The 69,336-nt window shown below is 52.4% G+C and overlaps 2 protein-coding genes and 1 long non-coding RNA gene across 11 annotated transcripts in view; 2 read left to right on the top strand and 1 right to left on the bottom strand.

The window, feature by feature from the left end:
- The window catches only part of SSR2 (signal sequence receptor subunit 2), a 6,645-nt gene extending 3,643 nt beyond the window's left edge, over window positions 1–3,002 (top strand). The window contains exons 5-6 of the mRNA XM_041724575.1: window positions 1,299–1,376; window positions 2,446–3,002. Coding sequence (XP_041580509.1) covers window positions 1,299–1,376; window positions 2,446–2,556 — 189 coding nt within the window. The 3' untranslated portion in view covers window positions 2,557–3,002. The remainder of the gene's footprint in view (window positions 1–1,298; window positions 1,377–2,445) is intronic.
- A 5,714-nt stretch (window positions 3,003–8,716) lies between these two features.
- On the top strand, window positions 8,717–53,892 carry ARHGEF2 (Rho/Rac guanine nucleotide exchange factor 2). 9 transcript variants are annotated; one of them, XM_041745595.1, is made up of 27 exons: window positions 8,717–8,785; window positions 13,963–14,243; window positions 15,487–15,604; window positions 24,594–24,711; window positions 24,934–24,973; window positions 26,322–26,415; window positions 37,548–37,692; window positions 39,735–39,802; window positions 40,099–40,162; window positions 40,738–40,867; window positions 41,096–41,205; window positions 41,317–41,457; window positions 41,991–42,241; window positions 42,395–42,520; window positions 42,859–42,976; window positions 43,170–43,418; window positions 45,137–45,213; window positions 45,780–45,949; window positions 47,147–47,214; window positions 49,626–49,823; window positions 50,097–50,216; window positions 50,318–50,385; window positions 50,507–50,542; window positions 50,714–50,764; window positions 50,942–51,385; window positions 51,626–51,809; window positions 52,727–53,892. In XM_041745595.1, exons 1-27 carry the CDS (start codon window positions 8,735–8,737, stop codon window positions 52,798–52,800), a joined length of 3,594 nt encoding a protein of 1,197 aa, XP_041601529.1. In that variant the 5' UTR covers window positions 8,717–8,734; the 3' UTR covers window positions 52,801–53,892. The 9 variants fall into 9 exon arrangements, with proteins under 9 accessions (XP_041601529.1, XP_041601536.1, XP_041601521.1 ...); XM_041745602.1 differs by having other exon boundaries at window positions 41,311–41,457; window positions 51,692–51,809; XM_041745587.1 differs by having other exon boundaries at window positions 8,718–8,785; window positions 41,311–41,457.
- Window positions 52,156–56,456, bottom strand: LOC121485414. Its single transcript, XR_005986276.1, has 3 exons — window positions 56,365–56,456; window positions 55,892–55,980; window positions 52,156–52,200 (listed from the first exon to the last, which is right to left on the bottom strand). It is a non-coding gene; the product is annotated as an uncharacterized LOC121485414 (long non-coding RNA).
- Window positions 56,457–69,336: the final 12,880 nt, after the last annotated feature.

Below are 69,336 nucleotides of genomic sequence, written 5' to 3'. Positions count from 1 at the left end.
GACAGCCTCTGCCACTCAAACATTTCATTGTGAGCTGTCTCAGTACCCCCTTTTTCTTCTGTGTAGGTCTTTACATGCCCCCTCCCCAGTTTAATCATAAACTCCTCCTGCCTGGGGACTTTGACTTAGATGTCTCTCTGTTTCTCATATATCATAGAAAATCAGTAGTAAATAGTCCTTTGATGATTGTTGAAAAGGTCAACAGACATTCATTGAGCCCCAGAGTGTGCCGGGAGAAGATTGGGACACTGGGGCCATGAATTTATGAAAGCGTCTGACAAGACCTTCAGGTGGGCTGTAGGCTGCGTACTGAGTACCCAGCAGGGAAGACTCTCACATCAGCTGAAGGAGTCTCTGACATTCACCACTTTTAAATTTTTTTTTTTTTAATTTTTATTTATGATAGTCACAGAGAGAGAGAGAGAGAGAGAGAGGCAGAGACATAGGCAGAGGCAGAAGCAGGCTCCATGCACCGGGAGCCCGACGTGGGATTCGATCCCGGGTCTCCAGGATCGCACTCTGGGCCAAAGGCAGGCGCCAAACCGCTGCGCCACCCAGGGATCCCTGACATTCACCACTTACCAGATTATTTTTGTAACCACATGGAACTGCATTCTTATAATCCTAGTTAGGTTTTCACATCTTGAGTGCGTTGTGCTTTCAGAACCAACTATAGAACTCTGATTCTCCTTGGTAGTTGATAGGTTAAAAGACACAAAATCAAAGGCCCAGCTGCCACTTGAGAGCAAGGCTATTTGCAGTGTGCTCCAGTTCCTGGCCTGCTCTTGGGGCAGGAATGCTGCCGGCCCCAGCCCCTCCTCTAGTGTGTGCCTTTGGGTGGGGCTTCGTGCTTCTCAGAATGCTCCTTATGTCGTTGGAGCCTCGTGTCAATTTGTGAGGTGTAGACGAGCATTTCCACTGGAGTAACAGGGAAACGATTGCCAAGGACAGTCATTCTGTCACACACTGGTCCTGCAGAGGGGTTTGGGGTGTGAGCCACTCTTTCCAGAGCCTGAGGCAAAGAGGAAACGTCTGGTTTAACATCACCTGCACTCCTGGCCTCCCTTGTTGAGAAAAAGCTCCTCCTGTGTCTTCTGGTTTCTGGTTTATTCCTCTTTACGACATGCTGAAAATCATCCAGCTCTTTCTAGTTCAAAAGCTTTTGCGCGTCTCCTTAAAGCCTCTTACACCTTTGAGAATTGAAAATGTCATATTTCCAATTGGGTCGGTTGGGACTGCCCTTCCTCACCTGAGAAGGACTTGGGTTTGCCCTAATATCATTCTTGTCTTCCTTTCAGATTGGCTTTACCAGCGCCCCTGGACAGGGAGGGATCCTGGCCCAGCGGGAGTTTGATAGGAGATTCTCCCCGCATTTTGTAAGCTCCGCAGTGTTCTCTTCCCCTTCCCCCAGGATGATAACGGGGTTTGGTTGTGGGACCTTTTGGCCTCTTTAGATTTGTTCAGTTTGTTGGCTCTCATCATATCGGGTTTTTGGGGGTCTGACACAGCCACCAAATGTCCTGATTTACCCATGATGACAGACTGTTGCCAATGAGCTCACAATTACCAGGGAACCAAAAAAAACTGCCTCTTTTCACTACATGGCCTTGAGTTGAGTCCCATGTTGGAGTCCTGGGTCTATTTTGGATCTTAACAGAATATGTGTTTAGACTCCGAGAGTTGTAGAGCATTGGGGAGGTTGGGTAGGAGCCCTGTTGTGGTCTAGTCTGGGAGAGGATTCTTTGAACATTTGCTTAAAGTACTAACCAAGGAGATCCCTGTGTTCGTTCTGTGAATAACCATGAAGCTCCTTATTCTGTGTCCAGGCTTGTGCTTTGCTTGAGGAAGACAAAGGTGAACAAGACACACCCCCTTCCCATAAAGATCTTGGGCTTGTAGAGACCTCAGACAGGTCAGCGGGGAGAAAAGTGTCATGACTGAGACCACAGACAGGCTGTTGGGGGACCCCCTGACCTGGAGGGCTTTCAGGGGGAGGTGGCATTCAACCAATCAGAGGAGGTAAAGTCAGGGCATGCATCTTAGGGAGAGGGAGTGGCTCAGGGGGGAGAAAAAGGCTCGGCAACTAGTACCTCAAGGCAAAAAGGCAGAAAGGGAGGTGTAAAACTTGAAGAGGGGGTTGGGGTATGGGCAGGACTGGGCTCACAGGGGGCTTGGCAGTCAGGGCAGGACCCGGGCATCACCTCCCTCAAAGATAGAATGGAAGAGAGAATTTCTCTTCCAGTCTGGGTGAGGTCGGACAAGGCCTTGGGCTATGTAGCTTGGAAGACGGGGGGTCTGTAGAGAGCCTTCCCATCAGGAGCGGTCAGAGGAGCCTCTCTGCTGAACGTTTGGGCTGTGCTGCTCCCTTCCTCGTTACACGCCTCCTTTCTGGCCCTCCCAGGCCTCGTCCAGACTTGTAAGCAGGGCCTGTGTCGTCTTCCACAGCTGGACTGGGCAGCCTTCGGAGTCATGACCCTGCCCTCCATCGGCATCCCCCTGCTGCTGTGGTACTCCAGCAAGAGGAAGTATGACACTCCCAAGTCCAAGAAGAACTGAGGGGCTTCCGAGGCCGCTGCCTAGGAGATCCAGGTGCTTTCCAGACTCTGGAGGGCCTCTGGAGTGCAGTCTCTCATCCCCAGCCCCTGCCACCTTCTCCAGGATCCTGCCTGCTCTCAACCAGAGTCGGGGACCAGGCCTCAGTGTCTGTGAAAGCCTCCTCCTTCCGTCCCAAAGCCATATGAGCAGGAACGAGCAGGAATGCCTCCAGCAACAAGCCTCGGGCCCTCATCTGTGTGCCTTGTGGTGCTGCAGTGTGAACTGAGGGGCCCAGGAGGGGGCACTAAGGAGACTGCCTGACTCTACCCCCATCCCCTGCTCTCCCCTCTCGGAAGAGGGTGGAAGATCAGATGAAGGCCAAGTGACTCGGAGGCTACCCAATCTCTGTTCTGGGTCAGGGGAGCTGACCAAATGGGTTTTTCTAATAAAAACAGATGCCACACTGACTTGTCTGCCTTCCTGTCACCTGGGTGAGGCACTGGGTGCCCAGGTGCTGGGCAAGTGAGCTAACTTCCCGCCTCCTTGCTGCAGGCATGTGGTCCTGTTCGCAAAGGGACTTCTGCCCCTGAACACGTTTGCTTCCATCCATCCCTTCCTCTTTGCTCTGGCCAGTCAGCTCATCTCGCCCTGACCCTTCCTGGCCTATGAGTCCTCTCCACAGCTAGAGGATGCAAGATGAGAGGAGGGAAGGTTGGCGCACGTGCAGCTGTCCTTAGGCCTTGTGAGACCTTCTGATCTGATTTATTCACTGACCTTGAAAAAGCTATGTCTTTTGTTTTTTAAGACTTTATTCATGAGAGAGAGAGAGAGAGGCAGAGACATAGGTAGAGAGAGAAGCAGACTCCATGCAGGGAGCCCAATGTGGGACTCGATCCCAGGACTCCAGGATCACTCCTTGGGCCGAGGGCAGGTGCTCAACTGCTGAGCCACCCAGGCGTCCCGAAAAAGCTATTATGTCGACGCCTGGTTCTAGGCCTTATTCTGCCTAAGAAGTAGCTTTTTAAAAATTATTTAAGTAATCTCTACATCCAGTGTGCAGGCTTGAACTCATGACCCTGAGATCAAGAGTTGCAGGATCCACCAGCTGAACCACCTGGGCAACTCAAGAAGTAGCTTTTTTTTTTTTTTTTAAATTTTTATTTATTTATTCATGAGAGAGACACAGAGAGAGAGGCAGAGACCTAGGCAGAGGGAGAAGCAGGCTCCGTGCAAGGAGCCTGATGTGGGACTGGATCCCAGGACTCCAGGATCACGCCCTTAAGCCAAAGGCAGACGCTCAACCCCTGAGCCACCCAGGGATCCCAGGAACTAGCTTTTCTTGACTTAAATTCATTTTAATGTGGGAGCACCTGCAGCCCTCTGAGCTGTGCCCTGGGCATGGCCTGTGGAAAGGAGTGATTGTTGCTGCAGCAGCGGGAGAAGCCACTCTGAGCTGACTCTGTCCAGGCCAGGAATGCCGTGGTCCGAGAACAGCCTCCCAGGCAGGAGGGAAACCCAACAAACACCGGCTTTGTTCCTACCACCAAGTTGCCCAGTTTAGATGCTGCTTGGGGTTGTGGTGGGGGGGGTGGTGAGAAGGGGAGAGACTGCCCAACCGGTTTAACCTTTCCTGGGCCCAGCACGCCTGAGTGCCTAAGCCTGCCCCAGGAAAGATGAAAAGGACGTGGAGACATCGGGAGGCTCCAAATGGAGTAGCCCTCCACCAGCTCACCTCCCTGCTTCAGGGGCTGCGGCTCGGACCCCCCAGGACTGGTCAGGTCAGAGGACGAGGACCATACATTTGTGCTCGTTCGTTGTGTTCTGGGGGAGACCTGGGACCTCCTCAGGAGAGTGGGGAAAGCAGTAGGTCAGAAGCTCCACGGAGAAGGAGCAGGGGGCTGGTTGGATAGGCATCATCTGGGGCTGGAATGTCAGTCTTTGGAAGAGGGAACAATATGTCCGAGTAGTCTGTAGTCTCTACTGGAAACGATGAGGAGTTCACCTGCAGCGTAAGGGGTTCTGGGCAGAAAATGGGATAAATTGCTAATTCTGGAAGGTGCCCCAGGAGATTTCTTCCTAGTCTGAACTCGAGGAGGTACTCCTTTCCCAAAAGCTGGGGCCCTCCTTCCATAGAGCTCCGCAGTGTTTGTCCTGGCACTCAGTGTGGAGGAGGCAGCTGGGGGAACCCAGGTCTGATGCAGGTGACAAGAGAAGCATTGTGAAGGCAGTTGGTGTCACAGGCACCTTGAACAAAGGCCAGAGCCAGACACTTCATCTGGAGAGATCAGGTTCCCTGGAGTCTGGGTGGAATGTGAGCCTCCCGTAAGTCATGAAGTATTGGAGAATATAAGAGCCGGTGAAACCTATAGACAGGCTGAGCTGGGATAGCTGGCTTTGTGATTGAGCCCTCTGAGCTTCTTGAAGAGATTTCATGGGAAGTGAGTAGCAGACAGCGCTCTTCCACCCTAATGGAGACCATCCTGGGGAGGTCCCGACCTGGAGACTGCCTGCAGGTCTGTGAGGGAGGTGGAGAGAAGTGCTGGTCCCATACCTTTCCTGAAGATTGGGTACCAAACAGAGAGCCTCCTCCCAAAAAGGCAGTACAATTAGTGACTTAGCTATCCAGATGCCCTCCACCCCCTGGAAACCAGCCCTCTATCCTCCCATGACGTACAGATGTCTAGCTGGCACCGGCTCATGCATCCACACCCTTCCCTGGTGCCTGGAGGAGCCAGGTACCCAGATTTCCACCCACTTTATATGCTAGGCCTTGGGACTCTGGCTGAAGAAAGTCCATGGGGAGCGGGTCTAGGAATTCTCAAGAAGCTGGCAGGATGGGAAGCCTCAAGCCCTGATCCCCTGGGAGCCAGGCAGCTGCCCTGGGTCCTCTGGGATTTACGCTGTGACAGCCAGTAAATCACACCTGCCTTGAGCCCGTGTCCTCATCTGAATGCTACCAGGTTTAGAGGATCTCCGAGGCCTCCACACCAGTAAAATGAGGTGGTGTCCCCCTGAGTTCCTACAAGGCCAGGAATAGCCACCATCGCTCTTGTGGTCTGGGGGCCAGCCAGCAGGAAGGACACAGGTTCCATGTGGGGCAGCAACTGCCCTCCTGTCACCTAGAGGAGGGATCCACTATGGATCATTGAACTCCATCCTCTGGTTTCCTAGCCCAGGAAACACAGAGACAGCAGGGCTCGCCCAGGTCCCATGACAGCGAGGGGCAGCTAACCTTTCCTGACAAGGGCTGCACGCCAAATGTCTGTGTCCCACTGTGGGCACCTATCCCCTCCAACGTTTGCACTGGGCGGACTAGGAGAGAGGCTGCCAGGTGGCTCTGAGGCCCCGGCTTGTGGATGGTGATGTGTCCTTGGCCACCAGGCCACAGGAGGAAGCCAGGAGGGCCCCTAGGTCAGGATGTCCTCTGCCAGCCGGGGAAGCGGGGAAGCGGAGAGGGGACTCAGCCCCCCAGAAGCTGTGATAAGGAAGGAGTTGGGGGGGCTGGGCCCAAGCCCATCTTCCAGGTAATTGATGCTGCCCAGTTAATCACCCCTACCCTGTAATCTGCCCCTTAAAGGGACCAACAGCAATTTTGCAGACAAATTCGAGAGCAGGCAAAGTTCTTCCCTCCTTCCTGGGGTCCCAGGAGGACCCTGCTGTTGAGTAGGTTTCCAGGATGCTCTCTTTCTCCCCTCCTCAGCTCACTCTGTCCCGCTGGAGGGAGGGTAGAGGTTCCCTGGGGTATCAGGTGTCTGCAGGGTCTCAGGGTGACCCTATCTTGGCCTCTTGTACCTGTTTTCACATGGGCCTAAGGCCAGTGCCTGCCCTTTGTTCAGGCAGTGCTGAGGACAGGAGGACCAGGGATCCTTGACACCTGCCATGGCATCCAAGGGGTTAAAGGCCTGGGCACAGCACCAGCACCATCCTTGGGGTGTTTGAAGTAGGGCAGGGCAGGGAAGGGCTGGAGCAGTTGAGGAGGCAGCTGGTCTGGGCTGGAAGAAGTGCCCCCTGTCTCCTATGCAAACTTCTGGATCATGAGCAGTAACCCTAAAAGGACTGACAGAGGTGCCCCTGCTGAGGTGCTGGACTGGGTTCTGAGAGGGGCTCCCTGAAGAAGACTATTCCCTGTACTGGAGCTGCCAGTGGGAGCAGGAGCAGGGCCCCCACGGGGATATCTCCCAGATCCGGTGAGTTTCCCTCTTCACTTTCCCTGGGTCCTCACCCCAAGAACGGGGATACCCCTGGAAGCAGAGTTCCTCAAGAACCCTTCAACAAGGGCAGCCCCAGTGGTGCAGCGGTTTAGCACCACCTGCAGCCCAGGGCGTGATCCTGGAGACTCTGGATCGAGTCCCACGTCGGGCTCTCTGCATGGAGACTGCTTCTCCCTCTGCCTGTGTCTCTGCTTCTCTCTCTGTGTGTCTCTCTGAATAAATAAATAAAATCTTAAAAAAAAAAAAAAAAGGGCAGCCCGGATGGCTCAGCGGTTTAGCACCGCCTTCAGCCCAGGGCCTGATCCTGGAGACCAGGGATGGAGACCCACGTCGGGCTCCCTGCATGGAGCCTGCTTCTTCCTCTGCCTGTGTCTCTGCCTCTCTTTCTCTCTGTCTCTGTCTCTCTGTGTCTAATAAATAAATAAAATCTTTTTTTTTTTTTAAAGAACCCTTCACCACCCAGGAAGTGGCAGAGCAATTTGTAGCTTCTCCACTAGCCTACTGCATTCAGCTCCCATTTTTTATTTTTTTATTTTTTTTAAGATTTTATTTATTCATTCATGAGAGACACAGAAAGAGAGAGAGAGAGAGAGAGAGGCAGAAACACAGGCAGAGGGAGAGGCAGGCTCTCCCCCCAGATGGGACTCCATCCTGAATCTCCAGGATTGGGCTCTGGGCTGAAGGTGGCGCTAAACCGCTGAGCCACCCGGGCTGCCCCAGCTCCCATTTTTTTTTTTTTAAATTTAATTTATTTATTTTTTTATTTATGACAGTCACACAGAGAGAGAGAGAGGCAGAGACACAGGCAGAGGGAGAAGCAGGCTCCATGCACCGGGAGCCCGACGTGGGATTCGATTCCGGTTCTCCAGGATCCCGCCCTGGGCCAAAGGCAGGCGCTAAACCGCTGCGCCACCCAGGGATCCCCCAGCTCCCATTTTTTAAAAAGATTTTATTTATTTATTCATGAGAGAGAGGCAGAGAGACACGGGCAGAGGGAGAAGCAGGCTCCATGCAGGGAGCCCGATGTGGGGCTCGATCCTGGGACTTGGGGATCACACCCTGAGCCAAAGGCAGGCACTCAACCACTGAGCCATCCAGGCATCCCTCAGCTCCCACTTTTAATTAGAGACTGTTGTGTGTATGTGTGTGTGGGGGTGCAAGTGTGTAAACAGCAAATCACAAGCACGGCCAAGAGTTAACACTACTTGTGTGACAAGTGATGCTAAACCCTCTATGTGCATTCTTCATCCTTACGATTTTGTGGGGTTGATATATGGTCATCCCTGTGTTAAAAATGAGGTTTGGGGATCCCTGGGTGGCTCAGTGGTTTAGTGCCTGCCTTCGGCCCAGGGTGTGATCCTGGAGTCCCAGGATTGAGTCCCACATCGGGCTCTCTGCATGGAGCCTGCTTCTCCTCTGCCTGTGTCTCTGCCTCTCTCTCTCAGTCTGTGTCTCTCATGAATAAATAAATAAAATCTTAAAAAAAAAAAAAAAAAGAGGTTTGGAGAAGTTAAATAACCCCAGACAATGAAGACATAAACCGTGGCCCTGGGGGTTCAGACACAAGTCCATCTGATACCAAAGTCCATTACGATGTTGTTTCATCTCTTTTTCTTAGGAGGTATGGGAGGCAGTCTGGCCCTGCCGCCAGTTTAGAGCCTCGAGATCCTCATTCATCCAGGGTCCTCTCCCTCCTGGGTCTGATGTGGTTCCCTTTATCCTTGGGCATTAACTGTGAGGGTTAAGGGGCTGCCGACTCACACCTGAGAGCTAGGGAAGCCCAGATTCTAGGTCACCCCACGCCGCAACTGAGGGGTTCCCCACTCCACCTGCCACCGTAGCTGTCCCCTGAGATCTGATGGGTTAATTCTCTGGGACGCAGTGGCCAAAGTCTTCTCAGGTGTGTCCCTCTGAACCTCAGACCCTCTCTCGCCCCACCCTTCTGGCACAATATCCTGAATGCATGCCAAGGAGCCAATGGGCCGGAGATGGAAGAGGACGGTGGCCCTGCCCCACATCTGCAGTCAGATGAGACCCTGGTAGGATGAGTTTACAAGCCCAGTGGGAAGGAAGAGGGTGGGGCAAACCAATTTTAAAAAGTGGTCACACTTAGAAGCCCAAAGCAGCACAATTCCTGACTGATTTGTGAGCCTGGCATATCCAAGAGGAGGGAGTGACTTAGGGCGGGTGTTTGAGATAGATGCCTAACTGCTGTCTTAAGTACAGGGAGGTGTGCTTGCCTTAGAGGGACGCTGGGCTCCTGGGCTTTGCACTTCCGGAATTAAGTACTAGCAATAAAATCGGTAACTCTGTCCTGTGAGTCCTGCAAGCAGGTAGGTCCTTCTCAGAAGTCAACCTGGGGGGTACCTGGGGGGGGGGTCAGTTGGTTTCGCGGCTGATTTTGGCTCAGGTCATGATCTCCCGGGTCCTGAGATGGAGCCTGGAGCCCAGTCCCCACCCACCCACCCGGCTCAGCAGAGTCCGCTTCTCCCTCTGCCCCTCCCCCAGCTCAGGCGCAAGCGCTCCCTCTCTCTCAAACAAAATCTTAAAAAAATTTTTTAATTAAAAAAAAATGCCAACCTGGAAGCTGACGTGGACAGATAGGTGGCTTTTGTCTGTACTCACCCCTGTGCCACTAAGGGACAGTGCCCGGCATAGACCCTCCTGGGTCCTCCATGCCCGACACCTGGTAAGTGCCCAAGCAACGCCTGCTGAATGAACACTAGCCCTCTGCTTATGCTTTTGCCCTTTTGACTTTTTTTTTGTTTGTTTGGCCTTTCAACTTTTGGAATTGGGCTGCTAGTCTATGGCAATTGACAAGCAGATCAGAGGAGGAGAGGGAGTTTCAGGACCCCCCTGTCCTGCCCACAGCGAAATCTCCTGTGCTTCACACTGAGAGACAGAGCCACTACAGCTGAGTCAGGGGGGCGGGGGTGTTGGGGACCTACCATGGAACGGGGTGTCTGGGGAGTAGGGCGGAAGTAACTGTGCTTACTAGGGCTTTCTTGATCTGAGGCTAGGAGAAGCCCAGCTCTAGCCCTGCCTGCAGGACCCTGGTGGATTAATGGTTTACTCTCTACGGGGAAGGAGCAAGCAGGTTAAATTTTGAACCATCAAAGGGTTTTCTGTGTCCCTGTCCCCCCCAGGGCTGGGAGAAGGCAGCGGATCAGGGTATCTGGCTCTCCCTTCCTTCCCATTCTTTATTATCCGGCTCTTTGGGGATCTTCCTCTGGTTGTCCCCCTTTAGGAGACGTAGGGCCCCAGGCCTAGCCCCAGGAAGCCCCCAGGCAGTCGCTGTGCCTAGCAGGGCAGCTGGGGTGGTTGCAGGGAGTGGTTCCTACCCCAGCGCTCACTGACAGCCCACATTGGCAGAGCCCCACCTGCCCCAGCACTTCACTCAGGTTTCCAAGACAGCAGAGGGAGTAAAAGGACAAACTTAATTTCCCTGGGACCCCCATCTAATTGCTTCCTTTCTTTGGCTGTGTTGGTGGAGGGACAAGTATGGGGGTGATGGTGAAGAACACTGTTGCACCATTTCTTTCAAAGCTAGCCGTGTACTGTCTTCAGGAGCTTGTTTTCTGGGTGAGGAAAGAGCTCCTGCTCTGTAGTGTGACACAGGTGCTTTGAGGACTTGGCTCCTCCTCCGGCCCCCAGACCTTGAGCAAGTTAGGGAACCTCTCTGTGCTGTTCCTTCATGTGTAAAATGGGGATAATAGTGTATCTCAAGAGATGGCTGTGAAGATCCCACTCTCCTGCAGGCTCCAGATGCTGGAGGAAAGGGACATTGGGGACCTCAAAGCCTCTGTCTCCAGCCTGTGGCCCAACACCTGCTTTGTGTGCACTGAGCCTCAACATCTGTGGTCTCTTCTTCGTACTTCCTGAGATTTTGAGACCCAGTTGCTTTAAATCAGGAGTCTGCAAACTTTTTCTGTAAGGACCCAGATAATAAATATTTTAGGCTTTGTGGGCCATATGGTCTCTGTCGCAGCTACAACTTTGCTGTCGTAATGCAGAAACAGCCACAGACCATATGTAAGTGAATGAGCATGGCTGTGTTCCAAAACAACCTTTATTTATGAACACTGAAATTTGAATTTCATGTAATTTTTATGTATCACAAAGTAGTGTTCTGTCTTTGATTCTTTCCCCAGCCATTAAAAAAAAAAAGAGATTGCAGGATGGGTTTGGCCCACAGTCCTCTAGTCTGCGGGCCACCACCTCTTTACCAGAGCAGCCCTCCCTCCATCTGGAGCTGATTGGTGGGGGTCCCTGGCCCTTCTCGTTGGATGTGTTGGATGCGGGTGGCTCCAGGTCTTCCCATCAGCAGTTGTTCATGGCCAGGAGTCCCCATCATAGCTGCATTACCATCAGCCCACAACATGCTGTCCTTTTTCTGAGAGAGAGCTGCGGGATGGCTATCTTTTGATGCCGATTTCTGCTTTCTCCCCGGGCCTTTCAGTCCCTAGCTCTCTGATTCTCCATTCCCAGCCTCTAAATGAAAACCATGAGACCAGCCTTTCTGATGTCCCCAGCACACACTCAGCACCACGTCAGTCACATTCTGTACACAGTATCATCAAGCCTCTCAACTTGCAGGGTCAGTATCGTTCCCATTGTACAGATGGTTCTGAAGCTCGAAAGCGCTGAGCAAGTTTCCCAGGTCATGTGGCTCATGAAAGTGGCAGAGCTAACCAGCCCAATGGGTTTTGGAGCCCCAATAGCACCATGAGGAAATTAAGGCCTCAGGATTTTGAATAAATCCTGGTCTCTCCCCTGCCCCTCCTCTCTCTCTGTTAAAGTACTGTGTGCTCTGACCCCAGCACTCTGGCATGCCCAACCATCCACTGATCGGATCAGGGGCAGGAGATGCTGGTAGGGAAGCCATTCAATCCAGAGATAAGAAGACTCCTTGCTTTCCTCTCATGCCTTCCTCTTGAGCATCTGACCCCAGACCTATTTCAGAATCTGATCTCTGCTCTGTGGAAGACAGATGGGTGACATGATGGGATCTCATCTGGGGGCTAAATAAGCCATTGTGTGAGAGCCAACCCTGGCTGCTGCCCTGCACCATTTCCTAAGCTCAGGAGGCTGGGGGAGACAGGTGGGCCCTGGTGGGAGCTGGTGGAAGAGAGGTCGGGGAGAGAACACAACCATGAAGCCAGCTTGCATTTCAGAAAGTGGACAAGGAATGTCTCTGGGAGGGGTTGAGGCAGCTTTGCTATACTTCATCTCTTTGAAGGACAGAATAGAAATTATTGATATTGCAGCGTGGATGGGATGGGTAGAGTTTAGAGAACAGGACATATGGAGAGAAATGGCATGAAGATATGAGGCAGAAGGAGCCGCACAGGTTCCATTTGCACAGAGGGCGGAGGCCAGGAATTAACAACATGAATGCTGGGAAAAGGTGGGTCCCCAGAAGAGGCCAGGTTCCAGCTGGTTTGAGCTAGAGGAAGAAGGGCAAGATTTCAGGATCAGAGATATGTGCTCAGCAGGCCAGGGCAGCAAGTACCCTCTCCAGCTGGCAATATCCCTGGGGATGGAGAGGGCAAGGCTTCAGTCCATGCATCTCACTAAGCTCACTCAATCCAGCCCCACGGACCCCACTGGGCAGGAACAGCAGGCAGAAGCTGGGGTTGGCTAACTCCAGTGCGTTTGCCACTTCCGTGAGGTCTCTGTCCTGTTTCCAGCCTCTGTTCTTCTTTTCCTGGTGAGCACCCCGGTTCCTCCTCTGGCTTCCACCCCAGGCTCTCACAATACTCCACCCTCCCTGCCCCTGAGTATCAGCTTTGGGGACCACTGGATGGAGGCCTGGGCTCTGGCCCTCCAAACTGCTTGCTCTCCAAGGAGCTCCCATTTCCCCTGAGCACATCAGATGGCACAAGGCCTTGTCACAGACAGACACACAGAGGGCACCTGTCCTGGTGGTCAGCCGAGGGGCTCTCTACATGGCCTCCAGGTGTGGGGAGCATGGACTGATTTCCCAGGCCTCTCCTGGTCTGTCTTCAGAGCCATAGTGGGGCCGCAGGGGCCATCTGCTCAGCCACTTCGTTCCCTGTGGCAGACAGGGATGGTGCAGCGCCTCTCAGCAGTGGACAGGTGGCGATGACAGTGGGAAAAGTGGCTTGAAGGATCAACTTTCCAACAATACAGGACCTGGGGAAGGCAGAAAGCCTGGGAGGAGGTGGAAGGCTCTGGCTCAGTGGTTCCTGGGCCCTCTAGGCCCTGCCAAGAGCTTAGGAGCTGGGGGTGCCCCGGGACCAGGAAGAAGGGGAGCCTCATTTGCAGAAGGCCACCAGAGACGGGGCCAGGAGTGAGCAGCACGGACACCTACCATGATAGAGGAGAGGCCCCAGCCCCCCTCAAGCACCTCTGTACTCAGGTATTTGGTACTTCTCTCTGGAGTGGGGCTTATCACTTCAACTCTGAGAGTTCCTGAGGGTTCTTAACTCCGAGACACACCGAGACAGGCCGCGGGGGCCACCAGGAGTGCTGGGTGACCAGAACAACCCCTGGGGTGATGTGGGGAGGCACAGGAGAAGAGATTTTGATGTGGCTGCTGGTAGTGCCTTCTCTCTGCTCCCTGGAGAGAGGACTTTTCGCTCTATCACTTCCCATATGACCAGCCTTGGAAGGAAGAAACCAGAACACTTTCTTGTGAGCCTTCCTCCTGCTCCTCAGTCTGCCCAGGCTCTTCCTGCCCCGCTTGGCCAGATCCTACCTCTCACCCTCTAGGCCCTCAGGGGCTGCTGCCTTCCTTCCATTGTCTCACTGAGCTCTCCGAATGGCTCATCCTTGGATGCACAAAGCCTTCTGTTGCATCTTCTCTTGTGGCACAAGCCACTCTGGCCACTTAGTCATTTGTGATGTGGGCTTTGGTCTCTGTGTATGCGCACATGCACACACGCACGCACACACATCACTGTGAATTCCTTGAGGACAGGAATGGTATCTCTCTCTCTGCTTGGCTAGGTTCTCTGCCATAGCGGTGCCCAGGAGCTAGAAGGGTAATGAGTGAATGAGGATGTCATCACGCTCCAGAGAGAACACTAGACAGCAGGTCAGAGAAGTTGGCATTTAGACGCTCATGTGTCCTGGAGCCGGCCGCTGTCCGGTGCTGTGCCTCTGTAAAGGGAGAGCCGGCTATGATACTCCTCAGTTCCAGGTTCCAGGATTCTAGAACTCCTCTCACCCAATCTCTGTCTTCTTGACACAGACCGGCCTGTGTGTGCCTCCCATGAACGGAGACATCCCAGAGGTGTTCCTCGCCGGTGGAGACCTGGTGCCCCAAGGCCACACTCGCCGCTGCCTGTCTGTGGTTGAGTCTGGAGAGCAGCTGGAGGAAGAAGAGGAGGAGGGAAATACGGAGGAGGGGAATGGCTTTCATCCTATGCCCCTCCGAAGATCGGGGGCCTTCCGTGCCCACGCCCACAACCACAACCCCTTCAAGAGACACAGTTGGGGGCCAGGCAGGGAGCTCCGGGATCCACTGAGCAGGTAACCCCCAGGGGACCTCCTGCCTCCTGTCTAGACCTAGACCTAGGAGAAGGTGATTGGGAAGGCACGCCTGGAGCTGAGGACACCTGGGCACTCCCTGGACAGTCCAGACCCCGTGTCTCTGGGGTTCTTGTTGAGGATGACCTGCCTTTAAAAGTGCAGCTCTTCCTGTGGTCCTCGCTCCTCTCCACCTGGTCTCAGGGGCTGGTGGGGAAGGTACGGGGTTGGGGAGATATCGCCTCCACCTCCCACTCTGGGTTTCATAGAACCATAAAAGGAATCAGAGCTGGAAGGGACGCAGGTATTATGTGGCCCAAACTCCTCACTTTACAGCAGAGGAAAGCGAGGCACAGACAACTGGGAGGTTCCTGAGAAGTGCCCCTGGGGTAGGGGGGAGCATTGCTGGTTCCAGGCTGACGCAGCCCTGGGATGTTTTGGACATCACAGTAGAACCCTTGCAGTAGAGGAGTAGCGACTCTTGCTCACAGGCCTGTACATCTGATTGGCAGAAGACAGGGCCCAGCTCTCCTCCTCTTCTGGAAAACCCCTGACCACTTCCCCAAAGACAGAGGAAGTCAGAAAGAGAAGATCTGGGGGTCAATGTGGAGAGCTCAGTGTGGGTGGTCATTGAGAGGGCCCGCCAGCCACGGAAGGGCACTGACTCTCTGCTCTGGCTGTGGTCCCACGGACAGGTTCCCTTAGCTCAGGTGAGTCACTCCTGGCACAGCTGGCTGAGCTGGGTAGAAGGGGAGGACTCTGTGCCTTGTCCCTGAACTGACCTGGGTGGCTGCTTAGGTGGAAGCCTTGCCCACCCGGGTCATGGAACCTTTCCGAGAGCAGCCAGCTGAAGGCAGAGATGCCATGGGTGCCCCTCATGTAGTGCCAGCTGTATCTCAGGGTCTTTCAGGGGTCACCTTTCACTGCCAGGCACTAACTCTGCCCCTTGGAGTCCTGGGCTGAGGAGGGCAAAGCTGGGCATCAGAAACCAGGCAAGGAGTGAGTTTCCAGCTTGCTCTTGCCCTTGGCCTCTGCCAAGTCTGGCTTCCTTCTGGAGAATAGTTCTGTCCCGTGGCCAGCAGGGGCCACCCTTGCCCGCAGCTTTGCCACAGCGCAGCCCTGCGGGCGGGCAGTATGGGTCTGGGCCACATCTATGACAGGAAGGGCTGGGCTGAGCGGTGTTCCTCTCTGGTGCCTGGCACTAGCCCCTAGGTACAGAGGGCAGTGGTGGTGATGTGTGTTTCAGGAACGAACCGCAGGCTTCGGGATGTATGGGCTGCCAGGAGGCCCCCTCATCGCAGAGCCAAGAGGAGCTGGACGCTTTTCTGGGATTGCAGCGCCAAGGTGGCCAGCCCTCCTGCGGGGTATGACAAGAGTCCCCAAGGAGGCCAGCGCCTTCCTCTCACCCACCCACCCCTGCCCCCTTGCCTGTTCCGCCACTACTCTGTGTCTCTTCCGTCCTGCCAGCTGTGGCTCTGTCTGTGCCCAGGCATCCTTCTGACTCCATCTGGCTGAAGCCATGTCTACTGTCTGCACTTCTCTGTCTGCCTCCCTGGTCTCTGTACCCTGTCCCCTGCTCTTGGTGTCCCGCCTCTGCCTCTTTCTCCACGATTCTCTGTCCCCATCTTTCTGTGTCTGAGCTCTGCGCTGATGTGAAAAGGCCTCTGTTCCCCTCACTGTGACATCCACTTCTTTCTGTGGACCCCACGTTTCTCAACATTGGAGCTGAACTTACGATGTGTGGGATGAAATGAGGCATCTGGTGCCCTGAAAAACAGTGGATTTCTAAGGATATAATCATAGAATTATCAGGTGAGAAAGGGTATAGAGTCTGCCCAGGCTTCTGGCCTAAGGGAGCACATCTGGGGGATCCCAAGCCAGGACCTAGGGACTCCTGAGGATACACAAGGCCTCTGGAGGCCCCCCTGGGCCTGCTCGATATTTTTAAAAACTCAGTTGCTTAACAGACTGAGCCACCTAGGCACCCCATTTATTCATATTCTTATTGGCCATGTACATATCTTCCTTTGTGAAATATCTGTTCAAGCCTTTGTTCACTTTTTAAAAAGATTTTCTTCTTTTTTCCCCAAAGATTTTATTTATTTATTCATGAGAGATATATAGAGAGAGGCAGAGACATAGGTAGAGGGAGAAGCAGGCTCCCTGCAGAGAGCCCAATGCAGTACAATCCAGGACCCCAGGATCATGACCCGAGCCAAAGGCAGATGTTCAACCACTGAGCCACCAAGGCGTCCTAAAAGATTTTATTTCTTTTTTTTTTTTAAGGTTTTATTTATTTATTCATGACAGACACAGAGAGGGAGAGAGGCAGAGACACAGGCAGACGGAGAAGCAGGCTCCATGCAGGGAGCCCGACATGGGACTCGATTCCGGATCTCCAGGATCACACCCCAGAGCGAAGGCGGCGCTGGGCCACCGGGGCTGCCCCCAAAAGATTTTATTTCTAATTAAGCTCTGTACCCAATATGGGGCTCAAACCACTGCTGAGACCAAGAGTCTCAACACCTCTGACTAAGCTGGCCAGGCACCCCAACCTTTTGCCCACTTTTTAACAGCTTCTCTTTTTCTTATTGATTTGTAAGAGTTCTTTATTTTTTAAAAAAAGATTTATTTATTTATTTATTCATGAGAGACACAAAGAGAGAGACAGAGAGATAGAAGGAGGAGAAACAGGCTCCATGCAAAGAGTCTGATACAGGACTTGATCCTGGGGCCCCAGGATTACTGCCTGAGACATAGGCAGATACTCAACCACTGAGCCACCCAGGCGTCCCAGATTGATTGATTGATGGACTGATTTGAGAGAGTGTGAATGCATGTGCATGCACAAGCAGGGGGCAGGGTGGGGAGGAGAGGGATAGAGAGAGAGCAGCAGACTCCCTGCTGAGCTCGGTGCCCTGGGTGGGGTTGGATCCCACAACCTTCAGATCATGACCTGAGCTGAGATCAAGAGTTGGAGCCCTAACGGACTTTAACTGACTGAGCCTCCCAGGTGCCCCAAGAGGTCTTTATATATTCTGGATTTGTGTCCTTTGTCAGATATAAGTATTGTCAATATTTCTTCCAGTCTCTGACTTGCATTTTTACTTTAATAGTGTATTTTTTTTTAAATTTTTATTTATTTATGATAGTCACAGAGAGAGAGAGAGGCAGAGACACAGGCGGAGGGAGAAGCAGGCTCCATGCACCGGGAGCCTGATGTGGGATTCGATCCCGGGTCTCCAGGATCGCGCCCTGGGCCAAAGGCAGGCGCCAAACCGCTGCACCACCCAGGGATCCCTTTAATAGTGTATTTTAATAAGCCTAAGTTTTCATTTAGATAAAATCAATTTTATCACATTTTTTTGCCAATATATCAACTTATTTTTCCCCACCTGATCCCCAATTTATTAAATTTTTAATGGTTAGTGCTTTGGGTCCTTTTTAAGAAATCCTGCTTATCCCATATGTTGGCAAATCGAACTTAAATACAAACAAATGTAAACAAAAATAATAAATAAATAAACAAACAAACAAACAAATAAATAAATAAATAATAAAAGACTAAAAAAAAAAAAAAAGAAATCCTGCTTATCCCAAGAATGTGAAGATTTTTCTCTAGTGTTTTCATCTAAAAGTTTTATAGACTTAGCTTTCACATTTAGCTGTATGATTTATCTAGATTCTTGAGTGTGGTAGAAATCAAGGTTTTGTGTTTTTCCCCCCTATATATAAAGATCCAGTTGCTTCATTAAAAAACCTTTCTTTCCCATCGAACTGCCATGGTGTCTTTGTTGAAATCAAGTGACTATAACTGTGTAAGTCTCTTACTGGGCCCTGATCTTTTTTCCATTATCTGACTATCCCTATGTCAGTATCACATTGTCTTAATTAATGCAGCTTTTATTGTTAACCTTAAACATGTGGTAGTGTAAATCCTCCATTTTGTTATTTTCTTTTACGACCATATTATCTATTCCAGGTCTTATGCATCTCCATGTGAATTTTATTTTATATTTCTTTTAAAAAACTTTTCTTTAAAAGACTTTATTTATTCATAGACACAGAGAGAGAGGCAGAAACACAGGCAGAGGGAGAAGCAGGATCCACGCAGGGAGCCCCACGTGGGACTCCATCCGGGGTCTCCAGGATCACACCCCAGGCTGCATGCGGCGCCAAACCGCTGCGCCACCAGGGCTGCCCTAAATAACTTTTTTAAAAAAACATATTATTATTTTTTAAAATTTATTTATTCATGAGAGACACAGAGAGAGAGGCAGAGACACAGACTGAGGGAGAAACAGGCTCCATGCAGGAAGCCGGACGCAGGACTCGATCCTGAGACTCCAGGATCACACCCTGGACCGAAGGTGGCGCTAAACCGCTGAGCCACCTGGGCTGTCCTAAAAAACTTTTAAATATTTTATTTATTTTTGAGAGGGAGAGAGAGAGGGAGAGAGAGAGACAGAATGAGCACAAGCCAGGGGAAAGGCACAGAGAGAAGCAGACTCCCTCTGAGCAGGAAGTCTGATGTGGGACACAATCCCAAGACCCTGGGATCATAACCTGAGCCAAAGACAGTTGCTTAACTGACTGAGCCATCCAGGTGCCCCTCCTGTTGCATTTTTATTGAGATTATACTGAGTTCAAAGATTAATTTAGGACAAATTAACATTTTTTAAAAAAAGATTTTATTTATTTGTTCATGAGAGAGACACAGAGAGAGGCAGAGACATAGGAGGAGGGAGAAGTAGGCTCCTTGCAGGGAGCTCGATGTGGGACTCCATCCAGGACCCTGGGATCAACTACCTGAGCCGAAGACAGATGCTCAACCACTGAGCCACCCAGGTGCCCCTGACATCTTTTTAATATTAAATCTTCTTACCCATGAAAAATAATATACGTCTCTATTTAGGTAGGTATTCTAAAGAAAACTATGTCTTTTATCAAAGCATGAGTTTTCTTCATACAGGTCTTGTCAATTTTTATTATATTTATTTCTAGGTAACTTACAGTTTTGTTGCTATTATGAATGCTTTTTTTTTTTTTGCTTTCTTATTTTTAAAATACATTTCCAAACTTTTTTCATTTACAGAAATGGAATAAATTAGACCTTGTATAATTGTCTTATACTCACTTATCTTGCTAAGCTCTCTCTTGTTTTCTGTTATAAAAATTTATCTGTGATTTTTTTTCCTGAGTAGACAATTATGTCATCTTTAAATGTGCTTTGTTTCTTTTGTTCCAAGATTTATTCCTTTTCTTTCTTTTTCTTGCCCTCTCTGCTGGCCGGGATCCTACTGCAGTGTTGGGCAGAAATATGATTACGGGTATCCTTGTCTTTTTTTTTTTTTTAATGAAATAGCACCAGTGCAGTTTATTTTAATGCTTCTTTTCATGAGTATAGTATCCTTGTCTTTGACTTCAGAGGAAGTACATCTTATTGATATTGATTTTTGGCTGTACGTTTATAAAGGACACTTTTTTTTATCAGGTTAAGGAAGATTTCTTTGATTCCTAAGGCTTTCACTTTACAGTAAGTGGGTATTGAATTTTATTCTATGCTTTTCTGCTTTTACGGAGATGGTTATATGTTTTTCTCCTTTAATATATTACTGAGGTAAATTAACTGTAAGGACTTTTCTCATATGCTACCCTTTTATTTTTAAAATGAATCCAACTTTATCATGACAGATTATCTTTTTTTTATTTAAAGATTTTATTTATTTATTCATGAGATACACAGAGAGAGGGAGAGAGAGGCAGAGACACAGGCAGAGGGAGAAGCAGGCTCCATGCAGGGAGCCTGATGTGGGACTCGATCCTGGGTCTCCAGGATCATGCCCTGGGCCGAAGGCAGGTGCCAAACCGCTGAGCCACCCAGGGATCCCCCAGATTATCTTTTTTATACAGCGCATAACAAATCAACCCCAAACTTAATGGCTTAAAATGACTTTTTTCCCCCTCTCACTATTCTGTGGGTGAATAATTTGGGTTGACCTCAGCTGAGTATTCTGCTTACTTCACCTGGACTCACATGGCTGCAGGTGGCTGGTGGCTTGCATATGGCTGGTGACCAAGGCTGGCCATATTCACATCTGCCATTTGTCAGGCTGAAAGTTGCGATACCTTGGATACCTTGGTTGTCATTCACATGGCCTCTCCAGAGGTTGGTTTAGACTTGTTCACATGGAAATAGCAGTGCAAGTGGACAAGAGTGCAAGCTTCAGGGTTTCTTTTCTTTTCTTTTTTCCCAGAGCTTATTTATTTTGAGAGAGAGAGAAAGAGAAAGAATAAGCAGGGAGAGGGGCAGAGGGAGAGGGAGAAACAGGCTCCCTGCTGAGAGGGGAGCTTGATGTGGAGCTGGATCCCAGGACCCTGAGATCACCACCTGAGCCAAATGCAGACGCCTAACTGACTGAGCCACCCAGGTGCCCCAACCTTTAAGGTTTCTTGAGGATAAGCTCAAAAATCATCTAAGCCCCTTCCACCACATTCTTTTTTTTTTTTTCTTACACCACATTCTATTCGTCTAGTAGAGTCACCGGCCAGCCCAGGTTCAAGGAGTGGATGGATACTTCCTTGGTGGAGGCAGCAGCAAATGCTTTGTAGACATTGAAAATCTACTTTGGTTTGCTAGTGATTTTTGTACTTAAGTTAATAAGAGAAATTGTCCCCAAATCTTGGTCACACTGTCTGTGTGCAGTTTAACAATAAGGTTATACTCACATTATAGGGAGAGTTAGAGAGTTTTCATTTCTATTCTTTGAAGAGTTTACATAAGATTTCTGTTCTCTAGTCCTTGAGATATCTGTGCTTTGCCTGTAAAATGTTTTTGGCCTGGTGAGTTTTTTTTGTTTTGTTTTGTTTTGCTTTTATTTATTTATTCATGAGAGACACAGAGAGAGAGAGGCAGAAACATAGGCAGAGGGAGAAACAGGCTCCACACAGGGAGCCCGATGTGGGATTTGATCCCGGCACTCCAGGATTATGCCCTGAGCCGAAGACAGACTCACCCAACCACTGAGCCACCCAGGCGTCCTTGTTTTGTTTATAGAAAAATTAACTACCGGGCTGCCTGGGTGGTTCAGCGGTTGAGCATCTGCCTTCAACTCAGGGCGCGATCCCAGGGTTCCGGAATCAAGTCCCACATCGGGCTCCCTGCATGGAGCCTGTTTCTCCCTCTGCCTATGTCTCTGCCTCTCTCTCTGCGTCTCTAATGAATGAATAAATAAATCAAATCTTTAAAAAAAAAAAGAAAAATAAAAATTACCAATTCCATTTCTTTTAAAAATTTTTATTATTTTTATTATTTTTAAAATTTATTTGCTCATGAGAGACACATAGAGAAGGTAGAGACATAGGCAGAGGGAGAAGCAGACTCCTCACAGGGAGCCCGGTGTGGGACTGGATCCCGAAATTCCGGGATCACACCTGTGCTGAAGGCAGACACTCAACCTCTGAGTCACCCAGGCGTCCCAATTCCATTTCTTTAGTAGGACCATTTAGGCTTTCTATTTCTTCTAGATTCAGTGTTGGTAAGTTATATAGATATAGATACACACATTTTTGTAAGGAATTTGTCTGTTTTGTTTGCTTTTTCAAAATTGCTATCATCAAGTTGTGGGCAGTCTTCTGCCTTTCCAATCACTAGGTCTGCCTCACACTCTTCCTCTGTCTGCCACTCTTACTGGAGTCATGTCTACAATTTTTAGTTTTATTGATCCTATTTTATGTTTACTACTTCCATTGATTTCTGCCTTTTTAATTTTTAAAAATTTTTAAAAGATTTTATTTATTTATTTATAAATATTTTATTTATTTATTCATGAGAGACGGAGAGAGAGGCAGAGACACAGGCAGAGGAAGAAGCAGGCTCTCTGCAGGAGCCTGATGTGGGACTTGATCAGGCCCTGAGTCAAAGGCAGATGCTTAACCACTAAGCCACCCAGGCGTCCCAAGATTTTATTTATTTATTAATGAGAGACAGAGAGAGAGAGAGGCAGAGACACAGGCAGAGGGAGAAGCAGGCTCCATGCAGGGAGCCCGATGTGGGACTCGATCCCGGGACTCCAGGATCACTCCCCAGGCCAAAGGCAGGTGCTAAACCTCTGAGCCACCCAGGGATCCCCTAATTTAAAAAAATTTTTTAAAGTAATCTCTCTGCCCAATATGGGGCTCAAACTCACCACCCCGAGATCATGAGTCACATCCTCCACCAACTCAGGTGCTCTGATTTCTGCTTTCATCCTTATTGTATCCTTCCTTCTGTTTTATTGGACATTGTTCTGTTGTTCTCTTTCTAATTTTTTAAAGTTGGCATAGTTCATTAATTTTTAGCTTTTAAAAATTTTCAATGTAAGCATTTTAATTTCTAAAGCTATAAATTACCCCAGAAATACCACTTCGGCCATGTCTCACAACTTTTGTTCTACAGTTCTATAGTATTTTCACTATTGTTGTTATAAAATAACTTTTTTTAAAAAAAGATTTTAAATACTCTCTACACCCAACATGGGGCTTGAACTCATAGCCCTGAGGTCAAGAGTCACATGCTCCACTGATTGAGCCAGCCAGGTGCCCCATAAAATATCTTTTAATTTCTATTACAATTTCTTTGTCTAGTAAGTCTATTCAGAAGAGTTTTTTTTTTTTAGAGGTCTGATTCCTTTTTTTAAAAGATTTTATTTATCCATTTTTTCATGAGAGACATAGGGAGAGAGGCAGAGACATAGGCAGAGGGAGAAGCAGGCTCCTCACAGCCTGATGTGGGACTCAATCCCTGGACTGGGATTATGCCCTGAGCCAAAGGCAGATGCTCAACCGCTGAGCCACCCAGATGTCCCTACTTAGAAGAGTATTTTAATATTTCTAAATCTATAGAGATTTTTTTTAAAACAATACATTTTTAAAATATAACAAATAGGGATTCTCAGGTGGCTCAGTTGTTGTAGCATCTGTCTTGAGCTCAGGTCATGATCTCAGGGTCCTGGGATCTAGCTCCGTATTAGGCTCTCTATTCAGCGGGGAGTCTGCTTCTCTTTCTGTCTCTCCCCCTGCTTGTGGGCATGCTCTCTCTCTCCTCTCAAATAAATAAATAAAATATTTAAAAGAAAGAATAAAACATACAGAAAAGGAAATGAAACTTACGTGTACAAAGTAATGAACAATTAGGAAGCAAATAGCTGTGTAACCATTCCAGGTTACATAAGAAAAACCAGAGCATCACCAAAACTTAGATGCCCTGTGTCCCTCCGCACTCATAATCCACTCATAACCTTCTCTCTCCTGGCAAGAATGACCACTTTCTTGACTTTTTTTTTTAAGATTTTATTTTTAAGTAATCTGTACACCCAACATGGGGCTCAAACTCACAATCCCAAGATCAAGAATCACATGCTCCCCTGACTGAGCCAACTAGGCACCCCTAGTTTTGCGTATTTAAACTTTACATGAGGGATCCCTGGGTGGCGCAGCGGTTTGGCGCCTGCCTTTGGCCCAGGGCGCGATCCTGGAGACCCGGGATCGAATCCCACGTCGGGCTCCCGGTGCGTGGAGCCTGCTTCTCCCTCTGCCTGTGTCTCTGCCTCTCTCTCTCTCTCTGTATGACTATCATAAGTAAATAATAATAATAAAATATATTTAAAAAAAAATAAAATAAACTTTACATGAATGTAACCATAGAGGACATATATTTTTTATTTTTTGTGTCTTGATTCTTCCCCTCACTATTATGTTTGTGAGATTCATCCATATTGTCAGGTGAGCTGTGGTGTGTTCATTTTCATTGCTGATTAGTATTTTGGTGTATAAATATATCACAAGTTCGTTATCCAGTCCATTAGGAAGGGATTTCTGGCTTGTTTCCTGTGATCTCTCTGGTATGGATGATTTGAAATGTGTTAAAATATGCCTTATGGCCTGATATGTGACCAGTTTTTGTAACTCTTCATGTAGGCTTGAGAAAAATCTTTCTTTCCTAATGGTTGGTTGTGTGGCTCATGAATATTCCTGCTCCCTTTTGTCTTAAACCCAGACTGTCCAGTCTATCATATCCTTTCTATTACCTGACTGGCTTCCATAGTTTGAGTTTGTCACGCCTGGAAACTCTTCACGGTTACATTTTTTCTAAGATATTTTCTGCATTGGGCTTGGACTGCAGCAGAGTGCTGAGAGCTGGCAGAAATGACTTGCCAGTGATTCAGGTGGAATGTTAAGGATGTGGGTAGTGCAGAGGGCTGGAGACCTGAGGACTTGAAGACAGACCTCCTGCGGAAAAGTGGGAGCATGGAGAGTGGGAGCAGGAGAGGGATGAGGCCTGACTTTGTGTGAGGATTCTTGACATGATTCTAGGGTCGGAGTTGCTGTCATCCATCTGCTGACCCTTTGGACCACTCGGCCACTGGCATGCTTTCCAAGTCTGTATCCATGAGTGGCATCAATTGCCTCTTGGGCAGCTCTGATCCAGCTGGTGAGTAGGGGTGGGGGAGAGGCATCCCATTTGTCTCACCATTACCCCTCAGAGCCAGCTGCCTCCATGCCCCCACCCCCACCCCACCCAGCGCCAGCCCTCTGAGGCAGCACGGCCCCTGCAGCTTGGGACCCTGATCCAGGTGGAGGGGGGGGGGAGGCAAGCCTGGATCACTTCGTCCAGCTGAAGCTGGACACCTCTTGTCTCCTTTTGTGTTGGCAGGGAATTTATACCAGTCCTCTGCCACTGACCTTAGCCAAAGGTGAGTTCGAGACCCAGAGCCCTTCAAAGGCCTAGCCAGAAGAGGGGCAATGGGACTGGACCACAGATGTCGTGATTCCCGGGGTCTCTGCTTTCTGAAATCTTGTTCCACTTAATGTTTTCCTTAGGTATTTATGTTGGTATGTATGTATTTAGAGCAGGTGTGCAAGCTGGTGGAGGGAGAGAGGGAGAGAAAATCTCAAACAGACTCCTTGCTGAGTGTGGAGTGCTCAATCTTGCAACCCCGAGATCATGAGCTGAGCCAAAATCAAGAGTGGGACTCACCACTGAGCCACCCAGGTGCCCCTCCCCTTAGCACTTCTGATCAAAGCCTCCAGATATCTTTCTCCCTGAGCAGCACAAGAATTCACCGCCTTCTCCCTCATTGGCCAGGGAAGGTTTAAAAGGTTCCCAGTAGCCCCAAAGGAAAAGTAGCATCCAGACCCCAGGTGGTCAGATGAGTAAGACAGTGGGAGTTGCTTGTTATTGTCAGTGCCAGAAAGGTGAGTGGGCAGATTGGCTGTTGGACGGTCTTACGGAGAGACAGGGACCAAGGACCCCATGGATCTGCTTCGGAGGTTCAGATAATTGACCAATGAGGAGTGGCCCTAAGGAAAGCTCCGGTGGCCGGGGTTTGTGTGGGGGGCAGGGGCTGTGGGCCTAGCTCAGGAATCATGGAGGAGTCTGGGAGATTTCTGTAGCCAGGAAAATAAGCATACAAAATCAGCACCTGTTTGTTTGGCTCCTGGCGCTGAAGCCTGGTGAGAGCGGCTGGGCCCCCGGACAGTGTGGCTGGATGCGCTTGCCGTGGCCCTTTAAGATGCCAAGCTCTGATTTGTGGTCCTGAAAATCTCTAGCTGACACATCCTGCTGGCTCTGCGTTTGGGATTAGCTCATGGGATGGGGCTGATGAAATCCCAGGAAATCCACTCCTCATTGGCTTCAGGCCCAGAGGCCCTTTCCAAACAGCACAGAGGGTCGTACACAGGGCTCTTGTGTTTTGAGGGGAACATGCCCTCCCCCGGAGAGCCCTTACCCCATATCTTTCACGGGAGAGCAGTGCAAGAAGAGATTGGGCCTGAGTTAGGTAGGAAGAGGGTGGTCTGTCTTTATCTGGGAGGAGCCTGGAGTTTCCCTCCCAGGTGAAGGGCCTGGACAACAGTGTCCTGTCCACATCTGTCCTGTCTGGGAGGTGAGGGTGGGCTGAGGGGTCTCTCTCCAGGCCGTCCTTGGACCTCCTTTCTCCCCTCCTGGGCCCGGCACCTTCACCAGCCATGGCTATGGGAGCATCATTTTTCTCTTCCCCGTCTCCGTCTCCACCTCTTCACCTCTTCTTTTTCTCTCTGCAGCTGTGGCCAATTGGAAGGAGGCTTGGGTACCTGGGTAGGCTCCCCACTGCAGCGTACCTTCAGCTTCTTCCTGAGCATGACCGGAAAGGCTAAGGTAGGAGTCAGTGGGGAAGTAGGAGGCCTGGCCCCCCTCCCCTCCCTGCTTCCCTTCTTCCTCACCCCACCGTCTGCTCCCCTCCCCAGCTTCCTGGGGAGACAGACACTCAAGGCAGTGGTTCAGTTTGAGGAGCCACCTGCCAGTTCTCCCAGTCTCTGTCCCACATCCCCGGAGTCACATTTCCTCAGCTCTCCCCATGCAGACGGCTGGAAGGAGGGGGTAGGGAAGGAGCCTCAGAAGCTAAGCTGTGGCCCAGCCCTCCCTCCCTCAAGGCCTCCAGTAGCTACAGAGGTGGGCAGCAGAGATCTTAAGCATTGGATAAAATCATGATAATAATTATAGCAATACCTTTTACTTCGCAGAGTATTAGGGTTTGCAAGGTGCTTTTACACTTCTAATTGTATGGGTGGATGTGGCAGCTGACGGAGTGAAATTAAACCACAGGCAGAATGGAAGGCCTGGAAAGTATGTGGTTATGGAAACACATGTACACCCTGTGTGTGGGGCCATGACCAGTTCGGACCCCAGGAAGGTGCAGGTATTCTGCTCTCTCCTCTATTACCAACCCCAGCTCCGTGAAACCAGGCGCTCTGCCTGCTGCTTGAATGCATTTCCACTTTCTTCATTTACTGGCAGAATGAGCCATCCCTTTTTCTTCTCACAGCCTCCCCAGGTATACAAGTACTTTCCAGCCTGGGGTGGCTTCTGAGCCCTGGGAGGAGTGCCAGAGAAAACATCCTCCTGTTCACCTTGGGGAGCATGGGATTCTCACCCAGAAAAGTTGTTGGGCTCCTCCTGCCCCCCCCCCCCCCCCCGTGCCAGGACTTGCTCCTCTGCCAGCCTCATAGCCAGGGCTCCTCTTTCTCTGGGTGCACCGAGAAGGCAGAGATGACACCCGCTTGCTAGCAGCTTCTCACCACGTGCTGCAGTGGGGAGCTTGAGGCATGGGACCAGGTGGTCTGAGAAGCAGAGGAACAACCAGAGAATCTTCAAGTTTGGGGTGGGTGAGGGCAGTGGGGCAGGGAGGCTTCTTCTCTCCCATGGTGGGGGCCAGGCTCTTTGGGAACAAGGCAAATGGGGAGACCTGGGGCCTAGGGCCAACCTGCCAGCTCAGCTCAGGGTAGGAGAGTGTGCTGGTGGAACCACCTCTCTTCCTGTGGTCAGGATGGGCAGGGGGAGTCGGTACTGCCCTGGGCCCTCAGGATCCTGCATCTGCCCAGGCTTGGCCCAAGTTTGGTGTGGGTTAAATAACTAGGTGGAGGGGAATGTGGGCTGTATGGAGCCCAGACAGGTGGCAGGAAAGAGCCAGAGCAGTCAAGACCTGGCCTACTGGCCCTTACTCACCAGGGTTTCTGGTCCAGTCCTCTTTCACCCTCCTGAATGTGTGTGGCTGCCTCTCTAATCCTCCTCTGCCCCTCCTCCCAGCCTAGGATAGCTCCTGAGCAGGTAAACATGGGGGTGGGGCTGGAGAGAAGTCCAGCAATGAGAGAGGAAGTGGCTCATTCCTTCCTATTTGACCAGAGTCATCATGGTGAACAAAACACTTCTCCAGAGGTCATCTCATTTCATTCTTATAACACCCCGGCAAAGATAAATACTTTATTTATTTATTTATTTATTTATTTATTTATTTATTTATTTATTTTTAAAGAGAAATATTTTAATCTCCATTTTGCAGACAAGATAACTTAGAGGTCCCACAGTTATTATGAGGCAGAGCTGTATTGCAGAGCCAGAGCGTTGACTCCATGCTTCTGCCTCTGTCTGGAAACTTCCCTAACCTGCTTTTCCCCCCTCTTCCCTGTTTCCACCATCTCCAGCTGGATGGCCACTGGAGTCAGCTATGCCTCAGTCAGCCTGTCCTGGAATATACAGGGTCCGGGCACACACACTCGTGGGCTCTGTAGCACTTGGGCCCAGGGAATCCCTCTGACTCTGATGGTCCATCTGGTGGCCTAGACTCTGACATGAAGCTCCTGCCTGGGACAGCCTCCCACCCATGAAGTGTGGGGAACACATTTGTCAAGTTAAATGAGCTATTTTATTGTATTCATTTTAAAGATTTTATTTATTTTTGAGATTTTTATTTACTTATTTTAGAGGGAGAGAGAGAAAGCGCCCACTGGAGGAGGGACAAGGGGTGGGGAGAGAAGGAGGGGAAGAAAGAATCTTGAGCAAACTCTGCCTTGAGCATGGAGCCCAATGCAAGACTCCAGGCAGGGCTTGATCCCACCACTCCGAGATCATGACCCCAGGTGAAACCAGGAGTTGGATGCTCCACGGACTAAGCCATGCAGGTGCCCCTTAGGATTTTATTTGTTAAGTATCTCTACACCCAGTGGGTCTTGAACTCACAGATCCTGAGATCAAGAGTCACATGCTCTGGTGGTGGCTACTTTCAGATTCTGGCAGAAATTAGAGTTGCCTTTCGTTTTGGGCCATCTAAAAATATAGTTTCTGAAAATCTGGGAGTATCACTGGATAGAAGTGGGATGGGGTTGGGGGGATTAGGATGCAAGTGGTTTGGTTTTGGAAGTGTTCCCGGGGATACAGAAGATGACTACTAAGTCAGGCAGCAGGCCTAGCTCAGTAAAAGCCCAGGTGTTTCCCAGGACAGACAGGTTTTCTACACTCATGCCTAAGCCCCTTCTTGGCCACTCATCTCCCAAGGGGAAGATGTGGGTGTAGGGTCAGGGGCCAGCTGGGATGCAAAGCCCCCTGGAGATGGGGGCAGAGGCAGAAAAAGGCTGGAATTTAGATCTGCTTCTTTCAGAGACCTTCTGAGTCTGGGGCCTGAAAGCCCTGCCAAACTGTGAGATCCTGGTCCTGGCCACATGGCTGTGCCCCCGGGTGCCCAGACTGCAATATGTCCTTTTAAGATTCTACCCTTAGCCTGTGGCACTCTTCCACCACAGGCCTGGGAGAAAAGCTGAGATCCCAGCCACCCCTGGCCTATGGGTCCCCAGTGGGCGGAGCAGTGAGGCCAGGATTGTAGTTTCTGGTTGTCTGTTTTTAAATTTAGTACATTCTTCAGCCCTGCCTGCCCACTGGGGGAGATTAAGTCTGGGGTTCTGGGGAGCTCCTAGGGCTTTCCTGTAAGGTCGCCCCTGCAGGTAGGAGCCTGCAGGAACCAGCCTCCCTCCTGGCCCGTGGAAAGTCCTTTTTGCTATCTAGTTTCCATCCAGCCTAGAATGGGTCCGTCCCCTTTCCTTTTTTCTGGTCTTTGCTATAAGCGGATCCTAAACAGTGGAAGCAGTGAAGAAGGTGATAAAGGAGTTGTGAGGCAGGAGGGAGACTGGAGCAGTGTGGGGGTGGTGCTGGGGGGTGAGGAGCCTAACCAGCTCAGCCAGTGGTGAGGCACTGAACCCAAAATAGTGGCTGAGGCTAAAATTGGCACCTACAAGAGTGCTGAGTTGGGCTGGGAACCTGCTGCCTGGCGCTGCTGCTGGGTTGTACCTCCTCTCCCTCCTTCAGGCAGGACCCTGCGAACATAGGATGCTCTGTTCCAAGGCTCTCCAGAGAAATGGACAGCCTGAGAGGCAGAAATGAACTGCAATTTGGATGGTTATGGGCAGGGAGGGGGGGGGTCCAGCATCAGGAAACTCAACACAGGTGGAGGTTGGCTCAGGCTGCGGCAAAAGGTCCTGAAAGAATGCCCCACTCCACCCTGCCTGTTGCAGGGAGACTGGCCAGACCCCAACTGCTACCCCGCCTGAGCGGCAACGTTGGAGAGCGGGGTTAGACACAAGGAAGGACTTCCCCGGCCTCCCAGCCTCCGGAGGAGGGGGCGGGGCCGGGGCCGGGCCGGGGCGGGGCGGGGCGGGGGGCTGGCGGGAGAGCTCTCGGGCGAGCACCCTCGCCTCCACGCCCGGTAGAGACCAGCCTTTTGCTTCTCCTGGCTCTCCCCGCCCCCCCGCCCAGCCCCCAGCGGCGAGCGGGGCCTGGCGGCGCAGGCGGCGCAGGCGGCGCAGGCGGCGGGGCTCCCTGCAGAGCGCGCGGGGCGGGGGCCGCGGGGCTCCCGAGCCGAGGTCGGCGGGGCGCGGGCGGGGCGCGGGCCGGGCGCGGGCGGGGCGCGCAGGACCGGCGGGCGGCGGCGGCGGCGGCGGCGGGGCGAGCGCCCCCCCCCCCGCGCCCCGGCCCGCGGGCAGGCTCACGTTTGAGGAACTGCGCGGGGCGCGCGCGCGAGCCGCCTTCCTGTCCCGGGACCGCCCGCCGCCGCCGCCGCCCCGACCATGTCTCGGATTGAGTCGCTCACGCGCGCGCGGACCGAGCGGAGCCGGGAGCTGGCGAGCAAGGTGGGCTCCGGCCGGCGGGGCGGGGAGGGGTGGGAGTGGGGGTGCGGGGGGAGCGCCGGGGCGGGGGAGCGCCGGGGCGGGGGAGCGCCGGGGCCCGGGGCGGGGGGGCGCGCCGATCACGCCGCCTTGCCCCCCCGGCCCGGCCGCCCCGGAAGAAAGTTGCTCCGGGCAGGGGCCGGGCGGGCGGAGGGAGGTGCGCGTGTCCGGGGGTCACCCCTCGGCCCCGCGCCCCGCGGTCGCCGGCGTGGTCGGCCCCCTTTGTCCCCGCCATCCGGCGCAGGGCCCGGCAGGGCCGGGTTCCCGGTTCCCCCCCCCGCCCCCCCTCCGAGACAAAAGTCAGCCCCTCCTCCCCCCGGAGATGGACTTTCCAGCTGTGATTCACTTCTCCCCTCGGGTGGGCGGGTGGCTGGGGTCGGGGCGGCTGAGGGACCGCGCACTTCCTCTTCGAGACTTCACCCGCGGGCGCTGGGAGCAGAGGTCTTTGTGTAGTCGGGACCCTTCCCTCCGCCCTTAGGGGCCCTGAGCACACCTGTTTCTGGGACTCGGGGTCTAGGTCCCCGTGACTGTCTGGCCCCCAGGCTTCCAAGAGCCCCTTGCTCTCCTGGCGTGAAACTCTTTGGCTGACCCCCGCAGCAGGCATTGTGCCCCCTTCCCTCCTCCTCCTTTTCCTCCTCCTCTCCTCTGCTCTATCTCTTCATCCTGGGACCCATTCACCTACCATTTCCAGAGTCTGGGGTATAATTACCTTTGGCCCTTACTCCATCCCAAGTATCCTTTATCCCTGTCTTTGTACCCAGGCCCTCTCTCAAAGGCCATGACCTCTGCACACCCCAGGCCCCAGGAAATGAGGTGTAGGTGAACAAGTTAGAGCTGGGAGCGTTGGTACCTGCCCCAGGGCACCTCCCAGCTGCCCTGGACACACACCCTGTACCCATTTTCAGGAGGGCCAGGACCCCACCAATGTCTGGTTTAATCTCTGGCTTCCCTCTGACTCTGGTGCCCTGCCCGGAGTCCCAGCCTGTGCTCATCACCGCCACCGTTACACTGGGCAGGAGGGCAGTAACCTTTGGGAGCCCTGGAAGATGGTGGAAAGCCCTCCCCATACCTCCTACCTCCTAGCCTGGCTACCTGTCTTGAGGCTAAGTTGGGAGAGATTCCATCCTGGAACTTTTCCTTCAGGGGCAGGGGTGAGAGCCTGCAACAGGAACGCAACTGGGGATTTGAGTGGGGCCTGAGACAGGAAGTGTGCTGGAACAGGAGGGGTAGCAGCTGGGCTCCTCTCAACCCTGCCTGGGCCAGGCCCCAGCCCTGAAAGTCTGTTTATTTTTCAACCGTTTGAGCTGAGACCCTGGAGTAGAGCCAGGGGGGGCGGAGAGGTTTTTAAAATCCACGGAAATTTGGTTCCACCCTGAAAAGGAAAGCCAGGAGGGAGCCGTGGGGGGCAGACCTGGAGATGGCTGGAGAGAGGGCCTCTGGAAGGGTGGATACTGGGTCCTTTTTCACTGGGAGAAGCCCGGAGGGGTGTGTGTGCAGATACCTGGGTCCTCAGGCCTTGGTCTTTTTGGTATGAGGTGACCGGAACTCCGGCAGCTTGGCTCTTTCTGTCCTGGGGCCGGCCTTGGTTTGGGGAATGGGGGGCTGGGGGTTGAGTGGGTGGATCTGAGGGCAAAGCGGCTGCTGGAGGAGGGTGGTTGACGGTTTGGGTTGGTCGGAAGGGGAGGGCCGCCTCCGGAAAGCTGTGGTTACAGAAGGGGGGAGTTGGTGCTTGGCCAACAAACCCTGGATCCCCTCTCCCCCCTCCCCCAGCACACCAGCTGTCTCCTTTCTTTTTATACTGTGGTGGGAAGTAGAGGGGGCCCTGTTGGAAATGAGATTATTTGAGGAAGATGGTCTCCCCTGCTACCTATTCGGAAGGATGGGTCAGACCAAGCAAGCCCTGAGCCCACACCCCTGCCCTGTTCCTTGTCTGACACCCATGAGCCTCCCTAGAGAAGGAGAAATTTCGGGGGAGCATGCCCCTTCTCCCAGTCCTCCCCAGGGCTGTGTGGCCCCCTCCCCAAGCCTCTGGTCTTGTCTTCTCTTTCTCTCCACTGCTCATCCTCTCTGCTCTGCTTCCCACCTTCCCAGACCCAAACCCCACAGGCCTCTTTCCCTCTGGCTCCCTGTTCTCCCCCTCCTCCCCTAAATCCTAACCTTTACAAATCTCTCAGAACAAAGGGTCCTTTCCTGTCTAGGAGTGAGCAGGGGCCTCCAGGAAGGCTCTGGAGGCTGGGGTCCCCTTGGAGTCTGCAGGACCCCAGCATTGGAGTATGTGGGGCAGGTGGAGTGGGAGAGAGGGAGAGGCGATTTCTTTGTTCTGAGTAAGGAGAGGTGGCTGGCTTTGTGTGCAGGATGGACTGGGAGCGGAGGGGTGGGTGAGCAGGGAGGGGCTGGCAGGGTTGGCAGTTTTACAAGGAAGTTTTGCAGGAATTGGGGGTCCCTAGGAGGGACCCTAGGAGGTTGAGGCTTTTAGGGGTACAGAAAGAGATTCTGGGGGTCATGAAGGTTTGAGACCGAGCTGGCAGGAGGGGGTCAAGTCACCAGTGCTGTAGAAGGCTGTTTTTGTCTGGGGAAAGGCCGACTGAGTTCAGTGAAGGATTGAGAGAGAGGGGCCTGGGCTTGGTCCTAGCTTCCCTGGAACTGGCCTTGGATCCAGCAGGGGACAGATCTGAGTGTGTGACTCCCGTTGTGTACATGTGACCCGTGTGCTGGGTATGTGTGTCCCACTGTCCCACGTGCTCCGGGTTACTGTTTTGAGTGGTGGTCACCAGATTAGGGGGCTCGTGCTTTCTGGAACTAGTTCCATTTTTAGCTTCCGCCTCTGGTGTGAGGGCCCTGAGTGAGCAGATTGGTCAGGATTCCTGGAGCTGGGGAGAGAAATGGCCAAGAGGAGCTGGCTGGACCCTTCTGGATTTGTTTGTGTCTCCTGAGGGGGGGGGGTGCTGGCAGCAGCTGCCCCCTCCCAAGACCGCCGGCCTGCCCTGTGCCAGGAGGGCAGGGAGTCCTGGCACAGCTATTGTTCCCCTGCACAAATGCCCGTCTGTTTTGCCTCACTCCCCTCCCTCTGCTGTCTCTCTCCTGACCTGACAGGTGTGGCCGGGCAGGGGGCAGGCCAGGGTCCAGGATGCCTGCATCTCAGGGTCCCCGGCCTGATTTTATTCCCTGTGGCCCTCAACGCGCCTCTTCCTTGCCAGCGTGTCCACCCCCATTGTCCAGTGCTCATCCTCATTCATCAAGTGAACATTTATTAAGTGCCTTTGTGTGTGCCGTGATGGCTTTTTGTGTTATGTTTCTGGCTTTGGTACTAGTGTTTCTGTTTGGCTACCTTCTCCTCTGCCTGCTCCCTTCATCTAGTCCCTGGAAGCTGAGGGAGCGGAGCCTGGCGGAGGCCATCCCGAGCCCTCATCTCAGTCCTGTGACCAGGGACCCACTGTTTCCTCAGTTCCCAGCCCAAAGCTCATCCCCCTGACTCAGTGCACTTCACAGCCTATGCCTGCTGAGCCGCAGGTGACTTGACTCCCAGTGGAACCCCCGGGGCCCTGTGCTCACCAAACAGAGGCCTCACCATCTTGGGAAGGGGCCGCTGCCAGTCGCAGCTGGAGCAGAGGGGATTCTGAACACCCTGTGACCCCCCCGGAAGTCTGAGTATGGACCTACCCGGTGGAGGGGCAGGCGCAGCTGAGCGCTTGGGCCTTGCTGGGAGAGGCGCTGCCCTCCTGGGTGGGTGCTGCCGTCTCCTGCTACCTGTCGGGAGCCCAGGGAGTTGAGCTATGGGATCGCCTCCCTCACCTATGTCACCGTGGGAGGCAAAGTGCCGAGACGAGATGGGGGAAGACGGCCTCTGCCCTGGAGCTTTAGAGAGGCCAGCTGCAGTGCCCCTGACCTTGACCAATCTGAAATTTCTTTCCTCAAAGTGACCAAGAAATAGAAAGTCAATGGAGGAAAGGCTGGGCCTGGCCCTTTCTGGCCTCCGGAGGAAACCCTGCAGGGTCTAAGTTCAAAGGAAGCAGAGGAGGAATGGGATGGAGAGATGGAGGACTTGGACCAAGCAGGGCGAGGGTGCTGCCGGGACCTGTGTGTCTATGTCCATGTATCCGTGTCTGTCATCCCTCTGCCCACTCGGCTCCCATCCTAAGGAGCGCAACGCCACCTACCTGCCTGTACGTAGGCCACTGAGCCAGGTGCCTTTGTGCGCCTTTCCTCACGCAGCCAGAGAGGCTTCCCTGAGGCTGTGTGAGCAGAAGTGACTGGACGCTGGCTGGTGGAGGGCCGGCCCTGGCAGGAAGGGCTTCTGAGTGTAGGGGGTAGCCAGCATGGATGGATATAGTGGCCTGTGTCTCTGCATGGTACTTGGGGCATGGAGGTGAAGGGCTGTCCTGCTGGTAGGCAGGTCAATGGGAGACCAGTGTGACCATCTTAAGGATACCTGGGGGAAGTAGGACAGAACCGAGCAAAGCCCAGTCCCCGCATCTTGGAGCAGCCCCTGCCCCACCCCCAGTGACCAGGCTGCATCCTTCCATCCTCCTGGCCGAGCCCTGGGGCGGGCACACACTGCGCCCGGGACAATAGCACTAGGCAGTGCCAGGGCCGTTGCTGCTGGGCAGGGCCTGAGGTGGGATGTGCTGCTGTGGCTGCTGCCCGCTGCTGGCTCACCTCCAGACGGGGTCCCTCAGAGAGAGGGTGAGTGAAGGGAGCAGAGGAAGCCAGCCTGGAGCACTGGGGTCATCCGTGGGGCACTGGTGCCAGGGAGGGAAGGGCCTGAGACACTGTGCTCTGGCTGCCCAGTCCCCTCACTCCTCCCACCTCTTTCCCAGGTGAGTCTCCAGGAAGGCAGAGGGCAGAGGGACTAGGAGGATCCCTCCCTCCTCAGGCATTCATCCTGATCCGACATGGTCTTTTTCATGTGATTTTTCTGTTTGCTGGCTCACTGCTTTCAATTCAAGCGTAGTGAGTACTCAAACTTATTTGTGTCCCAGAGGAGGCCAGGAGTACAGGAGAGGAGGGAGGGTGTATGGCATGAGGAGAGACCTTGGGACTTGGTCTTTGAGGCCTTTCCTCATTCAGGGGAGGATTTGATCTTCTAAAGAGCTGTGATTTGGAGCAAGACAGATGGAATTTAGAGCAGAGGGAGAATTTTCTAGTGGTCTTATAGGTAGGTACCAGAGCAGAACGGAGACCAGAATACTGGAGGCTCAGGTTGGAAGGCTAGGCTTCCCTAACAAGGCCTGGGGTATGGGGGCAGGAGGGGGGAAGATCAGGAGGGAGAAGCCAAGGGCAGTGGGGAAGCCGTGGGGTGGGGGTGGCGGGGAGACCTGGAAATAGGAAGAGGAGGAGACGGGAGAAGTAGGGGAGGTGGGGAAGGACCCGAAGAGCTCCAGGCTCTGCACACAAAGCTGGTGCTTCTGCAGGGAGCCAGGGGACAGAGGACCCTGGCCTGGAGGCCTCAGGGTACCATGGCCCAGCGCCCTCTGGCCCCCACACTGTTGACTCAGCTCCTGCACACTTCCTTTTTCTGCCCCAGCAGAGCGCCTGCCCAGCACCAGCCCAGTGTGGTTCCCCTCAGCCTCTCAGCTGCTGGTGTGTGGGAGCCAAGTCAGGCTCAGGCCAAGGGCTGTCCCCTGGCTCTCCATTCTGTGTCTCAGGGCCCCAGCCAGTCAGTGTCCCCCACCTTGGGCACCTGCCCTTGGCCTCAGCAGTGTGGAATTTGCTCTCTTCCTGAGGAGCTCAGAAGTCGAGGAGAGGGGAGTGGTTTCGCCAGCCCTGTCCTGTTTGCCACCCTCTCAGAGGGATATTGGGGGTCTGAGGTGACCACCTAGGAAGGTCCTGCAATAGGAGGGAAGGAAAGCATCGCACACCTTCTCAGGCTCTTGGGGAAGCTCAGGGATTTGAGGGCCAGAGAGTACTGGGAGAATGTGGCTTTACCTGCAGTGACTGGTGCAGCAGGGATGAGAGCCACCAGCCTTTGAGGTTCTGGGGACCATATGCTGTGCCCCATCTTGCTAGAGCCCAGAGAATGGCGTTGCAGCCAGAGGATGGAGGGTAGATGCCAGAAAGGACTCAAGATGGGAGATGGGGGAGCAGGGAGAGTGGGGGGAGCAAGAGCTCTCCCAGGTTTCAGAGGGGAGCATAAGGAATAAAAGTCAGACTTCCTGCCGGAAGCAAGGAGACTGCTGAGTTTCCTTCCTCAAAGAGGCCAAAGCCAGGCTCCAGCCTCTCACAGAGGCCCTGGCTTTTGGGATCTGACCTCTGGGTTGGGGGTGGCGACGGAGGCATTCTGGCCTCCAGCCAATCTACTAAGGGCCCTCCTGCCCCCCACCATGACGGCGGAGCCTGGGCTCCAATGCTGGTTGTCATGGTTATAAGAGCAGCTAACTCCCATAGATTTGAAAGCGCTGGTGAGCTGGCACCCTCTGCTTCGCCTGCTCTCCCCTCCTCTCTGCGCATCTTCCCCCAGCTCAGAGGAGAGCGTACAGCAGCCCGGGGGCGAGCAGAGCAGGGCTGGGAAGTGCAGGGAGGACGCGAGGGCCAGAGCCGGGGAGATGAGTGGCCATAGGAGGCAGCCTAGCCGCAGGGGTCAGGTAGGTGAGGGCCAGCCAGGCCCTTGGGGCTGGCCCTGGGCACCCTTGGACAGCTGCCTGTGACACCCTGCAGCAGGCCCTTCTCTGGGAAGTGCTGTCCTTACGGCAACCCCAGTCAGGCATCGCTACCTGGCCTCTGCCCTCCACCTGTCTCTGGGGCACCGCTGGGCACCTGTCATCTTGAGCCTCACTTCTTGTTTCTCACCCCTTCTTTTAGAATCGGGAAAAGGAGAAGATGAAGGAAGCCAAGGACGCCCGCTACACCAACGGGCACCTCTTCACCACCATCTCCGTCTCGGGCATGACCATGTGCTATGCCTGTAACAAGAGCATCACAGCCAAGGAAGCCCTCATCTGCCCAAGTAAGTTGTTGGGATCCTGACTGTCATTCTGACTTGGTGCCCACTGACCCTAACCTTGCCATCTGTCCTTTCTGCCCTGGATTCCCTGGGCCATTCTCTTGGAGCCCTGGTAGGGCCAGATGCTTGATCCCTTGTGCCTCTTGCCTCCGAGGGGTGGGGGGTGGGGGTGGGTTGGACTGAGGCTCAAGCTGGGCTCTCTGGGAGCCAGGGGGGAGGTGCTGGGGTGGCTCCCCTTGCAGCTGTCGTCCACTGGGTGTCCCCTGGCTTACTGAGCAGCTGCTGAGGGTTCCGGGAACTGCTTAAAGAAGGATCAGGAATGTCCTGGGGAGGAAGGGATGTCAAGCCAGCCTTGCACCTGCTTCTGCCTGTCTTCCTGGGCAGAACTGGACGGTCAGGATTTCAGGGACCCCTTGCCCCTCCCTTTCTATCAACTGTGGGGGAGCCTGAAATATCTTAGTTTCTGCAGTTTGAAGTAGAGGACGGGATGAGGACCATCTGTCTCAAATTTCTGGTGTGACCAACAGACAGGAAGAAAGAGGGAAAATACCAGGAATGTGTTCTGTTGGGGGAGAGGGGTCAGAGCTCCCGACTTCAGCACATCCGTATTTAGGAAGTCAGAACGGGGCATTCTTCCCTGGGATGCCCACGTGCCGGTGCAGAAGGCCCCTGCGGCTCCAGGTTGTAGCCGAGCTGCCTCTGGCCCTGCTGCTGATGGTAGGACCAGGGCCCTAGCCTCTCATTCCCTATGGAAAAACCAGCAAGGTCTTCCTACTTCCTCACTAGCCACATTAGACTGGGGAAATGAGGAGGGAAGCCTGGTCTAGATCCCTCCAGACCTGACAGAGTTCCCTATCGGGAAGCTTGTTGCCAGGGGAACCAGGGAGGCAGGCAGCAAGCGCTATTTTGAGAGCAGGTGGAAAGCGGAGGTTTGATCCAGAGACACTGGGTGCCGGGGGTAGAAGAAGGGAGCTCTAGGGGAGTGGGGGAGCCCCAGCCCCCTCCGGTCCTCCCTTCCACCCCACCCTGCTCGCCTTGTATTTGTGGAAGTGAGCCTGATGCTGGGTATTGTCTGAAAAAGGTGGCAGAGTTTCCTGTGTTGTTGGACGTGGCGGAGGAAGCAGGAGAGGGCAGAGGGCTGAGGCATGTTGGGGACAGAGACAGCCAGTGGTCCTGCTGCCAAGGCCTGACCGCTCCTCTCTTCCCTCGTCCCCCTGTGGCAGGGTGGGTGATGGGGCAGGAGCCAGTGGAGTGTGGGGAACTGCAGGCTTGCCCCAGGTGGGGAACGGGCCCCGGGCCTGGAAGGGGAAGATAGGAGTCAGAGGGGAGCAGTGGGGAAGGCTGGTGAGCATTGGAGACAGATGGGGCAGGGCCTGTCCCTGCTCCAGCAGTGGGTCCACCAGTCTTTGAATGCTTAGGCCTGGCCACAGTTCGTGGGTGCGTGTGTGGTGCACAGCAGGAGTGTGGCCTCTGGGTCCAGGCATACCTGGGTTTCAAGCCCAGCTGTGCTGCCGGCTGCCTGGCCTCTGGCAGGTGATTTGACCTCTTGGGGTGGTGGGCTCTTCATCTGCAAAATGAGGAGAATTGAATCTGCTCCAAAGGGTCGTTGGGATCAAGTAACTGTGGAGCACATGCTATGTGCTCCGGGGATGTTAACCGCCCCCTGCCCCTGGCCCCCATCCCAGCTGCTCTATGCCACCTCCTGTCCCGTGGGCGTCCTCTTCCATCTGTCACTCTCAGCCACCCCTGTGCTCCTTGAGCTCATCTCTGGCAGCCAGCAATTCCTTTGGCCCACCCCTCAGGTCACCTCTGAGTCAGCATTGCTTCCTTGTGGTCGCCACCTCTATCCCCTCACCTGATTTCCTGCTGGAAGGAAGGGGACAGAGGTGGCGAGGGGAGGGATGGGTCTGGTCATGGCTATGAGGTCTGGGAAGAGGTGCCTCAGCGGCTGCGTGGCCAGGGGGAGACGGGTGCCTGCTTGTGGGTGTGTGTCCCCTCCTGTACCACCCGGCCCCCCCTTCACCCTCTCTACCCCACCCTCCCAGCCTGCAATGTGACTATCCACAACCGCTGTAAAGACACGCTCGCCAACTGTACCAAGGTCAAGCAGAAGGTGAGATGGCAGGGCGGGCAGTGGGCTGGGGAGAGGGTAGTGAGTGTGCCCTTCCCATTCACTCCTCACTCTGTGTTCCTCACTGTGGGGCAGCCCACACCCTGCACCCCAGGCCCCATGCGGCCAGCCCGCTGCTCTGGACACCTGCCCCCTAGCGTGGGGCTCAGCCACCCTCATGCCCGTGACCGCTGTGCTGGCTTCCTCCCGAGGGGCTAGCTGCCCAGCTCCTGCCCAAGCCTGTGGAGGCAACCCCTGGTGACAGCTGTCCTTGGTGTCTCTCTTGCTCTGTCTCACAGCAACAGAAGGCTGCTCTGCTGAAGAACAGCACTGCTTTGCAGTCTGTTTCCCTTCGCAGTAAGAGTGAGTAGTGGGGGCACGCAGAAGACCCCGTGCAGGATCCCCCCTCTCCCCGGGACCCTCAATGGGACCCCAGGCCCCTCAGCCTGTGGGCTCTCCTGCCCCTTGAGGTTCATTTCCTGCATGGTGCTTTCCCCACCCCCCATTGGAAGTGGATGGTGAGCCATAAGAGGTGTCCAGGCTCCTGGTCTTAGGGGCAGGACAGAAATCTAACGGGGGTGAGGCTTGGCTGGTGGTTTGAGCATTTCCACTGCACTTGGAAGCATTGTAGGCAGCTGTCAAGTGCCATTCAGACAGCTTTGGTGTCACAGTAAGAGCGGAGTCTGAGTCCCTGGACCAGTCTCTTAACCTTCCTGAGCCTTGGTTTGCTCACAGGCTTGTTTCGGGGAAGAGAGGAGATAAGACAAACGTTAGAAGTAGTGCCCAAGGGAGGAGGCACTGCCGTGACCTTTCCTTGACCCTTGGCTGGGTGGAGGATGGGGTGGGAGAGGAGGCCACATTCCTAGTCTGGAGCCTGGGAGGCCTGGAGTCTGGGAAGCAGCAACTTTGACGCTTGCCTGCTGGCTACCCCCCTGCAGCCACCCCCCGGGAGCGGCCAAGCTCTGCCATCTACCCCTCTGACAGCTTCCGGCAGTCCCTGCTTGGCTCCCGCCGTGGCCGCTCCTCCTTGTCATTAGCCAAGAGTGTCTCCACCACCAACATTGCCGGGTGAGCCTCTGCTTGGGGAAGGGAACAGCAGGTGGGTGAGAGCGGCAGTGGGGACCAGGAGGCCTGAGGGCTTCTTCCCAACCCTGAACTCAGAACCAGAGACAGGGAGGGAGGACTCGGGCTGCGCGCCCCTCAGACCCCAGCCCTGGTTCCCCGTCTGGCAGAGCGGGGGTGGGGTGGGGGGGGTCTCTCGCCTGAGTCAGGGTGACGCAGGCCCTCTTCCCTCAGCCACTTCAGTGACGAGTCACCCCTGGGGCTGCGCCGAATCCTGTCCCAGTCCACAGATTCCCTCAACATGCGGAACCGAGCCCTATCCGTGGAGTCCCTCATTGACGAAGGTTACTGCCGGCCTGGGGGCAGGTGGGGGCAGTGTGGGAGGGGCCCGAGGGGCCAGGAACCCCATGGGGAGAGTTGAGCTCAGTGTCTGGCCCACTGGCGTCCAGGTGCAGAAGTGATCTACAGTGAGCTCATGAGTGACTTTGAGACAGATGAGAGGGACTTTGCAGCCGACTCATGGAGCTTGGCAGTAGACAGCAGCTTCCTGCAGCAGCAGAAGAAAGAGGTGATGAAGCAGCAGGATGTCATCTACGGTGAGCCAAGAAGACCGCCCAGGCCTGTTGTCTGTAGCCTTTCTTCTGCCAGCCCGCACCCCCCAGACCATTAACCCATGGGCCCTGTTAGTCTGTGGGCCCCCCTGACCATCTTAGCCCAAAGGCCCCCTGACCCCATTAGTCCATGGGCCCCCCCACACCCTTCCCCCAGCCCACAAGTGGCTATAAGGCCCCTGCCTTTTGGGGTTCTGGGTCTCCAGGCCCCATTTTTACACCCCTTCCTTCAGGTGGGTTCTCTGCCTTTGCTGCTGGCCTGTACCATGCCTGGCACCACACTGGGGCCTGTGGGAGTCTGGACATGTGGGAACATGTGGTTCTTCCCCCTAAACGGCTCACAGCTTGATGTAGCAGAGCATAAAGACAGAAAACGATTAGAAAAAAATCTTAAGACCATAACAATGCAGAATGTCAACCTGGAAGCGACTTTAGAAATCCCACTGAGCCCTGAGGGCCCAGCCGAGTCAGTTGTGGCCAAGACAGGATAAGGTCCACATGAACTGTTGTGCCCACAGAGCTCATCCAGACAGAGCTCCACCATGTGCGGACGCTGAAGATCATGACCCGCCTCTTCCGCACGGGGATGCTAGAGGAGCTGCAGCTGGAGCCCGGAGTGGTCCAGGGTCTGTTCCCCTGCGTGGATGAGCTCAGTGACATCCACACACGCTTCCTCAGCCAGCTCCTAGAACGCCGACGCCAAGCCCTGTGCCCTGGAAGCACCCGGAACTTCGTCATCCATCGCCTGGCAGACCTGCTCATCAGCCAGGTGGGGCAGAGGTGTGATCAGAGTGGGTGCTGTCACCTGCAGAGTCTGGGGGGCACAGCCACGAGAGCTGGAGGGCGGAGGACAGAGGGCATCCAGGGGATAGGCCGTGGCTTTGAGGAACATGCTGACTGAGGCTGGCTCCCCGACGTGTAGTTCTCAGGTCCCAGCGCAGAGCGGATGCGTAAGGCCTACTCAGAGTTCTGCAGCCGCCACACTAAGGCCTTAAAGCTTTACAAGGAGCTGTATGCCCGGGACAAAAGGTTCCAGCAGTTCATCCGGGTGAGCACACCTCTCCAGGACTCACGCACAGAGCCTCCTCTGGCGGCCTGTGCCCGGCCTCCCCTTTCCTGGGGGGCATCAAGTGCTGCGGCCACATGGAGACCAGGTGCTCCCCGACCCCTGTGGAGGGGGATGTTATAGCAAGTGCTTCTCCCCACTTTATCTGCTCAGTCCTCGTCATGGCATCGTGCTCCCTGGTCCCACATGCAGTCACCTAAGCCAGTGGGAGGTAGATGGCCATACTGGGGCCATCACTGGAGTGCAGGGTCCGAGTCCAGCGTTGCTGTGGCCAGGCCCTGTCCGCAGGCTGGCCCTGAGCCCTGACTCTGCCCTTCTAGAAGGTGACCCGATCGGCTGTGCTGAAGCGTCATGGGGTGCAGGAGTGCATCCTGCTGGTGACCCAGCGCATCACCAAGTACCCGGTACTCATCAACCGGATCCTACAGCATTCCCATGGTGAGGGGGCAGGCCCGGGGAGAGTACAAGGAGGGCGGGGAGAGTGCAGGGAGGGCTCTCGGGGTAACCCAGGGAAAGGATGAGGTAAGCTGTGGGGCCTGGGGCGGCCTCTACAGATGGGATCGGGATTCTGCGGGAGCTGGGGTGGGACTGAAGCGGACCCGCTGTGCCTCATGCCGACCCTGGACACCAGGGACCGATGAGGAGCGCCAGGACCTGACCACAGCACTGGGGCTGGTGAAGGAGCTCCTGTCCAATGTGGACCAGGACGTGCATGAGCTGGAGAAGGGAGCTCGCCTACAGGAGATCTACCACCGGATGGACCCTCGGGCCCAGGCCCCAGTGCCCAGCAAGGGCCCATTTGGCAGAGAGGAGCTTCTGCGGCGCAAGCTCATCCATGATGGTTGCCTGCTCTGGAAGACAGCGACAGGTCGCTTCAAAGGTCAGTGTTCAGTATGGCGGGCTGGGCAAGAGCCCAGAGTCAGAGAGAGGGAGGGACCAGCAGGTAGCCTGTAGGACCACATTCTACAGACACCATCCGGGGGCCCAGTGCGAGAGAAATGTGTCTCTGTTGCAGCAAAGTCCCAGTTCTTCATTTCATTTCATGGGCCACACAGGGGCTCCTTGTCAGGATCTGCCCCTTTCTTGGGTCCTTGCATGCATGCCCAGAGAGCTATCAGTTTTGATGAGGAAGACAGAGAATCTCCAGGACCGGGGGGCAAGAGAGGGGCAGCTAGCCGGGCTGCAGATTAGGCAGGTGCTTCAGGAAGACAGCCAGAGAGGGCCCAGTGGCAGACAGGCAGGACGGGAGCATGGAAGGATGAGCAGGACAGATGGAAGGACAGGGAGGATGAGGAGGATGGACAGGACAGAAGGACAGGCAGGATGGGAGGATGGGCAGGACAGACAGAAGGACAGGGAGGACAAGGAGGACAGAGAGGACAGGCAGGACAGACGGAAGGATGGGCAGGACAGAAGGACAGGCAGCATGGAGATGAGAGAAAAGAGCAGTGGGGGTGTGTGTGGGGAGTCACAGCCCCTGTCCCCAGACCACCCTGGCTGCAGCTTTCCTCCCTAAATTGAGACACAGGGAATAGCCTGCTTTGGGTGTGAGGAGTGCTGGCTACAGCAGGCCTGTACCCCGGGACTGAGCCTGTCGTCCCCCCCCCCCCCCCCCCCCCCCGCTGTGTCCCTGTTGTGAAATCCCCCTTCACAGGCTGGGGATGGCGGTGCCTACCGGCGCCTTCCTTCATCCCCTTCTCTTTTCTGTTCCTCCCACACAGCAACTAAGAATATAAACCATGGGGGTTAAAAATAGCAGGGCTGGAGAGCTTTATTTCTGAAGCATTTAGTGAAAGCCCTCCCCTCTGTGTGCCCACAGTTGAGTGAGATATCCAAGGGCAAAGGGTGAGCCTGTGTTTTCTTGGCTGTGCCATCTGAGTTTTAGGGACTTGACTTTTGTCAAGTTAAAGTGTGTGACTCAGGATTGGAGCGGCTGGAAGGGGGTGCAGAAGACAGCCAAGGTGTCTCTGGGGTCTGAGAAGACAGGAGGAGTGGATAAGCCTGCCTGTCTCCTGCCTCCTGAGCCCTGGCATTGCGGGGGGGCCAGGGGATTTTAGGTCAGACAGCCGAAAAGCTCTTATGTCAGTTGCTAGGCACAGAATTGAAAGGGTGGCCCCTCCCGCTGCGGGAATACATTGTACTCTCATGAAAATTCTGGACCCTTTCACCCAGAAAAGTGCATGTGTGCATTACAATAATATGTAAAATTGCTTCTGCAACTTCAGAAGGTTTGCAGAGCCCTTGAAGCCCAGCAGTGGACATGCTAGGGGTCTGTAGCCCCCAGGTTAAGAAATCGGCATCCGCTGGGCAAAGAGGGTTTCCTTCAGATGCATGGGTGTCCCTCTGCAGCTTCTCTAGCCGAGAAGCTCTTTGGTCTGGTAGCACACAGATCTTTTCCCCTGGCATTTCTGAGCTGTAAAAATGGGCAGGTGGAGGCCACAGAGGTAAGAGGAAGCACCTGGAGGGAAGAGAGGCCAGGAAGGGGCTCCTCAGGAGCCGTGAACGGGCAGGACAGGTTACGCCTGGACCCTGAGAAAGAGGCGGGCAGCTGCCCAGACCTCTGCTGCTGACCATTCTCCCACTTGTCCCCTCGGCCAGATGTGCTCATGCTCCTGATGACAGACGTGCTGGTATTTCTCCAGGAGAAGGACCAGAAGTACATCTTTCCTGCCCTGGTGAGATCTTCCTCCTTCTCCTTTCCTGGCATGGACAAGCATCACAGCCTCTTCTTGCTTTTCTCCCCAAGCTGGAAGGAACCCTAGAATCCTCCAGAGTCAAATGGCATTGTGACCATTGCTATAATATCATAAGGAATAGAAGTAGCTAACAGGTTATTATGACTGTGAGGAGGACTTCTTAGGATCCCTCCTTATAAATGAGGAGAGGAAACCTTAAAGGTTTTTTTTTTGTTTTTTTTGTTTGTTTGTTTGTTTGTTTGTTTTTTTGTTTTTTTGTTTTTGTTAGTACTCTCTACACTCAATGTTTGGCTTGAACCCACAACCCTGAAGTAGCTGCATGCTCCCCCAACTCAACCAGCCAAGTTCTCTGGTAAACCTTAATGTTAATTAACCCACCAGAGGTCACATGCACTCCTAAGTCCCCTCTGGCTGCACCAAAACCAGGGACTCTAAATTTAAATTGCTGGCTGGCTCTTCAGTCCTTCAGGTACTCTGGCAAGACTGAAGACCCTGAGATCCCAGGGTCAGGTTCCCAGGCTGAGTCCTTCCATTCTGACTTGCAGGACAAGCCCTCAGTGGTATCACTGCAGAATCTGATTGTACGGGACATCGCCAACCAGGAGAAAGGGATGTTTCTGATCAGTGCGACGCCCCCTGAGATGTATGAGGTCCACACCGCATCTCGGGATGACCGGAGCACCTGGATCCGGGTCATTCAGCAGAGTGTGCGCGTGTGAGTGTGTGTATGGCCTCAGGGAGTCTGCAGCCAGGCCACAGCAGGCTCTGGAGAAGGAGCCTGGGGTTCGGAGCAGGAAGCAGAGGCTGGGGGTGAGAAGCACAGTGTCCTGAGGCAAGGGCCATCGTATCCTGGATGGTCAGACATACCGTGACAACCCCGAGCATCTTTCAGGAGCCTGAGCTGGCAAGCAGAGGGGTACCCTGAGCTGTCACATGGGGGCATGCCTGCCAGCCAACAGGACAGTATCAGGCACAGAAACATCTCAGTCTGGAGGCAGTGGGCTATTATTTGGATTGTATTGCATTTTACCTTTATTTTCTAAAAATGAATGAAAGAGGGAATGAGGCATTGATACTAGAGCCAAACCCCACCCAGCTGAGACAAGAAGTAAACTGTTCAGTCTGCCAAGGCAGTGGACTTTGAGCTTCTGTGGATGTGCATAAGCTTTGAGGCCATTGACTATGTGTCTCTTGTGATTAAAAAAAAAAAAAAAAAAAAAAGGAAAAAATGCATATAAAACATTCAAAATGGATTTTTGAAGATTATGCAAAAAAAATAAACTCAGTCAGGATATTTTTAATTTTTTTTTAGCTTTTAGAAATGGATTTTCTCCACTCTGTGATGTGTAAACTTTTTTATATTTCTGCAACTTAGACTTTTGGACAGATTTTTCAGAAATTCATACAAAAGTATGACATTGCCTGTTGTAGGAAAACAGTGCAAAATACCTGTTCCATTGACAATGGATCCATGGTGGCCTCTCTGTGAACAGTATTAATATTTGTAATTGTGAAAATCATAATTCATATTCTTTGTCATCGATTTATTGAGCTTCTGCCATGTTTGAAGCATTGTTACATTTATTTAATTCTAACAAAAAAAAAAACAGTGAAGAGAAAAAAATGTCATACCCATTTTTCAGATGAGAAATAGACAAGCTGCCACCTGGTAAATGGCAGGACCAGGATTTGGGCCAGTCTGCTTCACGCCAAAGCCTGTAGTGCCCATCTGCATAGTGCTACCCTTGCAGGTGGCCCATGGAAGGGTGCATAGTCCACTAGAATATGATAGGGGTCAGGAGTGAAGCCAGGGCATGGGGCTAGAGAGTCTTATAGGAAAGCACAGAGCATGTTTGGGGGAAGGAGGCTGATTCCTGATCCATCAACCCCACCCTACTTGTTACCCCTCTAGATGCCCATCCAGAGAGGACTTCCCCCTGATTGAGACAGAGGACGAGGCTTACCTGCGCCGAATCAAGAGTGAGTCAACCCCCAGAGCTGGTTAAGTAATTTATAATACACCCACGAGATGGAATACTGTGGAACTGTTTAAAAAGCTCATGAGGGCTAATGCAGATCCATAATCAGAATGTATTGTTGAGTAAAAAAAGCAAGGTTTAAAACAATGTAGAGTGTATGCTACCTCTGGTGTAAAAATAATGGGGATAGGTCTGTGTCACATGTGGTGTGTGTGTGTGTGTGTGTGTGTGTGTGTGTGTGTTTAGTATCTCCTGAAAAGGAGCTAGGAAGACCAGGGTTGAGACATTAATCTACTTTTTTTTTACTTTTATTAGAGTGTGAACTAACTGCTATACAAAAAGACCAACAAAAATCAGTTTCTTAAGCAAGATAGAAGATTATTTCTCTTTAGTCCACAAGTGGGAAGTACCTGGTGTCAGTACATCTCTGCCATCTTTAGCATAAAGATTCCCCACTTACCTGCCCAAAGTGGCTACTCTAGCTCCTGCTATCACATCTGTATCCTGGCTAGCAGGGAGGTGGAAAGGAACAGGGAGAGTTTATACCCCTTTCTTTTTTCTTAAGATTTTATTTTGGGCAGCCCGGGTGGCTCAGTGGTTTAGCGCTGCCTTCAGCTGAGAGTGTGATCCTGGAGACCCAGGATTGAGTCTCACGTCAAGCTCCCTACATGGAGCCTGCTTCTTTCTCTGCCTATCTCTCTGCCTCTCTCTGTTTCCCATGAATAAATAAATAAAATCTTTTTTTTAAAAGATTTATATATATATTTTTTTAAGTGAGCTCTATGTGCAACGTTGGGCTTGAACTCATGACTCTGAGACCAAGACTTGCATGCTCTACTGACTAAACCAGCAAGGCACCCCTTAAGATTTTATTTTTAAGTAATCTCTACACTCAAGGTGGGGCTCAAACTCACAACCCTGAGATCAAGACTCACATGCTCCGTGGACTGAGCTGGCCAGGCACCTGTCTGTATATCCCTTTCTTTTAAGGACTGATCCAGAGAGTCACTCATGTCCATTGACCACAGTCTGGTCCGATGACAATGTCTGGCCTCATGTCGGGCTGGGAAGTATGGTCTTTTTTTTTTAATGTAACAGAGCATGAATCTACTGGTGACTGTTGCATTATATGAGGTCTCAGTTGATGGCTACTTTATTTATTTATTTTTTAAAAAGATTTTATTTATTTATAAATAAATATTTAAAATTTAAATATTTATTATTTAAATGTTTATTATTTTATAAATAAATATTTTTTATTATTTATTTATTAGAGAGAGAGACAGAGACACAGGCAGAGGGAGAAGCAGGCTCCTTGCAGGGAGCCCGACGTGGGACTCAATCCTGGGTCTCCAGGATCACACCCTGGGCTGAAGGTGGTGCTAAACCGCTGAGCCACCTGGGCTGCCCTGGGAATACGGTCTTAAATGGGCAGCCAGGTGCCCAGATGAAATTTGTGAGGATTCTACATTTAAGGAAGATGGGAGAATGAAAAGTGGTGGGCACCTGCAGTCCCGGCCACAGATTGTTTTAGTTTTGTTTTTATTTTCATTTTTAAAAAAAATTTATTTATTCATTAGAGACACACAGAGAGAGGCAGAGGGAGAAGCAGGCTCCTCGAAGGGAGCCTGATGTGGAACTCAATCCCCAGACTGGGATCACACCTGAGCCCAAGGCAGACACTCAACCCCTGAGCCACCCAGACGTTACTAGTTTTGTTTTATTTTTTTATTTATTTATTTTTTAAGTAATTGTTTTTTTTTTATTATTTATGATAGTCACAGAGAGAGGCAGAGACACAGGCAGAGGGAGAAGCAGGCTCCATGCACCGGGAGCCCGACGTGGGATTCGATCCCGGGTCTCCAGGATCGCACCCTGGGCCAAAGGCAGGCGCCAAACCGCTGCGCCACCCAGGGATCCCCATCTAGTTTTGTTTTAAAACAAAGGTGCCGGGGATCCCTTTGGCTCAACGGTTTAGGGCCTGCCTTCGGCCCAGAGTCCTGGGATCAAGTCCTGCATCAGGCTCCCTGCATGGAGCCTGCTTCTCTCTCTGCCAGTGTCTCTGCCTCTCTTTCTCTCTGTGTCTCTAATGAATAAATACAATCTTTAAATAAACAAACAAAACAAAGGTGCCACTTCTCTCGGTGGAGCACACAACTCTTGATCCTCAGGGTTGTGACTCTGAGCCCCACGGTGGGCATGGAGTTTACTTATAAAAAGGAAAGTGCATGTGTGACTTTTCCCCAAAAAAGTGTTTTCTTTTTCATAAATGCCAATACTCCAGAAGTAAGTACTACCACACAGCCCCATGTGGCCCCTAAGCCATCTGGCCACCCTCCACTGTGGGCTCTTGGGGGGGGGTCCCCCCACCCCCTGCCCCCTGCTGTGTGCTCACCTGTTCCTTACCCCCAGTGGAGCTGCAACAGAAAGACAAGGCGTTGGTGGAGTTGCTGCGAGAGAAGGTGGGACTGTTTGCTGAGATGACCCATTTCCAAGTGGAGGAGGACAGTGGCGGGGTGGCCCTGCCCGCCCTACCCAGGGGTCTTTTCCGCTCCGAGTCCTTGGAGTGCCCTCGTGGCGAGCGGCTGCTGCAAGATGCCATCCGTGAGGGTAAGGGAGCCCCTGGGGATGAGGCCGGGCCTGGAAGCACACAGACTGGGGGGGTGCCAGCCCTAGTACCCATAAATGCCTTGGCGTGTGGGGTGTAGGGAGCAGAGATGAGGCATGGGCACTGTCACTGTATGAGTCTTGCATACATTTGTGCTGTCCCTTTGGTGCCTTTCAGTGACCTCTGCCTTGTGGGGGGTGGCATGAATGAGGCCCCAGCACCTGCACAGGGGCCCCCCCTGGACACCATCCCCTGACCTCCTCCCTTCCCTATAGTGGAGGGCCTCAAAGACCTCCTGGTGGGGCCTGGAGTAGAGCTGCTCCTGACACCGCGGGATCCGGCCTTGCTTGTGGACCCAGACAGTGGCGGTAGCACGAGTCCTGGGGTCACAGCCAGTGAGTGCCTGGGCTGGGGCCACGGCAGAGGGTGGGAGGGGCCTACTGCCTTGGGGGACCCTGAGGACCAGAGCTCAGCCCCGCCTTTTCCTTCTCCACAGATGGTGAGGCCAGAAACTTCAATGGCTCCATTGAGCTCTGCAGAACGGACTCTGACTCCAGTCAGAAGGTGGGTCCTGGGAGGTGTCAGGACTCAAGAGAGGGCTGGAAGGGGCAACTAGCCTGGGGATCCCTGACACGGAGCTGCAGGGGCCAGGCACGTGATTCCCTATCCTTGCCTCTTTCTGCAGGACCGCAATGGGAATCAGTTGAGAGCCCCCCAGGAGGTGAGGTGGGGACCTGGGGTGGAGCAGGCTGAAGGGAGGGTGTTGTGTCTGAGAAACGGGAGCCCCATTTGGAGGGGTGTCTACGTGTAAGAGGCTGCCTTTGGTCACCTCCTGGGCAACTCTCCCATCCTGAAGCCTGGGCTCTGCCCCTACCCTCTCCTCTGTCTGCAGGAAGCATTACAGCGATTGGTCAGTCTCTACGGACTCCTCCACGGCCTCCAGGTCAGTGGGCCCAGGGCTGGAGCTGGCAGATTGGAGCCAGAGCAGGGCTGCCCGTTTACCGGCCTTCCGGGCCTTTCCCCAGGCGGAGCCATCCTGGAACCTAGGTCTTGGGAGGTGAGGGTGAAGAGTCAGGGAAATGGGTCCTGACACGCTTGTCTGTGCCCCCTACACCCGCAGGCGGCCGTGGCCCAGCAGGACACCCTGATGGAAGCCCGGTTCCCTGAGGGCCCTGAGCGGCGGGAGAAGCTGGCCCGAGCCAACTCCAGGGATGGAGAGGCTGGCCGAGTGGGGCCCGCCCCAGTGGCACCCGACAAGCAGGCCACCGAGCTGGCACTCCTGCAGCGGCAACATGCTCTGCTGCAGGAGGAGCTGCGGCGCTGCCGGCGGCTGGGCGAGGAGCGCGCCACGGAGGCGGGCAACCTGGAGGCCCGGCTCCGTGAGAGTGAACAGGCCCGGGCCCTGCTGGAGAGGGAGGCGGAGGAGGCCCGCAGGCAGCTAGCCATCTTGGGGCAGAGTGAGCCGCCCCCGGCGGAGGCCCCCTGGGCCCGCAGGCCTTTGGACCCTCGGCGGCGCAGCCTCCCTGCAGGCGATGCTCTGTACCTGAGCTTCACCCCCCCACAGGTAAGGAGGCTTCAGGAGGGCTGACCTCAGTGGGTGCGAGGGTCTGGGACACAGCCCAGGGGGAATCTGGGGTTTGCACCTAAAGCCTGAAGCTGTGGTTGGAGAGATGGGAGAGGAGGTTGGGTGCAGAGAGCCATCGGTGGTGCTACAGGCCGGGGGCCACCAGCCCTGCAGCCTCCCCCTGACCCCCCGGCCGAGCTCACTCCCTGGCCTGCTGCCTTTCCTGCCGGCCCGTCACAGCCCAGCCGAGGCCACGACCGTCTGGATTTGTCTGTGACCATTCGCTCTGTCCATCGACCCTTTGAGGACCGAGAGAGGCAGGAGCTGGGCAGCCCCGAGGAGCGGCTGCAGGACAGCAGCGACCCTGATACCGGCAGCGAGGAGGAAGGGGGCGGCCGCCTGTCCCCACCCCACAGTCCTCGAGGTGAGGCTGGAATGGAAGTGTGTCCCAGTGTGCACAGGACATTCGGGGCAATATTTGGGGTGGTTACAGGAGCTCTTGGGAGGGACACAGATGACACACTTCCTGCCTTGTATTGGTGATCCAGCAGTGGACCTCTAGGAAACAAAGCCTGTAGGAGCCTCTCCAGTAAGTCTGTGATGCCAACCTTTTCAAGCTGAAATAAATTTAAGATTTTTATTTGAGATGGAGTGAGCGAGAGAGAGAGCATGCATGGGGGAAGAGGCAGGGGCAAAGGGAGAAGAAGCAGGGTCTTCACGGAGCAGGGAGCCCAATGTGGGACTCACTCCCAGGACCCCAGGATCATGACCTGAGCTGAAGGCAGATGCTCAACCACTGAGCCACCGAGGCATCCCTAGAAATAGATTTTTTTTTTCTTTATTCATGAGAGAGAGAGAGAGAGGCAGAGACACAGGAGGAGGGAGAAGCAGGCTCCATGCCGGGAGCCCCATGCGGAACTCGATCCCGGGACTCCAGGATCGCGCCCTGGGCCAAAGGCAGGCGCCAAAACGCTGAGCCACCCAGGGATCCCCCTAGAAATAGATTTCTAAGTAAAATTTTTCTAAGACCTTCAAAGTTCTTTTTTTTTTTTTTTTTTTTTTTTACCTTCAAAGTTCTTATAGTTGGTTTAGGAAATACAAAATAACCAAAAGTTGGTGTGACTTTATGTCACACCAATATTTTTGTATTTTATTAGCCAAATTGTATCTTTCTGTCCTCAGGGAGGGTACAAAGTATGTAGCCATGGTTTCGCTGGCCCTAGGGCTAGTCCCCAAGGACTCCTCCTTCCAGCTCCAGCCCAGATGGGGCAGCGGGAGTGTGGGGGTCGCTGCTCGAGGGAGCCTGTGTTCTGCCCCTGACTCTGCCCCATCCCCCTTCAGATTTCACCCGAATGCAAGACATCCCTGAAGAGACAGAGAGTCGTGACGGGGAGCCTATGGTTTCAGAGAGCTAAGGGGGCCCCCACCCCTCGTCCTGCGCCCCCAGGAAGAACACACCGAGGGAGGCAAACTTGGGACTCTAACCTGCCAATGGGAACATTCTCAAGAACTGCTGATGGTCCCTGCCAGCTGGCAGGCTCCTGGGACACCTGGGGCCAGTTGGGAAGCTGGGGGAGTTGGGCCACAGTGCCCCCCTGCTGCACCAGGAGTAGCTAGTATAGCTGGCATCCAGGAGCTACACCACAGATGCCAATTTTTCATGCCTTCTTCCCTCTACTTTAGGAAAATTTATTTATTTATTGTTTATTAGTTACCCAGGGAGTGGGGGAGATTTAGAGGACCAGGGACATGGGAACCAAGCCATAGGGATCAGGGGGCCTTGATCTGTAACACTACTGGGGTTTATTCAGGCTTAACCAGGCAGCTGCTGGGTTCTAGCCCTGACACCCCTCCCCAAGAACACCGTCTTTGAGGAGAGGCTGTGCCACGTGCACCTTGGGCCCTTCTATCAGGGCCATAGATGGGGCCATGTCCCCCTTCCCCGCTGACTGCTGTTCCCCTGTCTCTCCATCCTCAGTGGAGACCCAGGGAAACCATCTGGCCCTACAGAGTTGGGGGGTGATGGAGTAGAGGTTGAGGTGGCTGTGATGGCTCTGTTGGGGGGGGGGTGTGAGGGGAAATCCCATGGGACCAGAATGTTTTTTGTTGTTTTCTTTTTTGTACCAAAGCCAACTGCACGTGTTTTGTATTTTTAAGAGATGATTGTAGGCAGTTAGAAATCACAGCCTTCTATCTCCACTTATCAGAAGAGCTTGAGGGGTAGGGGGATCCACGTCACCTCATCTGCAGTAATGGGGGACCTCTTCTGACCTCTTCTCCAGCCATTTGAAAAATATGTTGTAGGGTGAGTTGGGCCATCTCTGTGAACCCTGACCTCATCCCCACCTCAGCAACCATGACTGAAGCCTCAGTGTGAACTTGGGGGACTTTCTGGTGGACCCCTAGTGCCCACCAGCCCCAGCCATTTTCTGCCAATTTGATTGTTTAAAACAAAAACAAAAACAAAAAATGATATAGCAGGGAAAATTAAAGACCTGGAACCCCCACGAAGTGCTGTCTCTGTGTCTTCGAGCACTGAGGGTGCTGCTGAGGGGGTGCTACCCCAGAGGAGGGGCAGGCTGCCTCCCCCAACATAAGCCCTTGTTGGCATCCACGGGCACAAATCCAGAGATCAACTGGAAGGGCACTTTGGGGATTCCAGAATTAGAGAACTCTGCTTAGTCTCATTTGTATGCCTGGTTCAGATGGGGCATCAGCCTGTCACCCCCTCCCCACCTGTTCCTACCAGCCTCTCCCCAGAGCCTTTCATCTTTAGATGCAGCCCCCAGGTTGCCCTGGGTCTTCGTGGTGTCAGAGCCCCTAGGCCACCTCTTCCAGATGTGGTGAGAGATTAGGTCAGTTTCACTTCTGGGTTTTGCTTCATTTTACTTCCTGTTTCTGGTGACTACCCCCTGCAGCTGGGGGAGGGAAGAAGGGGGGAGGGCAGTTGGCGCTGGCACACACGCTGGACACACGCACACACATCCGTGGGGGAAAGGAACTGAAATCCCCTGGGGAGTGGGCATGGGGGCTGCAGCACTGCCCTCTTATACTTGTCCACGGTATCTGGCTTTCGGCAGGTGCTTTCTCATCTATTACGGGGTCTATGAGGTGGATGGGGAAATGGGAAGGCTGGGCCTTGGAGCCAGGCAGGCCCCGCCCTCCACACTGCAGCCTTCTACTTCCCTCCGGATGCTGGGCTCTGAGCTCACTAACATGTGGCTTGGCAGCTGGAAGCTGGACCCCAAACCCGGCAGGGTGGAATGGAGAGGGGACCACCAGGGTGGCTGATACCAGCACTCAGACAAGGAAAGGGGAAGGCAGGCTTCTCTGACACTGTCACATAGATCCAGTGAAGGATATTGGCCTGAAGAGAAGGGGTCGTGTGGAGACATGGCCCAGGGTAGGTGTGGAGAAGCTCAGGGGCCAGCACTGGTGGCTCCCAGCAGCGCTGTCCCTCTGCCACTCCTTGACCAGAGACATGACATCCTTTCTTGATGTGGCTATTTCTGGGGAGGAGTCTCTTGTGGCATTCCCCTTTCAGGCCAAGGTGCCTCCTTAAGCCTTCAGAAGCCACAGTCTTAGCCTCCAACCTTCCCACTGGGGTTTAAAGCTCTTTGGCTACTCACTGCAGGGAGCCAGGGCCTAGCTTTGTGCCCCAACACTTGCCTTCCACTCCCAGGAGCACCTGGCCTAGTGCCTGGTCCTCTGCTGGGCCTCCCTTGCCCCTACACCTCTCCTCTCCATGGGGAGGTGTGCAGCCTGTCACTCATCTAGGACTCGGACCTGATTAAATTCATCTGTATTTACCTCCTGGCCCCATTTGCAGAGATTCCCCCCAGGGGAGCCTGCAGAGGAGCTGCAGGGGGTGGCCAGAAATAGGGAGGTTACTTAGGGAGGATTTTCCATCCTGAATTGGCTGGGAACAGAACTGTTTGGGAACTAGTTTAAACATGAAAGGGAGGAAATTAAACATCAAGAAACTAATTAGATCTTGTTAACATTGCTGAATGTGTTGTGAATTGGGCGGCTGTTGGTAGTCTCTCCTGCGGGGTGCCTCAAAGGAGCTGGTGCAGAGGTGGCCCTTGGGGGGAGGCGGCCTGGTGGATGGTGTTGGGGGCCACAGAAGCAGGAGCTCTGCCCCGTCTAGCTTTTTCCAGGGGCTGACCCCCAGAAAATCCCTTCTGATTACTCTCCTTTATCACTGCTGGGTCTCCATGGATCTGGAAACCAAAGGCGAACCTGCTGCCCTGGAAAACACACCTCAAGAGGGACATGAGGGGCCAATGCCTCAGTTCTTGATTTAAAACTTTGATTTCACTCCAGAGTATACACATCGTTCCAGATGAGACATCTCTGGTTCCCAGAGGTCCCCTATTTCTCCTCTTGGATTCCATTTTATGTGCAGTCTTAAGAACAGTAGCCAACACACCACTTCAGGCACTGTTGAGTCCTCAACACATTTTACCAATGAGAAAACCAGGACAGAGAAGTGGATTGACTCACCGAGGTCCCTCCCTGGTTAGTGCTGGAGCTGGGACGTGAAGCTCCGTGAGCATCCCAGGGCATCAGGTGCTCCGGATCCGAGCTGCGCACTAGGACAGGAGGGACGCACACACCAGTCTCCTACCCTGGGTTCCCATTCTCTGGACACACCTGCGGCCCCACTTCTCCCAATCCCTGCCCACCTCTCCCCTCCTTATGCCCCCAATCCTTGACTTCTCTCCACTTCTCTAAGCCCCGCCTAAGGATAGGTAAGCAGAGCTCTTAACTTGGGGCTGGGCTGCACACGGGGCATGTCCCTGCAGGGGCTCCAGCTGCCTCCGCTGAGGTCTGCAGGCACCACTGAGGTGCGTGAGGTGGAGACGCCAGGGCAGGGGAATTTTTGGCTCTGGCACCAAGAGCAAGGGAATACCATGATGAAGGTGATGGTGGGGGTGAGGGGACAGACAGAGGGAAACAGGGAAACAGGCACTAACCTCTGGACTGTTATTCTGGAACCCCTGGGAAATTTTCCTGAGAATTCTCACAGGAGGCAGAAACCGGACAGAGAATCCTTTCATCCGCCCTGCAGTGACAGTAGAAGCGTGACAGGTCACACGTCGTGGGTGATCAGAGGCTTCCTCTCCAAGCCCCTCCCCGTTGCCATCCACTCCACCACATGGAGGAAGACCTAGGCTCAGCTGGGCCCCCACCCGGACCTGCCCACCACACTCCCCCACGCCTTGAGGCCAACCCTCCCCAGGTGAATGGTTCTGGCGCTGGCAGAGCCCAGAGCAGCAGGGTGACCAGGTGACCACAGGAGGAGGGCCCCTCTGCTGAGGGTGGGGGGTGCGCTCTCCACCCACCACCTGCCTGTGTCCCTGGGGGGCCCCAGTTCCACCCCGCGCTGGCCCCACGGCCACAGCCTGGCTCGCAGATTCTTGAAGTCGTCTGCTGGGGCCCATCAGGCTCCTGCCTCAGGAGGTGTGCCAGCAGGTGGTGACAGGGCAGATGTAGCCATGGCTAGTGGAGAAAGATGCCATCCCAGGGCATCAGGTCAAATGTCACCAGGACATCCAGCAACGGGCCACATGGTCAGGGAAGCAGCAGAGGAAGGAGGCCTCCGGGGTTCAGACAGAATGGGCTACAAACCTGCTGTCCTATCCCAGCCCCATCCAGGAAGGCCGGTGGCAGCAGCAGGGGTGGCGATGGCGTTCAGGGGGGCACCTGTGAGGGCCCCCACTGTCCTCTGCACCTGGTGGGCCCCCAGATGGGACCCACTGGGGAAGCTTAGTAGACACACCGCTCAGGGTCCCAAAGACAGCTGGGGGCACTGTCACCAGGAGAGCCGCCACCCACACTGCCTGGGGGGCCACACAGGCCCGGAAGGGTGAGGGGTGGGTATCTGGTTTTGCAGCTGTGGCCATCGCCAGTATCAGGCAACACCAAGCGGGAGTGAGGAAGATGCTGGCATGGATGTTGAGGACGTTGACCCTCGGGACCATGTCACAGAGGGCACCTCTGAAGGGCCAGCATTAGTCCTGGGTGGACTCAGCTGCCCCGAAGGGGAGAGCGATGGCCTGCCCTGTCTGCCAGATCAAGTGGAAGACAAAAGTATCAGAAGGGGGCCGGGAACTCCCCAAGCACAACTGCCCAGCACCCAGAGTGTGGCCAGGTTCCCAGCAAGCTGGCCCCACCACCAGGCTCACAGACCAGGGCGACCACAACCCTCAGGGATAGGAACTGGACAGGCTCAGCAATGGCCGGTACTCAGCACACTGATTCTGAGGCGTCACCCCAGGCTGCAGGCAACGGGGCAGAGTTGCTGGGGGGGGGGGTGGGCACCACCAGGGGTGAGAGCTGGTGCCCTGGTGTCTCTGTCGGGGGCTGGGGTGCAGGTGCCTCCCTGGGGGCCAGGGTGATGGTGAGCCCTGCCCCTGCCCCACCCTGCCAGGGAGCAGGACAGCTGTGGGGTTCATGTGCACCTGCACAGGGGCTGGGCCCTGCCTGATAGAGTGGGAGGGGCCAAGGGGGAATTACCCACTGTGGGGGGCACCCATGGCCTCCACGCAGGGAGGGGCCAGACATACCCCGTCTGAGGAATGCCAGGAACCAAACTGGAGCCCCCTCTTCCTGACCTTGGACAGAGGCCCCCTTATTTGCAGAAAGTGCTCCCTTGGGGCCTGGGGGCAAGGGTGGGGGGACCCGGAAGCATGGGATCCGAAAGAGAGCAGAGATTCCAGGGTCCCAGGTCTGCTCCTCACTACATGTGTGGCTTTGGTAAGTCACTTTACCCCTCTGAGCCTTAGTTTTCTTAAAATTTTCAGACAAAAATCTCTGCTCTACAGGATTGGTGTGAATCGTGAAATAAAAGATGTGAAAAAAAGCACATTGTCCACTGCTATTTGCATGAATGGTGATTATTCCCAAGGGAAAGTTTGGGGTGTCCATTGTGGAAAGGAGCTGGGCATGCATAGATATCTATTGTCACCATGCCCCTGGAAGAGTGCCAACTAAAACACAGGTCAGGATTCACTGCAGCAAGTGACCTCAAGGCTGAGGGCTGGGAGGGAAAGGGCAGAGGAAGTCACAGCTTCCTGCCCCTCCACCCCCAGCACAGCCTTTGGGGAGCTGAGTGGCATGCCCTCAGTTCTGTGCCTGCTTCTGGGTATGAAGCAGTCCTGCCAGCCTTTTATCCCACTGCCATGTCATCCTTTCCTGCTGTTTGGAGTCAGAGTCCTAGGCACGCCCACCCTCTCCTCCAATCCCCAAGCTCATGTCAGAGGTATGGGTCCTGAGATAGACCCTCACCATGCCTCATCCTGTCTCCCCATGATCTCAGTATTAACTGGAAAAAACGCCATACTGGGTCTTCCCCTTTTGTGCACATATGCCAACCCTTTGCAGAATGTGCTGGGATGGGGAAAAAAGAGAAGGCGGGAGGCGCGGAGATGAGAGAGACCTTTTCAAGGATTCCAAAATATTCAAAACCTTCTGGCTCTCTGCCGGCTAATTAAGATTTCCTGGGGGTTGAGCAGCCCGGGTGGCTCAGCGGTTTAGCGCCACCTTCAGCCCAGGGTGTGATCCTGGAGTCCTGGGATCGAGTCCCACGTCAGGCTCCCTGCATGGACTCTGCTTCTCCCTCCATCTCTGTCTCTGTCTCTCATGAATAAATAAATAAAATTAAAAAAAAAAAGATTTCCTTGGGGCGCTGGGGGAGGAGAGGGGCCCTACAGGACAATCAAGCAGCAGTGGGTTTGATGAGCCCTGTAGGAGAGACCTGGACTGGGTGCCAGGATGTTTGGGTCTTCCACCAAGGGATGGGTGTGCAGCGGGTGGCAGAAGGGGAATGCCCCGTCCAAGCCCCACGGGCTCCTTCCTGGCCTTAGAGACTGCTCCTATGTGACTCTCCGTGAGTCTCTCTGTTAGGGCTGTGTTTACTCTTCCAGCTGCTCAGCATCACCTCACCAGTCTGGCAGCAAAGACATCTATTTCATGCCCTGGACCTATTTTCTCTTGGTTGAGAATGGAAGCTGGTTCAGGATTCCAGGGGTCTGCTATCCATCTGAAATATCAGGTCCTCTGACCATTTGTTCTTGTTATCTTAACTCATTTCTAATCTGAATCCTTTCCTTGGTCTGAAACTAGCTGCACCCCTGCGGTTATGTAGAGAGGTGATGCCACCAGCTGGCTCATCCAAGAACTCCACCTTGGATCCTTTTCTTTTTCTACTAATTTTGTTAGTTCATAGGTTTGTTCATTCAATCATTCACTAACCACAGCGTTTCTTGAACCTGTATTATGTGCCAGGCACTGTGCTAGATGCTGGGGAGACAATCACAAATATATGGTCTTCTCATAAAGTATAATACACTTTTTGAGATGCTTGGGATCTCTAAGGTCATCTAGTTCAACTTCTCTTTTTTTTTTTAAATATTTTATTTATTTATTCATGAGAGACACACAGAGAGAGAGGTAGAGACACAGGCTGACGGAGAAGCAGGCTCCATGCAGGGAGTCCGATACGGGACTCAATCCCAGGACCCTAGGATCACGCCCTGGGCTGAACAAAGGCAGGCGCTAAGCCACTGAGCCACTCAGGGATTCCCAACTTCTCTGTTTATAAGGAGAGAAAGTAAGTTGGCCAAGGCCCCCAGAGAAGTGGCAGCAGAGTCAAGATCTGACATAAAGGTCTATTGACTCCTGGAATCTGGCTCTCTCCACAACATCACAAAATTCCATAGGCATTTCTTCCCCCTTCCCTTCAGCCTCAAGTGCCAGTACCTGCCCTTGGGAAGCTCCCAGGCTGCCAAGCAGAATGGCACCAGGATGTGGCCAGAGGGACAGTGACAACTCCTCTCTAGTTGGTCTTCATTCACAACTACTAGGCAAGAGGAGCAGCTAGAACCTTACCAGCCCGGTTTTCTCTCTCAGAGTCCTAGGACCTATAGAGGTAGATTATGGTGTCTGCCCAACAGGAAAAGGACTTCTAATGGCTGGGCCTCCCCCTGGGTCACCTGACTATCCCCCCTTTCCCTAGTCTCTGTGGGGCTCCAGCCCTGCATCCCTGCGCCTGTACTCCCAAGCCTCGGCAAAGAGGAACTGGGGAGGCAGGAGGGACCCTGGAGAGAAGGAGAAAGAAGCTTTGTGTTTGCACTTGTGGTGGAGACGGATCATCCAGGTGTTCAGGGACTACAAATGGTAGGAGCAGGAGACCTGACTCTAATCCAAATGCCCCCTTCACATCAACCCAGCCAGCTGCCTCCCCGCTCCTCCACACGTCTGCTGAGACCCACTGCAGAAAATCCTGTGGTCTCAGTAAGGGGTGTGGGTATCTTCAGTGCTCATGGGCAAGTTCCAAATCAATCTCTCTCTCTCTCTCAATTATATATTTTGGAATAGTTTAGACTTACAAAACATTACAAAGGCAGTGATTGTCACCCATCTCTTTCATTGTCCACATTAAAATAAAACTGGCAGTTCGGGCACCTGGGTGGCTCAGTCAGTGAAGCATCTGTCTGACTTTGGCTCAGGTCATGCTTTTGGGGTCCTGGGATAGAGCCCTGCATTGGGCTCCCTGCTCCTCCCTCTCCTGCCCCTCCCTCCTGCTCCTGTTTTCTCTTTCTCTGTCATATAAATAAAATCTTTTAAAAAGAATAAAGCTGGTCGAGCATTAAAAATAAAAATCTTGGGGATCCCTGGGTGGCTCAGCAGTTTAGCGCCTGCCTTCGGCCCAGGGCCTGATCCCGGAGTCCCGGAATCGAGTCCCATGTCGGGCTTCTTGCATGGAGCCTGCTTCTCCCTCTGCCTATGTTTCTGCCTCTCTCTCTCTCTGTGTCTCTCATGAATAAATAAGTAAAATTAAAAAAAATTTTTTTTTCTTTTCTTATTTATGATAGTCACACACAGAGAGAGATTGGGGCAGAGACACAGGCAGAGGGAGAAGCAGGCTCCATGCTGGGAGCCCAACGCGGGACTCGATCCCGGGACTCCAGGATCACGCCCTGGGCCAAAGGCTGGTGCTAAACCACTGAGCCACCCAGGGATCCCGTTTTTCTTTTTTTAATAAAGATTTTGTTTTTAAGTAATCATTACACCCAGTGTGGGGCTTGAGCTCACAACCCCGAGATCAAGAGTTGTGCGTTCTTCTGATAAAGCTGATTGGATTCCCAGCTATTGTTCCTTTTTTTTTTTTTTTTACTGTTGTATAGTCTTTTTTTAAGATTTTATTTATTTATTTATGACACACACACACACACAGACACACACACACACACACACACACACAGATTGAGAGAGGCAGAGACAGAGGCAGAGGGAGAAGCAATCTCCACAAGGAGCCCAATGTGGGACTTGATCCCAGACTGCGGGATCATGTCCTGAGCCAAAGGCAGATGCTCAACTGCTGAGCTACCTAGGCGTCCCACTGTTATAGTCTTTCTTTTTTTCACTTTTAGTATTTTTTCTTTTGACATTATTTCAGACTTAGAAATACCACAAAGAATCTCTGTATCCCCTTTACCCAGATTTCCCAAATGTTAACATTGTTTTCACATTTGCTTTGTCCTTTTCTCTCTGTATATAAGCACATATTTTTTTCCCTGAAGGCTGAAAGTTGCAGACATGATGTTCTTTTTTAAAAGATTTATTTATGGGCCGCCCTGGTAGCTCAGTGGTTTAGCGCTGCCTTCAGCCCAGAGCCTAATCCTGGAGACCCAGATCGAGTCCCATGTCAGGCTCCCTGCATGGAATCTGCTTCTCCCTCTGCCTGTGTCTCTGCCTCTCTCTGTCTCTGTGTCTCTCATGAATAAATGAAATCTTTAAAATAAAATAAAAAAATAAAAGATTTACTTATTTGAGAGAGTGAGGACACAGAAGGAGAGTGAGAAACAGACTCCCCGCTGAACAGAGACAGCTCCCCACCTCCCCAGACTTGGTACTCTATCCCAGGACCCTGAGATCATGACCTGAGCTGAAGGCAGATGTTACACTGACTGAACTACCCAGGTACCCTGCATTATGTTCTTTTACTTCTAAATTATTCAGTGTGTTTCTTAAAACCAAGACTATTCTTTGGAAAAAAAAATTTTTTTAAAGATTTTATTTATTTATTCATGACACACACACACAGAGAGAGAGAGAGAGAGAGGCAGAGACAAAGGCAAAGGGAGAAGCAGGCTTCATGCAGGGAGCCCGATGTGGGACTCGATTCCGGGACTCCAGGATCACGCCCTGGGCGTAAGGCAGGCACTAAACCACTGAGCCACCCAGGGATCTCCAAAAAGAATAGTCTTACATAACCACAGTACAATGATCAAAATCAATAAATTAACACGCTACAATAATATTATCTAATCTAGAAACCTCATTCAGATGTTGCCAAATGTCCCTTGTAGTGTCTTTTGTAGCAAAAGAAATCTCAGATGTGTGACATTCAGTTGGCATCTCTTCAGTCTCCTTGGGGCTGAACAGTTCCTCTGGTTTTGTCTTTCATGATATTTTTATTTTTTAAATTTTTTTCTTTTTATGACATTTTAAAATGTTACATATCTTTAAAGAGTAGACATTAGTTGCTTTAAAAAAAAAGATTGATTTATTTTGGAGGGGATGGGGGCAGAAAGAGAGGGAAAAAGAGAATGCAAAGCAGACTCACAACTGAACTTGGAGCCCACCGTGGGGCTCAATCTCACCACCCTGAGATCATGACCTGAGCAGAAACCAAGAGTCAGCAGTTTAAACGACTGTGCCACCCAGTGGCACCCTAAAGATCAGGTATTTTGTATAACATTCCTCAATTTGGGTTTGTCTACTATTTCCTTATGATTAGACTTGGGTTATAATATTTTTGGCACCATGTTCACTTAAGAGTAATATATCACTTGGCGCATGACATTTATTACTGGTAACATTAACTTCCATCATTAAGGTGGCATCTGTGAGGTTTCTTTACTGTGAAGGTACCATTCTCCGTTTTTCAACTAAATATCTTGTGAGGAGCTGCTCTGAGACTATGTAAGCATCCTGTTACTCCTCTAACCTTGACCCAATATCCTTTTTTTTTTTTTAAGGATCTATTTATTCATGAGAGACACATAGAAAGAGAGGCAGAGACATAGACAGAGGGAGAAGTAGGCTCCCTCTGGGGAGCCCGATGCGGGACTCGATCCCAGGACCCCAGGATCATGATCTGAGCTGAAGGCAGGCACTCAACCACTGAGCCACCCAGGTGTCCCCTGACCCACTATCTTTAGCATCCATTGATGATTCTTGTCTGAATCAATCATTACTGTAATAGTTGCCAAATGGTGATTTTGATGCTGTGGTGTTAAAGCCATAGCTTTTTTCCTGACAGGTGTTATTTCTCTAGGACATTTAGTCCTGCGAGAATTTGTTGCCTGGCAGGAACACATACCTGAATTTTGCCCACCCCCTTGCTCTTCTCCTCACAGCTCTGATGAGAAACTGCATAAGAACTGTTATATTTTACATATCGCCTCTGAGCCTACTCATTATAACCCTATGAGAAGTCATGATTTGGCGGGGGAGTGTTGCACTGAGAAGCATTTTTGAGCAGCCAAGATGGTAAGGGCTCCCTACTTCTTCCGGCTCTCGCAGAAATCCACGCTCAACGGTCAAGAGCCATGGCCAATCAGTGCATTAGCTGTATCACAAAAATCTAGCGTGGCAAAGAATGCAGTATGGCCTAAATTTTGACAAGAAAAGGATTACTCTTCTTTGACCTGGCGTTAAGTCATTTTAGACTACAGAAATAAAGAGCTTTCTCTAGCAGGATTACATAACTGCACTTTCCCCCTAGGTCTTTTCAGCAGAGAAACCCAGAACAGCATGTTGACCTCTTTTGGGATTATGCTTGTCCTAAGGCTCTAAACAACAATCAGCACACTTTAGTAACCTCCCATCTTGCTAATGGGACCTCCAGAGCTGGATTCTGTCTCCTGGTTTTGCGTGATGAGTGTGGACTTCTCAGTTGCAAGTGGCTCACCCATTCTGCCTGCCCCACAGTCCCACCAAGGTCTGTGATCACTTCTTGTCCAGTGGTGCACAGAGCCAAAGCTCGCTGAGGCTACCTAAAGCAACAGGGGCAGACTGGGACTGGGCAGTAGGCTAGGCTACACCAGGAAAGCTCAAGGCTACGAGGACACAGCACAGAGCAGAGGCAGGCCTCCCACAGGACAGAACAGGGGCTGTACATGCCACCTTTCTAAAAAAATTATTTGAGAGCTTGGCTCACACATATGCATATGAGTGTGGGGAGGGGCAGAAGCCTCCCCACTGAGCAGGGGGTCAGATGTGGGGCTTGATCCCAGGACCCCAGGATCATGACCAGAGTTGAAGGCAGATGTTTCACCAACTGAATCCTGCAATCCGACCCAGGTACCCCCATGCCACTACTTTTAGAACAGCTGTTCTATTCTTCTCTTTCTTGATGGATTTCCCTCATAAGGTGACAAAAATTACAAAGCTCCTTTTAGAAGTGATATAAGAATTCTTCATAAGAAATCCCTTTGGAAAAATTATTCAATAAGTGCTTGAGGCAGAAGGTGACACCCCAAAGGGAGACCTTGGGAGGCTTGCTGTGTCTTTTCTCTGTCCTGTCACAAGTCCCACTACTGTAGGGGTATATAGGGCCCAAGCAGCAAGACTCAGTTCTGGCACTTTCCAAGTTTGGGCTAATCTACACAGATTTGGGGAAGGTATCTTGGAGGCAGGTGTGGGACACACAGCAGTACACCTAGACAAGAACATGAATTTTATATACCAATGCCACCAAAACACTGAGCCATGTGACAAGTGTCATACGGCAGGAGAGGATGCTGACAGGTTCTGAGTTTTATATCTTCCCCCGGCTGTTGCCACTTGAAAGTTGGTAGTAGATGGCCTAGGAGGTGCAGTCACTGAGATCCATATACCAATTTTTTTTTTAAAGATTTTATTTATTTATTCATAGAGACAGAGAGAGAGGCAGAGACACAGGCAGAGGGAGAAGCAGGCATCATACAGAGAGCCCGATGTGGGACTCGATCCAGGGTCTCCAGGATCATGCCCTGGGCTGCAGGCGGTGCTAAACCGCTGTGCCACCAGGGCTGCCCCATATCCCAATTTTTTGACTATGCCATAAACAGGAACGAAAAATGACCTTGGACTAACCTCTCCCACTTTAGAGATTTTTTTCAGTCTGCAATATAACAAAGTGACACTTTTTTTTTACTTTAAATATTTTATTTATCCATTTAGAGAGGGCTCGCATGAGTGGAAGGGAAGGACAGAGGGAGAAGGAGAATCCCAAGCAGATGCCCCCATGAATGAAGAACCCAGTGTGGGGCTTGATCCATGACTGGAGACCATGACTTGAGCCGAAATCAAGAGACAGAGGTTTAATTGACTGAACCATCCAGGCACCCTATAAATTCTATTTTGTATCTACAAAATATTAGAAATACTTGTCATACCTTTAGTATTCGAAGAACCTTTTTTTTAAATTTCTTTTTTAAAGATTTATTTATTTATTTATTCATGATAGACATAGAGAGAGAGAGAGGCAGAGACACAGGAGGAGGGAGAAGCAGGCTTCATGCTGGGAGCCCGACGTGGGACCCGATCCTGGGACTCCAGGATTTTTTTTTTTTTTTTTTTTTTTTTACGAAAGAGTTTATTGAATCTATACGTCTCCATTAAAATTTTTAAACATAAAAGCTCTGTAACAAACATCACAACTTAGTGTTATCTGTCATATAAATAAAATATACACTAAGATGTACATTATCCACATATCCATTGGTATGCCAACAGCTGAGCCACCCAGGCGTCCCAACAATTTGTTTAAATACAATTTAAATGTCTTTTCAAAATGGCACTTAGAAACTTAAAAGTACCTATGAATATGCTTGCAAAGTAAGAAACAAAAGCCCAGATGCAAAACAATAAAAGATTTACTGGAGGCCTAGTACAAGAGTCCAATGAGATGTCACACAGCATTCCTGAGCAGGACAGTCATCACAGTGAACTTATCAGTTCCCACAAGTTTAAAAATAAAATACTTGGGCAGGCCGGGTGGCTCAGGGTTTAGCGCCACCTTCAGCCCAGGGTGTGATCCTGGAGACCCAGGATTGAGTCCCCTGTTGGGCTCCCTACACGGAGCCTGCTTCTCCCTCTGCCTGTGTCTCTGCCTCTCTCTCTCTCTTTCTCTTTGTCTCTCATGAATTAATAAAATCTAAAAAAAAAAAAAAAAAAAAAATCATTTAAAGAAAATAAAATACTTCATCAAAATTTTATTTTTCATCAAAATTTAAAAAATGTTTCTTTCAAAGGATACTAGGAAGAAAGTGAAAAGACAACCCATTGAACACAAGAAAAGGCTTACAAATCACGTATCTTAAGTACTTGTATTCAGAATAAATAATAAACCCTTACAACTCAACAATAAAAAGAAAATAACCCAAATTTTAAAAGGGCAAAGGATTTGGGACGCCTGGGTGGCTCAGCAGTTGGGCATCTGCCTTCAGGTCAGGTCAGGATCCCAGATCTGGGGATTGAGTCCCACATCGGTCTCTCTGAAGGGAGCCTGCTTCTCCCTCTGCCTGCCTATGTCTCTGCCTCTCTCTGTGTCTCTCATGAATAAACAATAAAATCCCTTTTTTTTTTTTTTTTTAAATAAAAGGGCAAAGGATTTGAGTAGGAATTTTTCCAAAGGAAAGACAGAAATGGTGAATATCGGAGCACCTGGGTGACTTAGTTGGGAGTCTGATTCTTGATTTTGGCTCAGGTCATGATCTCAGGGTCCTGGGACTAAGCCCTGTGTTGCCCCAAGTTGGGCTCTGCATTCAGCACAGAGTCTGCTTGAGATTCTTTCTCCCTCTCCCTCTGCCCCTCCTCCCCACTCTCTCTCTCTCTCTCTCTCATAAGTAAAACCTTTTTTTTTTTTTTTTTTTTTTTTAAGAAATAGTGACTACCTATAAACAAATGAATGGATAAGTGAATTGTGGTCTATCCATAGAATGGAATATTATTTGGCTGTAACAAGGAACGAAGCACTGACACACAGTACAACATGCATGAACCTTGAAAACACCATGCTAAGTGAAAGAAGTCAGACACAAAAGATCACATATTCTGTGGTTCCATTTATGTGAAATGTCCATAATGGGCAAATCTATAAAGTTAGAAAGTAATTTAGTGGTTGCTGGTAGCAGGGGAAAATGGGAAATGTTTGATAATGGGTGTAGGGTTTCTTTTGGGGTGACGAAAATGATCTAGAATTAGATAATGCTGATGCCTGCACAACTGTGAATGGAACACTTCAAGTACCCTTTTATTTTTACTTATTTTTTTAAGTAGGCTCCACGTCCAACTTGGGCTGTGACTAATACTGAGATCAAGAGTTGCCTACTTCGGGGATCCCTGGGTGGCTCAGTGGTTTAGCGCCTGCCTTTGGCCCAGGGTGTGATCCTGGAGTCCCGGGATCAAGTCCTGGGGTCGAGTCCCACTTCAGGCTTCCTGCATGGAGATTACTTCTCCTTCTGCCTGTGTCTTTGCCTCTCTCTGTGTGTCTCTCATGAGTAAATAAATAAAAATTAAAGAGTTGCCAGCTTTAACAATAGCCAGCCAGGTGCCTCAGTACTCTTTTATAAAAAGTAATATAGTTTATAAATACTTTTTTTTTTTTTTTTAAAAAAAAGGAAAAAATAATGTACTTTAAAAAAAAGACCTTATTCATTTATCTGGCAGAGAGAGAGAGAGAGAGAGAGCACAAGTGAGGGGAGGAGCAGAGGGAGAGGAGGAGTTGAAGGCAGCTGAAGGCAGACACCTAACGATTGATTGAGACACCCAGGCGCCCCTCCTTTTCTTTTTTTGAAGTAAGCTTCATGCCCAATATGGAGGCCAGCCTGGGGATTAAAGCCATGACCCTGGAGATCAAGACCTGAGCTGAGATCAAGAGTCACATCTGCTACCAACTGAGCCATCCAGGCGCCCTCCCCCCAACAATGTATTTTCAGACTCCCAACAACATTGTATTTGGGGGCAAGGGACAAAAAGAAAACAATGCTGTTTAATCTGAAATTCTTCTTGTTTTTATTTTTATTTTTTTTTAAGATTTTATTTATCCATTCATGAGAGACACACAGAGAGAGAGAGAGGGAGAGGGGCAGAGACACAGGCAGAGGGATAAGAAGGCTCCATGCAGGGAGCCCGACGTGGGACTCGATCCTGGGACTCCAGGATCATGCTCCGGGGCGAAGGCAGGCGCTGAATCTCTGAGCCACCCAGGGATCTCTTAATCTGACATTCTTTAGAAAAATACACCTGTCAGAAAAGGCAAGGAAATATAGAAGGCAATGAGAATTGGCTTGCCTAACAGATATTAAATATAGAAGTATTCAATAGATGGCGTAGTAAAAGAACACATCCACGCAAAAGACTGAAAAAACATATTATCGTATATATAAAATTTCATAAATGATAAAGATGGTGTTTGTACCAAAGGGTAATTTATTAAACGCTGAAGGGAAAACACGAATTTCGATTTCAAGTTTATCTGCAGTCTATTAATCCTACCAGCGTGTGAACTCACTAGAAAAACAGCGCTGCGGGCTATCCACTGAAGAGTCTCCTCACAGCTCCAAGACCCGCCAACGGGGTCAGTCAGCGGTCACGGCTCACTCCGAGCCCCTCACCCGCCCCTCACCTCCGCTCTCCCGCCCGGGCGCCGGCGCCCCCTTGCGGCGCGCCCCCGAAGCCCCGCTTTGAAATCAGTGGTTGGCACACAGACGTAAAACCACCGGAGAAATTCTCCACATGACCTTTGGGATGAACCATTTGCCTTTTCCTAAACAGGTAACTGAAACATGAAGCGGGCCAAAGTTGCGGGCTTCGGCGTCCTCTCTCCTTGGCCAGAGGACGTGGCTGGACTGAAGGAAACACTTGTTTAATTCCTTGACTCATGCGTATTG

This window comes from Vulpes lagopus, chromosome 1 (assembly GCF_018345385.1).
Source record: "Vulpes lagopus strain Blue_001 chromosome 1, ASM1834538v1, whole genome shotgun sequence".
Classification (NCBI taxonomy): Eukaryota; Metazoa; Chordata; class Mammalia; order Carnivora; family Canidae; genus Vulpes; species Vulpes lagopus.
Note: the sequence above shows the minus strand (reverse complement) of the source record. Positions and strands in the feature narration are given on the sequence as shown.

Bases quoted from the DNA above. Each gene is read 5' to 3' on its own strand.
- ARHGEF2 (XM_041745587.1), top strand. From the start codon at position 8,735: ATGGAAGAGGACGGTGGCCCTGCCCCACATCTGCAGTCAGATGAGACC. The intron at 45,950-47,146 runs GTGAGTGTGTGT...TTACCCCTCTAG, and splicing joins ATTCAGCAGAGTGTGCGCGT to ATGCCCATCCAGAGAGGACT. The intron at 49,824-50,096 runs GTAAGGGAGCCC...CCTTCCCTATAG, and splicing joins GCAAGATGCCATCCGTGAGG to TGGAGGGCCTCAAAGACCTC.